This window comes from Medicago truncatula, chromosome 4 (assembly GCF_003473485.1).
Source record: "Medicago truncatula cultivar Jemalong A17 chromosome 4, MtrunA17r5.0-ANR, whole genome shotgun sequence".
NCBI classification, from domain to species: domain Eukaryota; kingdom Viridiplantae; phylum Streptophyta; class Magnoliopsida; order Fabales; family Fabaceae; genus Medicago; species Medicago truncatula.
This window is the reverse complement of record NC_053045.1, coordinates 32,112,266-32,184,354: the sequence shown is the minus strand read 5'-3', so window position 1 is coordinate 32,184,354 and position 72,089 is coordinate 32,112,266. Positions and strand designations below refer to the sequence as shown.

Here is a 72,089-nt window from a genome sequence, read left to right as displayed (position 1 = left end):
ATAATTAAATAACAATTAGGGCGTTACACAAATGAGCGGGAAAAAATTAGGTTAAATTGCTGCACACCTAACAAAATTAATAAATAAGGATAAGGATAAGTAAAAAGTCTTTTCAATTTACTAAACACTATGCATTAAAATCATAGTGAAAAAAAACTATAGATAAAGGGGGATGAGTTGTGTTATTTGAACAACCAATTATGTGACAACTTTTAGTACAATCAAAATTTTGCAAATAAAATAAAGGGTTTAAATGCTCTTTTGATCCCTTAACTATTTAATTGGTATCGCTTTGGTCCCTTAACTAAAAAAAAGATTGTTTGAGGATTTTAAGTTTCTTTTTAGTCTCGTTTTGGTCCCTTCTGTTAGGTTTCCGTTAGTTTTAATAAAAAACATTAAATGTGGACACGTGTCACCTTGTCATTAGCTCTAAGTTTTTTTTTTTTACAAAAATTTTTATTGTTTTTTAATATATATATTTTATTTTTTTGTAAAAAATTCCCAGAACCAATGACAAGGTGACACGTGTCACTTTGTCATTGGCTTTGGGATTTTTTTTTTTTAAAATAATAATTTTTTTTTATAAAAAAAAACTCAGAGCTAATGACAAGGTGACACGTGTCCAGGAGTTAGCTTTTTTTTTAAAACCCTAACGGAAACCTAACAGAAGGGACCAAAACGAGACTAAAAAAAAACTTAAAATCCTCAAACAATCTTTTTTTTAGTTAAGAGACCAAAGCGATACCAATTAAATAGTTAAGGGACCAAAAGAGCATTTAAGCCTAAAATAAAGTATTGACACAAAAATCAAAGCAATAGAGAGAAAGTAAAAACATAATGTGAGTATGAGAGAGAAGGTTGTCGCAAAAGTTGTAAAAAATTGGTTGTGCAAATATCATTTCTCAAGGGGGATTAAGGGTTGACACAATCTTGTAGAGTTTCTACTCAACAATTGTCGTTATCTCTATAGTAATAAGTAAAATAAGTCCCATAGAAAGTAATAAGTTATCATCTCTACAGGATTGTTGTCAACTCAACAATTTACTAAACTTATTTAAATTAAAAATAAATAAAGGGGGGTTAAGGGTTGTGATGACAGTCAGTCATTCGTTATTTTTAGAGTCTTTTTTTGATATTTTTGAGTTCACAAACAAGATTAAGCAGCAAGAAAAGCAAGGAAAACTGAAGAAACTGAAGAAAAAAAAAGGGGATCGTGTCACGATTACTGAAAAATGTGACACGATTTGAAGCTTTCAAGAAATATGCATTCGGCATTGGTGAAAACGTGTCACGATGGCAAAAACGTGACACGATTATGGAAACCCTAATTTTGGTAGTTTGTTACACAAGGAAGAAACGTGTCACGATTTACTTAAATCGTGCCACGATTTTAGGAGCAGTTCTTGCCTATTTAAGCTGAAGACTATTCTGAAAACAAGGGTTACGAATTGGAGAGAGCAAAGTGCGATTTTGAGACCTAAAGATGGCTAGGAGGGCGATTTCTTCAACCTTCTATCAGTTCATGTATGTTTTGATTCCATTATTAATTATGCTATTTGTAAACTCAATTATGATTAGCTAAATCTCTTAGAGGTTAGGTCTGAGATGATTCTTTGTAACCCTAATTGAACCATGTTGCTGTGAAACTCTATTTATTGTGAATGACAATCTAGTTTTTATTCAATTCAATTGTTCTTAATGCTTTTTATATCCTGATCAAATATAAACATGATTTAGTGAGAATGAATTACTACTTACCATAGCTTTCTACTTAGACAGAATTGAATTGTTCTAATAAACAGGGTTAGTCTAGGAATGGATAATCGTTTGTTAGTGATATTAGGTTAACGTGTTTAAACCTTTAAAGATTATTAGACCACCTAAGAAATTAGGGGCTGTAGTTTGAGAAGAGTGTCCTAAGTCAAGGGATTGATTAGGACTATTTTGTTAACTATCGTGGAACTAGAAAATCATTCATAAGAATAGGTGTAGTATACCAATTAGGGGAACATAGATAATTTCAAAGACCTGATCTCATCTCTCTTCATATTTTCTAACCAAATCTATATTTTCTAACTGAATATTTATTTTATGTTATTTAATTTTATACAATCAAATCAAATTTACAAACAAAATAATTTATACATCCTAAATATTTACTTTATTGCTAAATTGAGATTAACACAGTCCTTATGAATACAAACTTATTTTATTACTGCAATACATTTTTAGTACACTTACTAAAAGTTTATTAGGTTGTAAGTTTGAATTGCTTGCACAATTAGATATAATTGGAGAAACTTTCAATTTTAGTTCTTGTCCGGTTAAAGTAAGGTATGTTTGCTTTAAACCATAACCTAGGGATCATAAAGGATAATCTTAGGGATTATTTTTGCCTAAGGTATAATCAGATACACTTAGGTCTTATTACAACAATTGGAAATTATATAAGACTTAAATCATAATTGAATAAAAAAAAATTCATTAATAAATTCTAACAAATAAACAGGGGTTTATATTAAAAACCTAATAGGAGAATGTTTAGTTGTTTATGGAACATAAAACATAAAAGAATTACAAAATATACTCGAATAGAGTTTAGGAAGCCCTTGATGTTTGCCTTCACCTTGAACCGTCAAGTTTCTGAATAAATAAAAGTGTGTGCAAAAGCCTTTATTTATAGGCAAGCGTCCATCTAGGTTATAACTGGGTTCTCTACTTTTTCCACTGATCAAAGTTGAAAAACAAGCAACTAAGAAAAATTTCCCAGAACCATGCTTTTGGGGCATGGAAATTTTCCCTCCCGGTACTTTCATGCGCCTGGGGCACATAAGGCAAGAAAATGTGTGGAAAATATCTTTTTTTTTTTCTTCGTTTTTTGAGTGATCTTCTTCCATGTTGTCATCTTGGGACTTGAGACATTATTTTCTCTTATCGTATTGCCTTCAAAAAACTTCACGAGATCCGTGGATCTTCATTCTCTTTCCTCCATAACTTCGTGTGATGTCTTCATTTTCCGAATCACATTATTTCTCACTAAATTGACTCGGAAACACATATGGAGTTGTTAGATTTAGGAAGAATTAGAATTATAAGGACTCAAATGAAAAATAGAAAATGTCTCTTAAATCATGAACAACTCCTTTAAAACATATCTAAAATGACCTCAGACTCTATTCAATTGACTCAAAAACATAGCTAAAATATCATCAAATATCATCATGTCATAAAATTACTAAATCCTTTTCTCTTGAAAGTAGAGGGTTAAGAAAATAAAGAAAATTAAAAATGAACTTTCATATATTTGATACATGAGTGGGGTTTTATTGTTCCTATAAAGATTGTTCATGGTTCAGTTTTTTTTCATATACCAACGTGATCTGAATTATCAAAACAATTAAAAAAAAAAAAACTAAACTAAACAGTTAGAAATTTGTTTAAAACCACACCGAATCAAACTATGGTTCAATGCAGTCATTCACATAATTTCAAACTGAAACGGTTTTTCTTTGAAAACACCAAAATTTTCTCCTAAGATGGATCTCCATATATCAAGCTTAGATCATGTAATATTTGTCATGGGATGGATCTTCATTGCTCAGATCCTAAAGACACCTAATAATATGATGTTTAGGTATGCTTTTGTGTCTTACTAATAAGCATTTGAAGACAATTTATAGGAGCTTTAGCTGAGTTATTTGTGGTTTGATGGACATTTTGTATTGTTTTGATTTGAGTCATTGTAATTTCATTTCTTTCATAACTAGACAATTTCATAGGTGTTTTGAGTTTTTTTACTGATAAATCACGTAATTTGAAAAATCAAAACATCTCATGGAAGTTATGGAAGACAATACAAGTTAGGGAAATTTTATCCCAAGTCCCAAGAGCATGTCGAAGAAGGAAAACACTCAAGAACGGAGAAAAAGTGAAATTTTCACTCCTGGACATTGAGCCATGCACATGACCCTGTGTGTTGGGCGTATAGCTACGAGAACATGTGATTTATGAAGCACTAACCACGCACCCTCCGCACACGTTAGGCGAGAAAAAAATCATTTTTTTGTTGATTTTCATCTACGGGTTGAAGGAAAAATTCCATAATTCTTCTGCAAAGCTAGTTGGAAAGATACTTATATAAAGTGTTCTTTGCACACATAAATATTCATTCAAAATTTGGTAGTTCCAAAGGGAAGTCTCACACCTCCTCAAATTGTTTTTAGAGTATGTTTTGTTTTTCGATGATGATGTATTTTATAATGATGACTAACTAAACACCTTTTGATTAGGGTTCTATGATGAACCTCTTTTTATTTGTTGGAATTCATTAATAAAATTTATTTATTCAGTTATATTATCTGAGTTATATTTAATTTTCATATGTTTCGTGCTTGATGCTTTTCGTACTAGGAATTGATGCACCTAGACTATGAATGAATGAACATTAGGTTAGAGTATAGATTGGGATCTTTCTTTATTAAGAATAGTTACATGTATGAATTTTGTTCAAGATTCTTTAATTAATATTGGGGATTATTATTTTGAATGTTAGGTTCCAAGAAACCTATGAAAGTGTAAGTCTCCACTCTAGGGAACCATACCAACGTCTCACGTATAACGGTCATGTGAGCCACATTTGTGCGGGAATACCTCCCTTAAGTGATGAGGAGCAGTTACATGTTAGAGTGTAAGTCCCCACTCTAAGGAACCATACCAACATCTAATGCATAGCGCTTATGCGCACCGAGTTTGAGCGCGTATACCTCCCTTGAGTGATGAGGAGCAACATGACATATGGAGGGATGTGAATCTTCATCCCATGAGATTAACTATCGTTTATATAGTGCTTAGGTCATAAGTAGTAGTTTGAATTAAACCAACAAATAGGTTGAGAGTAACCGAAGAATCGGTATCACCACTAAGATCCTGAATCACACCATCCATTTACTTTTCAACGCAATCAAACAACTCTTGCAAACCCCATTAATTTACTATTTTCCATTCTAAGTTTTGTAATTTTTTTTATATGGAAAAGAGTAACGAATGTACACAGATAGATGGAACACCAATGGTGACCAAAAGATCCCCCGGGGAAACCAAAAAGGGAAACACCCAGAAGCACCAAAACACCTGCACCACAAAAATAACAAAGCAAAAAGCATGCCTCCATCCTTGTGCCCAAACTAAGGAAATAATTAACCAAGTCAACGCCACCAAAGAGATTAAGACACAAGAAATTAGCAGAAAAACCCAAAAACTCCACTCAAAGGCACCAAATCAGGCTCCCCACACCAAAACAAATCAGCTCTAGTTGGGATCTTTCAAACCTTTGCAAGCAAATGGAACAACCATGCCACCCTACCTACAACCCTTAAATCCTCCTCCGAGAGAGAATCATACGTAAACCAGGTCGAGTAGACTGCATCTGAAGCAAACTTCCAAGACCAATAATCAACCCCCAATTGACAACGACTTCACATCCAACACCACCAATAACTATACCACTAAGACATGTTCCAACAAAAAAAAATTGACGTCTCCACCTCATATCCCACACCCACTCTCCATCAACCCAAGATTCCATCTCCCTAACCATCTAAGACTGTTGGGAAGAAACCTGATAAAGTCTAAGAAAACTCACCCTATGAGGCACATCTCCTACCAATACTTCGTCCTAGAAGGAAGACCTTTGTGAATGACTGAAAGCAATTTTGAGTTATTAATGTGAGATAGACTAGAATTTTTTATTTATTTTTAACGGTAAATGTTAGTAAGTTAATTGTTACGTTATTTTTTCCTTGACAAACTTGAATTTTCAGGGGTTATATATCTTCTGCAATAGCTCGCAATAATGGCTTGGTTTCTAATTTGTATGATTTTAAATCTGTTGCTGCAAACACTATGCTTCTTTGCTTGTTTTCCTGTGAATCTCCAAAGAAAGAGTAAGTTAAGGTTTCCCTTTTGAATTTAGATCACTGTGTTGTGCTTCAGTTAGTTTTATTGATTAGTATCTCTCATTTTTGGCAGATTATGAATTTTTTTTTATCGTAATGGAAAGAAAGAAGTACCAAAGGGAGATGAGAAAAAAAATGAGTCTAAAGACAGGCTTAAATATGGCGTGGTTTTGGTTCTTTTTTTTTTTTTTGTCAACTGGCCTATGGCTAGAATTCACCTTTTTCAAGGTGAATAAGTGAGGTGTTCGGGGTTCGAACCCCGACCCCATATAACAATGCATGTCCTGTCAACTGAGCTATGCTCACGAGTTTTGGTTTTTGTCCATTTATCTTTTAATTTTTCAGAACCGTCCCTATAAATTATTAACGTGTTGCTTTTTGTCCCTCCCGTTAGCTTCTGTTACAAAAATGTACACGTGGCTATCGGAGGATGATGTGGCAATGGTTGACATGGAAGACGACGTTGATGTGGAAAACTAGATGATGAGTCACACAATGTGAGAGACCAAAACCAAAAAACGAAATTCGTAGAAGGACCAAAACCAAAAAACGATAAGTCGGAAAATCAAATTTAAAAGGCTTAAATGCTTAATTGGTCCCTTAACTTGATTTCAAGTATTGGTTTGGTCTCATAAGTAATAAAAGGTTCGTTTAGGTCCCTTAACTTTATTTTAAGTATCGGTTTAATCATTTATGTTAATTTAATTCAAAAAAGCGTTAAGTTTAGGGACGAAACTAATACTAATTAAATAAGTTAAGGGACCAATCTAACACTAATTAAATAAGTTAAGGGACCAAAACTTGCCGTTTTTTGAATTAAATTAATAGAAAAGATCAAACCGATACTTTAAATAAAATTAAAGGACCTAAACGAACTTTTTATTACTTATGGGACCAAACCGATACTTGAAATCAAGTTAAGGGATCAATTGAACATTTAAGCCAATTTAAAAATAACAATTTCTCCATCTTCTTCCTTCCACCACTTTTTCACTTTCATATAAATTCATCAAAATTCATACAATATCCGATGAAAAAAATCGAACATTTAGCACAGTAAATAAAAAACCCATATTCAACATCATGAATTCATGGCTTGAGTCGATTCAACAGAACAAATCAAAAACTTTAACCCAAATTCGAAATTCATAAGCAAAGATCTGAAAACCCCAATTTTTGTGTTTTAATTGACCCATTACTCTCATAACTCACAATCATTACACAATTAATACAAATAAACCGCCTTGAATCATGGTTTGTATAGAACACAAAACTCAGATGCCAAAAGAGCTAAAAATCATAAAAATAAAATAACTTTGTGATTGTTTTCATTGAATTTGTGTTATAGAGAGAAGTGTCAAAAGGAGGCAGAGGAAAAAAAATCAAAAGGGAGGGTAGGGTGTTTTGGAATACTGGGGATTTAAATTTGTTCCCCTTCATTTCTGTCTACGAGTTAGGTAATGAAAATAATAGGGGATTTAAATTTGTTCCCCTTCATAAACTATATAAAGTGACATCATCATGCTCCTTGTAATACCACCATCAATTTTTTACACTTTCTTGCGATTCCAAATGCGTTCAATCAACCTTTTCTTCAAGAGGCGGTCGGTCTCTCTTCCCCCCTCCCTGGATGGGACACTTCAGCCTGCCATGTGTATCGCGCTGCTAATTAGCGTGCTGACCTATTTGCAAATCTCAGACACTCTTCCTTACATTTTAATTGTATTGTGTTTGATGTTTTTCCTCATAGTTTTAAACGTACTCTAGAAGATGATGTAAGAGAGGCTAGTTTGTCTCGTTTGATTTTGTAATTAAATTCCATTTCTTATAATAAAAAAATGAATGCTTCACTTGTTTTATATAGCAATAGAGTATAAATGCATCAAATGAAAGTTATGAAATCTTCCAAATTATGCTACAAGATTAAGCCTCTGTTTGGTTTGGCTTTTGCAAAGCCAGAATCAATTCTGGAGCATTTCAAAAGCAATTCTGCAATATTTAACATGTTTGGTTTGGCTTTTCAAAATAGCTTTTATCCTCCAAAAGCAATTCTAGTTGAAGCTACAATTCCTAGCTTCTTACTTTCCTAGAATCAATTCTACACCCTCAATTCTATTAATTCCATCCCTGTCCTCATTAATTTTTCTAACCCTTCTCCAACCGAATTTTTTCTTTCTGCAGTCTTATTAAAATAAATGTTGGTGAAGAGAATAACATTTATTTTCTGCAGTCTTAACTCTCAATTCTATTAATTCCATTCCCCCTTCACAGTCCACTTTTCTCAACCATAATTCAACCACCCTTCCCAAATTTAATCCAAAAATTTATTACCATCAGCTTATATAACAACATCATCTCCTACAAGGAAAAATTGTGGTGAAGAGAACAACAAGAAGAAAAAATTCTGCTCAAAAGATAACAACAACAACAAGGTAATTTGTCATTTTTGAGTGATTTTAACTTTTATTTGCTTACTTGTTGTACCAAAATCACACTTTTTTCTTTGTTGCAATGCTTATAAAATTTGTTTGGTTCCATAAATTAGTACCTCTTATTAATTTATACAAAGGAAAAATATTGCTGCATTGTATGTGTTTGATAAAATGTCTCTTAGAAATTAGTGTTTTTTTGTGGGTAATTTGGTACTGGTTTACTTGTTTTTTGCTGTTTTTCTGTATTTTAGCATGAAGTTTGTATCAGTTTGTTTGTTCAATGCGAAACTAATTAACAATATGTGTGTATAAATAACAAAGTGTGATCAATAAAGTGTAAAAGTGTTTTTTGAGATTATTTTCTTCTCACATACGAATACTCTTGATTTTTTACCCTCAAGGTATGTGTGATCAATAAAGGGTAAAAGTGTTTTTTGAAACATATCACAAACAATATCCAGCAACTCAACAACAAAACCCTCATCATGTTCTTCAATATGCATCTATAGATAGGTAGAAATGGACAATTGGAATGAGCAATCCGACCACACTAGAGACGAAGATGATGAAGAAGATGATGACATTTTCCAAAAAGCTATTTTTGTGGCTGCACTAGTTGGTGAGTATGCAGTAAACCATTTATGCAAAGAACCTTGTCGAACTAGTGAGCTAACGGGTCATTCCTGGGTTCAAGAAATATTGCAAGGTAATCCCACTCGTTGTTATGAGATGTTTCGAATGGAAAAACATGTATTTAATCTATTGTGCACTGAATTAGTTAAGCTTGGTTTAAAGTCATCTAATCGAATGACGGTTGAAGAAATGGTTGCAATGTTTTTAGTTGCTGTTGGCCACGGGGTAGGTAATAGAATGATTCAAGAAAGGTTTCAACACTCGGGTGAGACTGTAAGTAGACATTTTCATCAAGTGCTTCATGTCGTCCTTAAGTTGTCTATGAAATATATTAAACCCGAAGATCCTATGTTTCGTGATTGTCATTCCAAAATAAAAAATGATCCACGATATTGGCCATTTTTTAAGAATGCTATAGGAGCAATTGATGGTACACATGTGTCATGTGTAGTTAGTGGAAGTGAGCAAACAAAGTTTATTGGAAGAAAGGGATATGCTACACAAAATATAATGGCTGTATGTGATTGGAACATGTGCTTCACTTTTGTATTAGCTGGTTGGGAAGGTACTGCTCATGATGCTCGTGTTTTTGACCAGGCTTTGACAAATGCGAACCTTAATTTTCCACACCCTCCGCCAGGTTTGTTATTTAATATTACTACAAATGATTTGTTATATTTGACTAAAGTTTAAATATATTTTTTCTTTCTTTCTAGGTAAGTATTATTTGGTAGATTCTGGCTATCCAACACCAATAGGGTACATTGGTCCATATAGATGTGAACGATATCATCTTCCTGAATTTAGGCGTTCTAACGGATTCGCAAATCATAATGAAGTATTTAATTATTATCACTCTAGTTTAAGGTGCACAATAGAAAGAACTTTTGGGGTATGGAAGAACAGATTTGCAATCCTACGTCGAATGCCTAAGTTTAAATTTGAGACTCAAGTTCAAATAGTTGTCGCAACAATGGCTATACACAACTTTATCCGAAGGAATGCAGAAAATGATATGGATTTTAATGTTTATGAAGATGAAAGCACAATCATTCATCATGATGATAGCTCATCTAACTTGGATCAATCACAAGTTTTAAATGTAGTTTCGTCGTCAGAGATGGATCGCGTTCGAAACATAATCCGCAATGAAATTATTGAGCACAGGCAAAATAATTAGTATTGTACTTTAAATTATTATATCAATATTTTAGTACTATAATACACATTATGTTAGTTTTGTAATAATATTTTAATACTCTATTGCACTTTAAATTCTATTATCTATTTGTAATTTTTATTTTCATGATGTTAGTATTGTAATACCTTATATTTTAGGACTATATTGCACTTAATTATCTTAATTTAGTAATTTCTATTTATTTGTATTTAACTATGTCTATTTTGGTAATTATACATTCAAAAGTAATTTTGATCAAAACTATCCAAACAACAATCATTCTGTTTAATCAATTCTGCATTATTGCATCCAAACATAAATCAATTCTGTCAGAATCAATTCTGTCAAAATCAATTCTTTCAGAATCAATTCTGTCAGAATCAATTCTACACACCTCAGAACCAAACACACACTAAATTTAAATAAATGTACATGCTCATTACACTATTTTCTATAATAAAAAAATAGAGTTCCAATAGACTGAGGAAAAAAATTTGAGTTTTTCTATTCACACCCTATATATTTTTGGTTATACCCAATTTTTTAAAAAAGTTTTTGATAATACCAAAATTGTCCTTTTATATAAATTTTCTTAAAATCTTGATTTCATTCATCGTCGCTCTAAAATTCCACTCTCTTTCACCCACCAACGATCAAACAATTCTGATGTTCAATTAATCTCTATGAAAGATTAGAGAGTGAACCAAAACATCTTTCATTCATACTCGATTGCATATAAATAATCGAATTTTTTCTTCTTTTTCAATAACGCTGGTTTCAATTTTCTTCTTCTTGTTCAACTGCATTGTACGATAGTTTCAGGTTTACATTGTTGAGGTTAACTTAAATTCAGTTTAAGTAGGTTCATGTAAACTTAGTTTACATAATCTACTTAAACTTAGTTTACATAACCTACTTAAACTGAGTTTAAGTATGTACACTTAAACTCAGTTTACATGACCTACTTAAACTAAGTTTACATGTGCATACTTAAACTCGGTTTAAGTATAGTTTAAGTATGTATACTTAAACTCAGTTTACATGAGCTACTTAAACTAAGTTTACATGATCTACTTAAACTGAGTTTAAGTATGTACACTTAAACTTAGTTTACATGACCTACTTAAAATAAGTTTTCATGTACATACTTAAACTGAGATTACGTAGAATCATTGAACAAAGTTGAATTTTTAAATGTACACTTAAACTCGGTTTACATGACCTACTTAAACTGAGTTTAAGTATGTACACTTAAACTCAGTTTACATGACCTACAAATTAAGTTTACATGACCTACTTAAACTGAAGAGAGATTTTAGGGTGTAACCAAGAAAAAAGGAAGATGCTTTTTGAAAATTAAATTTTATGGAAGGGTAATTTTGTCATTTTGGGGTACAACCAGAATTAAACAGGGTGTAATTAGAAAAACTCAAAAAATTTCTTCAATTATTTTATTAATTTGAATCGCATGCCCAATTAGTCGAGGTTTATCTGTTGTGATTATTTGAATTTTATCCTTAAATTAAAACTTTACTTCAATTACTATGATTAATGTCATTAATTTAATTTTACGCTTAAATGATTATTGATTCATTTTCTAAATTTGTTAATAAGTGCAGTAGTTTATCCTTCCCAAACGAACTCCACATTCAATTTGTATTGAGACATTATACATTGTACTACTACGCATGTTGATATCAAAGGTCATCCTCATTAGTGTAATTTTATTTTCTATTTATGAATCATATATTAAATCTTATTTCTACCACAAGGTATGTTACAAGATCAACATTGTTTTCTACTTAAAAATAATAAATTGGGGTGGGGGGATCTATGGAATCTCACACTCCACTTTGTTGAAGTCTCTCTATTGTATCTTTTTTTTTTTTTTTAAGATCTTCATAAGTAGATAGTAAAAATTAATCTCTCAGATATTAAAATCACGAGAGTGAAACAAATTTTCTTTACGAATTTTAACTCAGCATATTGAGCTGAGGTTTTACTGCATTGTAACACGCCGGATGAACTTGTCAATGATCTTATATATTTGGCATCGACAACTTTAAAATTTTGTTTAGGGCTATAATTCGATTTTGTCACTTGTCCACCTTTTGTTTCCATGAAGGATGCTCCATTTTCAAAAGCGTCCCCAACTGAATAAAATTCCCACGTATCTCCAATTCTATTACTACTTTTTCTCCATGTCACCTACACCAATTATTTATTTAATTTAGCACATTGTACTCATATTATGAGCGAAGCAATCATAAAAGATTGGCGTATTAATTGCTTGAAATAATTACCTCCTTTTTCCCTGTTACAGGTGCTATGAAGAGGTTTGATTGGCTTTTAAGGCTTGGTTCCATACTTCCACCTATTGCATATTGAACCCATCCCATGTACATATTATTTGCAACATGTGCATATCCATGACGAATTCTGTAATTTTTTTTAAATGAATGATAAAACTTATTAATATATTTGGAAATGTTTTTTATTTTTAAATTTGTCTATTGTATAAAAAAAACTAATATTTTTGCAATCATAAATTACCTAGGCATGCGCTGGTGGCAATTAGGTCCAAAATAGTTGTATACAACAGTGACTTTCATGTTTTTGTCTCTCACAAATCCATCGTCGTGACCAAGAAGCATAACTTTATTTTGCTCTCTAAACCAATTGTTGGAGATCGTTATATCAGTTGAACCTCGTGTAACGTCTAAAAGACCATCTTGACAATCATAAAGTGTGTTATGATCGATCCAAATTTTTGAAGCAGAAACCAATCTGATTGCATCTCCATCAACTTGACCTAATGAAATTATCTTTCCATCGGGACCCATCACCATTCCAGGAGCTTGAGGTCGACAATGATGAACCCTAATTCCGTGGATGATTATGTTGGTTGCCTAATAACAGATAACAAACATGTCATTATAAGTTAGAAAGTAGTAGACTCTGATTGAAATATTAAAAGAATAAAATGAAATTAACTATAATATTGATTGTACAAACTTGAATGAAAAAGAAATTATTGACAAAATTTAGAGAAAAATGATAGAATTTATCTCAAATTTTAATGTTGTATAAGTTTTTGAGACGATAAAATAAAATCAAAATGTATTCGTTTCATGTTTTTACCTAATATTCAAGTATATAATGGTATATCAATTTTTTTTAACTAGGCGAGCGTTGGTAGCGCTTTTTTTTACATGGATTTGTTTTCCACAACGCTGCATTCTGGGACTGGGAGACATTCTAATTGTCCATTTATTTCATCTATAATTTTGATTTCAAATTCAATACTATTTGGTTATTTTTAGCTTATCATTAGTTATTACCTTATATATCATCAAGCACGCATTATCTGCAATGTGGACATCGACGCCTCGACCGTCAATGGTGGTGAAACTACTGATGAGAAGGGGTCTCACAAGCTTAATGTTCATGTTCCTTTTGAATGTGATCCAAACTTTGCCTTGAATCTTAGATGCTCCATATCTCAAGGTTCCAGGTGTTGAATTTAAAGGGTGGTCACTAGGATCGGTAACTTTATAATGGATTAAGTCCTTACGTTTGTCATTTTCCCTACATATCCCACTGAGCAAACGGCAAGTTGTTGTCGATGTTTCCTCCATTCAGGATTGAATCTCCAACATTGATCAATCACATTCATTTCCTTGTCTTCTATCTTTGTTTTCTCGGTAGAACTAGCATTCGTTGTAAAAAATGTGAGGATACCAACAAGTAAAATAAAACACCAAAAGACGGAGTTGTTTACTTGATGACAAGCCATGATTCTATATATACTTGTTTTTAAATTAATTATAATACTAATTGAGAAGAGAGGGATGATAAGAAGCAAGAAGTTTGCTTGGTTTTTATATTGGAGAATAATGGTGTGAGAAAGTGATAATATAGGTTAAATTTGTTCGTGATTGTTCGAGGTTTGAAAGTTTGTTCAAGTTGTTGTGTTTAGCTTTGGCCAAGGAACTCACTCGTTTAAGAGGGGTACTAAAAATAGTTAAGAAGTAGGGCTTAGTTAGTTTTAAATTATAAGCTTAAATTGTGACGATCTAACAATTGGCTAAATTTAGACATTACCTATAGAAAGAGATAATATGAAGCGGTAAATATATACAAATGGGTTTGGGAAAATAAGACATTGTTTATCATTCTCATTGTTGTTATTTTTGTTTATATATGTATGTTTTCGTTGTTTATGATGATTGGTGGAGTCAATTTTGTGTAATTTAAAAATTTTACCAAGGAAGACCAAGGGAATAAAACATCGATGAAGGAGAAAAAAGTGCAGAGTTTACAATGGCAGAAACCAACATCAAAATCTATGCCAAGGTAAATTTATAAATATATCTCATTATAACATCAGCACCGACATATAAATGATAAGATCATCAAGGTTGTGTTTGGTAAAAAAATAGACAATAACTAATAAGCGAGCTTTTACTGAATGAACTTATAGAGGATAGTTGATAAGCTAGCTTATAAAGGATAAGATAGTTGGTTGAATTTATAGTGTTTGATAAAATTACCGGTTGAAACAGCTTATGAATATGAAATAGCAAAAGTTGTATTTAATAATATTTTTTTCAATTAAGGCTACAAGGTAAAATTGAGATCAAAATGGATAAACTATAAATTTTAAGCTATAAGGTACTTGAATTGGGGCCGTTCGGATTTTCTTATTTTTTAGGTTATGAAAATATAACTTATGCAAATAAAAAAACTTTTATATTAATTCATAAGTTCTTATTAAAGAAAATATTTTTAACAAGTTGAATTCGTAAGTTGTTTTTTCATAAATTATCTTAACAAACTTTTGAAATAACACATAAAAATTTATTTAATTGCATTAACTATTTTACGTAAACTAAAAATTATCTCTTAAAAAAACTCAAAAATAAATCAATTCAAACGGACCATTAATTTTTGAAAAAATGCTACAAAATCAAATATGTGGTTTGCCATGCATACCCCAAAATGCTGAGGTTAACGCTTATTTCTTGATAAAGAACTCGTAGGTAGTTAGAGAAATATGGAAACAAGTATAAACATCCTACTAACTTTGTTCTACACGAGAATTCCCCTGAATGCCGCTACTAGAGCATCAATAATGGAGACATTCAATTTTTTAGTCTTAAATGAGCATCACGTGTACATATCACTTGTTTATAATTTTTTAAAAGTAATACCCAATAAAAACTTAATCCATCAAACTTAATATCTCACACAAATATTTTGAATGGATTCTACTAATCAACTATCAATAACTTTACATTATTACATTTTAATTTTTTAATATTAAAAAAGTATGAGTCCCGCTTAATAACGAGGTGCTTCTCTGAGACCTTGGGTCATATAAGTACCCAAAAAAAATTATCCTCTGTAAGGGTGCCTAATAGAAATCGAGTCTTCAAATTTGAGATCCCCATTAGGGATGGTCTTAAAGCTTTAGAAATGCCTCTTCGTATTTATACTTCAGCTTCGTATTTATGCATCCTAGATACTCTTGTTTTGTTTCTCATTCATAATTAGGGATGAAAATTGGACCCAAGTCCAATGGGTATCTACAAAAAATACTCACGATAGATGGGTAAATACCCGCATTGTTAGGTTTGGGCCTGAACTTGAGTAATTACCCACAAATTTCAACGGATATGGGTGTAACGCCCTCTTTAATTATTTGATTATTTTAATGAGTTTAGAATATACTTATATGATTTGTGTGATTTATATGATTTATTTTGATAAGTGATATTTTGTTATGTTATATGTTGGTATTTATTAGTATAATATATATGCTATTTGATTTAGAAATATATATATGTTATTTGATTTAGAAATATATATGTTATTTGATTTAGAAATATATATATATATATATATATATATATATATATATATATATGTTATTTGATTTAGAAATATATATATGTTATTTGATTTAGAAATATGTATGTTATTTGGTTTAGAAATACATGATTTGTTGTAGAAATATATGTTATTTGTTGTAGAAATACACATGATTTGTTGTAGAAATATATATGATTTGTTTTAGAGATATATTTGTTATTTGTTATAGAAATATATTAGAATGGAATATTAAGATTTGGATTTAAGAGAAAAATAAGTAGGTTAAGGATTTATATAAATAGGAGAGACCTAGTTTAGAAAGAAAAAAACATAACGTACGACCAGTTTTGGAAAAAGGGAGAGAAAGCCAAGAGAAGAGGGAGAAGACCTAGAGGCTGCGATTTTCATTCTTTAAGGTAAGGGTGAGACTAACTTTGCAATTCTATTAAGTTTGTGAATCAACGGTTACATTTAACATGAATTAGGATGAGTTTAAGAGGAATCGGAAATTAGGTCAAATTGATAGAATTGATGATTAATCGATGAAAACTTGTTAGAATGATGTAGAAATTATTCCTAGACCTTAGATAATGATTATGATGAATTTTGGAATCGAGATTAGGCTTAAAACCATGAGAGTTGATGATTTTTAGGCAAAACTGCACTTCTGCCCGTAGCGACATTCATCGCTCGCCTCCCGAGCTATGATCCTCGCCACGGCGAGTGATGAACTTCATCGTTCGCCACGCGAGCAACCTTTCCTCGCCTCGCGAGTTGCACGTTGCAGCTCGCCATAGCGAGCAGTTGAACTCGCCTCGCGAGCTCGATCAGAGAGCATGCAAGATTTCGTGATTTTGACTTTTGAGTTGAACCTTAGATGTCTTTGAGTGCCTGAACATGTCTAATATTGATTATGAAAGAATGTAGGATGAGATTGAACCTGGAAAGACTTAGAATGAAACTTTGGAGAATCTGACTGAACTCGCCATGGCGAGCAGAGGCTCTCGCCTCGCGAGCACTAGTATTACAGAATGCCTTGTTTAGGTTAAATGCGATCTTTGTCGCACGAGTTGTTATGAGTTGAACCTTGGGATAGTAATGAGGAATATATATGATATTAATGATGATCTGTGAAGTTGTTATTGAAGGTGAAAAACACAAGAAGGGGGGGGGGGTTGAATTGTGTTTTCTTTTTCTCTTAAAAAAAAAACTTCTTCTGATAAAACTTCAGAAGCAGTTTGATTGCTTCTGATGAAATGATCAGAGTCAGATTGCAGCGGAAAAGAACAGAGCAGAGAAAAGAAAGACAAAGACACAAGCAGTTATCCTGGTTCCTTCCACAATACGGAAGTAGTCCAGTCCCCCTTGCACTTCCAAGGAGATTTCACTATAATCACAAAGATTACAACTGCTCAATACTTTCTAAGTATGAGACTTCACAAAAAAAATGCTCAAGCACACACGCAAGAGTCTTCCAATGCTCAAGCACTAAGCAAGAGACTTCTAATGCTCAAGCACGCAGGCAAGAGACTTCTAATCAAACAAAAATACAGAGAATTGAGTTTGAGTTGAACACTTGATATACAATCAGTGGTGTTCACAATACAATACAGTAAAGACTCTAGACTTTGAATTTCTAAGATGTATCAAATCAGTGCAGAAATTCAGTGTGCTTTGTAGAATCAAATTGACAGAGTTTTGGCGCTTTTGAACTTATGTATATCTCTCTACAATCTTCAAGTCTTCACTCCTTTATATAGAGGCGTGAAAGAGACGTTGAGATAATCAGCACGTCTAAAGAGTCGTTTGAAATCCTTTGATTATCCACCAGTGATCCTTTGCCTGATTTGGGTGTAGTCCTTTGAAGAATAAGCTTCAAATTCATTCCCATCTTGAGTGTACAAATTCTGCAGGCATGGTTGTTGTTTTGTCTTGTAGCGTAGACAGAAAACAGAGTAGTGGAGGTAGTGGTTGTACACTTGTACTTTGTCAACTCTATTAACGAGAGACAAGTGCTCAGTGCTATCCATATATCCGTTGATACCTCCCTTTCAATTCTTCGTTCTTCTTTGATAAGACTGAATTGAGAATCAGCTACTTTGAATCTTCAGTTTGATTAAAGGATCAAACGTAGCTTCTGGTGAAGATATTGCTTCTGATGAAAACTTTTGCTTCTGATGACCTTCTGCTTCTGATGACGTCATCACTTCAGAAGCACTTCAGCTTAAGGAGCAGTTTTCTTCAGATGCTCAGAATTTCTTTTTCTTTCCATTGTTCTTCCAAGACCTATTGAAATAACTTGAGTAGCCTTTGGTCCTGTACACTTGAACAATTATTAGTAATAACCAATTGACAATTTTTAATACTTTGTTATCATCAAAACTTAATAAGGTTCATTGTGAAACACATTTTGTTCCAACAATCTCCCCCTTTTTGATGATGACAAACAATAGTATTTAAAATGTTCAATTGTTGTTGATCTAATTAATAAGTTGACCACTGGGATAGAGGTTTGTAAGCTCCCCCTGAGTCTAATAGATCTTTTAAGGTGAGGTTTGTAAGCTCCCCCTGAGTTCTATTCTTATTAATTAAATTTCAATAAAATACTCATAAAAATAAAATCAGAAGTATTAAAAATTTAGAAGAGGTTATAGTGGGGCTCAGTGCCTTAAAATACTATACATTTACTCCCCCTTTTGTCATCAATAAAAAGAATAAAAACAAAAGAAAGAGTATCAGAGCAAAACAAAACAAAAGAATAAACATATAACCTTTAAAAATAGTATTTCAGAGCAAGCAGCATTAAAAACAGTAAATATCATCAGAGTTAAAGCTTGTAAAACATATTGAAGGTGAAAAAGCACAAGATGCAGAAACAATGATAATATATATATATATATATATAGAAAAGTTGAGATACAAATGCAGTGCAACTAAAGTACTTAGAACAAAGATACAAGCAAAGAATAAATGGGTGTGCAACTAAGGTTGGGCTTGCTTGTACATCTGTTCCAAAAGATACTTGATTTGCTCATCCTTCTTCTTGAGTAGCTCATCCTTTTCCCTCATTCTTCTTTTATACCCAGCATGAATTCTTGCAGCCCTTGTGATGTACTCTTCTTCTGGATAGAAAGGAGTGATGTCCAGCAGAGGCACGTAATTCAGCTCTTTCACTCTAGCTGCTTCATGCATATCATCCAACATCTTTTGCAGCATGACAGAGTGAGATGAGACACACTTAGAGCTTAGCTTATCCAGCAGGTCATCAAAACTCTTTTTCAGATCCATCCATTGATCAAGATAGTGAATAGGAGGTACAGGAACTGTTCTGCGAAGAATCAGTGTCTGAATCTCATCACTAAGCCTGATTAGCTGTTCATCTATATACTCAGATTCAAGGATAGAGTCAGGGATGGTTGAAGGTTCAGATTGAGTTGTATGAGATGTGGAGGGTTGGTCAGAGGCTGTTTGTTGGTCAGAAGAAGTTAGGTCAATTATTGGTGGTTCTGGTTGTTGTTCTGGTTCTGTTGATTGATGGTCAGAAGCAACTTGTTCAGAAGCATCTTGTTCAGGAACAGTTTGCTCAGGAACAGTTTGCTCAGGGATGGTTTCTGTTTGTTGGTTTTCTAACACAGTCTTTCCAGGGACTGTCTTATAGGCCTTTGTAGGTGTAGGTTGCATTTCACCACCTAAGTGTTTTTCTAAATTGTGAATGGTTGAGGATTCTTGTTGTTGGGGGATTTCTGAAGTAGTTGCTTCTGAAACTACTTCAGAGGCTTTTTGTGGAGTTTGGTTAGGTTCTTGGTTGGGTTCAGGTTGTTGTACACTAACAGGTTCTGGAATATCTGGATATAGTGGATGAGTAGTAGGCAAATTGAATTTCTCACACAGTTTAATCCTATTTTTGGAAAATTCTATTTGAGTTCTCTCATAGTCAAGTGTTCCAAATTCTGTTAGTTTGGTAGGTTTGATTTTTAGAAGTTTGTCTATGTGTTGGCTAAGGGGTTGGTCATCTGATTCTGTGGATGATGAAGAGGGTGAAGAGGGTAGAGAAGGAATCTGAGTATAGATGTCAGGTTTGGATGAATTACCTGAAGATTGAGCTTCTGGATGAACTGCTTCTGGAGCTTTTGAAGCTGGTTCTGATGAAGTTGCTCCTGAAGCTTGCTTATTCTTCAAGGCTTGAGAAAGCAGAGTTGCTCCATACTGAACTGTTTCTTGCTCTAACTCAGAAGCTAAAGCAGCAATGTCAGGAGTAGGCACATACCCTGCAGCCTTGAGACGCTCATCCCTTTCCTTCTCATACAATTCCTTCATCCTTTTCCTTTCTGCTATCTTGGATGCAGAATACTCCCTAGCATATTGCTTTAATTCTTCAGAAGCTTTAAAACTGGGCATGACTATAGTCTCAGAAGTTATAGTCCTTTTTGCCTTCTTGGGGCTTGAGTCTTCATCCCAGTTTTCTTCCAGTTCTTCCAACATTTCTGCCCTTCGTCCTTCAGCTGTCTTCAGATTCCTTGAAGATCTCTTCCTTTTGATGGATTTAAGAGCAGCTTCTCTTTTCTTTTTAGGACTCTGAGGCTCTTCAGATGCAGCTTGTTCAGAAGCAGGTTGTTCAGAAGCAAGCTGTTCTGCAGTTTCTTGAGCATTCCTTGTCCTTTTTCTGATGATAGGGACTTCATCTAGGTTCTCCACTTCCTCTTGAATAGTGGATAGAGTTGATTTTTCCTTCTTGGCTTTCTGATGCTTCTGAGCACCCTTCTCAGTAGCATCTTCAGCAAGGTATTCTTCCTTGGTGATCTGCTTCTTCTTAGACTTTCTGCCTTTGGCCACAGGCAGATCACCACCATACATCTCTTCAGGGACATCTTTCAAGCTGATCTTCTTTTTGTAGGTTTTGTAGAAGTCCAAGATGTAGGCCCTTTGCACATCCAGGGGATCCTTCTTGCAGATGGGGATGTGATGAGTGACTAGATCAGATATTGCATCAGATTCATGCATATCAGAATCTAGTTTCTTGTGAGCATTTGCTGGAATCAACTTCATCTTCACAAGTGTTGATGCATTGATTATCTTCCCAGTTACTGCTCCCAGCTTCTGGTTATCATAGATGCCCACATCCTTCAATGCACTTAGAATTCCTCCTTCTTGAAAGATTACAGAGAGCAACCTTCCATAAGGAACAAATTTCCTGTTCTCCATCTGACTCTTCTTTAGTTCCTTGATCATGTATTTGAACATGTACTTTGGAACATTCATCGTGGTTTCTTGAGTGATGGTGTGATGCAGAAAAACCTTGTGACCAAGTGATGGTTGATCACTTCCTCCACCTTTGGGAAAGATATTTTCATTCTGAATCTTCAGCAGCAACTTCTTCTCAATGCTCAAAGTGCTGTAAGGTTGAGCAACCTTAGACCCATAGATGGTCTCATTGACAATTTCCTTCCAAGAGCTGGTTCTTGGATTAGGAATTTCTTCTCCAAAGTATTTGCCAGAGGTATCCCTTCCCATGGCTTGAGCAATAACCTGCTCATTTATGGTTACAGGAATACCCATGACATTTGACCTGATCTCTGTACCGGTGAAGGAGAGTAGACCCATTTCTTCTCTGGTTTTTCCCTTTAGAGTAGGATCAACCAGAATCAGTTGAGCTTCTTCCTGTCTAGCAGCTTCAATGTCAAAGATTGAAGCCCTTACCCAGAATTGTCTGACCAGAACTTCATAAGTTGGACCATTGAGAAGACTGAAGTAACCCATCAACTTCCGCTTCTTGTAGAATCTTACCAAGTCGCACCCATGGTGAGTTAGAGAAGCGAAATCCACTGGATTTTCCGCTTGAATGATTAACTCCCATTCCTCAATAGACATAGTTCTTCCTTTGATCTCATATGCTGGAGTATCTATTTCCATATTTGATGATGAACCACCAGCAGAACTTGAGCTTTCCATTGATTTGAAGGAGTTTTAGGGTTCTACGGTGTTTTGAGAGGAAGAGTGAATGCGCTTACTTTCGCAGAGGGTTGAGAAGAAAATAGAAAGTGTTTGTTGTGAAGTGAGAAGTGTGTGAATTGACTTAGTGTTTTTAAGTAAAACGTTTACAATTCAGAAGAGACAAACAAACACAGCATTAATGACAAATTGGGGGCGCGTGTTAGTATGTTAAAAAGCAAATAAAACATCATTGCCCTTTTTGTTATACTCCAATACAAATAGACCACGTCAGAGACTCTTCAGAAAACTACCTTTTGGGTAATGGGACAGCTGTTACATAAAGTAACTACCACCGTTCCCACTAACCATGCTATTCAGAAGCAAAGAATACTACTTCTGAAGTTTTAGTGCTGACGTCATCTTCAGAAGCACATTTTCCTCAGAACCTCAGTTAAGAGCTTCTGATGGACCAAATGCTTCTGAATAAACTTCAGAACCAAACTTCTTATTCAGAGGCAAGCAATTTTTCAATCAGATACAAAATGCATGTTCAAATTTTTCTTAATAAAATCAAATCTTTCAACAGATAAAGGTTTTGTAAATATATCAGCCCATTGATGTTCAGTATCAATGAATTGTATATCTAAAATCCCTTTTTGAACATAGTCTCTGATAAAATGGTGTTTGATTTCAATATGCTTGGCTCTTGAATGTAGAATTGGATTCTTTGACAAACAAATAGCAGCAGTATTATCACAATAAATGGGAATACTGTTAGCATTGATCTGATAGTCTTGCAACTGATGTTTCATCCAAAGTAGTTATGTGCAACAACTTGCAGCTGAAATGTATTCTGCTTCTGCTGTAGACATAGCAATAGTTGCTTGTCTTTTGCTTGCCCAGGATATCAGATTCTCTCCCAGGAATTGACAATTTCCACTGGTTGATTTTCTTTCAATCCTATCACCAGCATAATCAGCATCACAGAATCCAATCAACTTATAATCTAGGGATTTCCTATACAGGAGTCCAAGATTAGTTGTTCCTTTCAGATACCTGAAGATTCTCTTAACTGCAGTTAAATGAGATTCTCTAGGATCTGATTGAAATCTTGCACACAAGCATACATTGAGGGTGAATGCTGAGTGGCTTCTGATCATTCAATACTTTAGGTTTGACACCTTTTGGTATTGTTTTCTCAGAAGTAGTAGCTGCTTTGTTCTTCTGATCCTTTTGTTTTGGGATTTTAGATTCTGGTTTAATCAGATTCTGATGAACAGGTTCTGATCTTTTCAGAATTTTAATCTTTTGACTCTTAGGATCAGATTTTGTCATCACCTTGAACTTAAGGTTTTCTGGCTTTGATGTGATCTTAGCCTGTGAACCAGAAGCTTCAGGTTTTGACTGAACAACAGTTACAGCATTTGTCCCTTCAGGCACAAAGGTGGATTTCAATCCATCCTTGATACAATCACAGTAGCTCTTGAGACTATATTCTTTGGATTTCTCCTCAGAATATCCAATCCCTTTGCCTTTGTTCTTGTATGTTGTAACGCCCTCACTAATTATTTGATTATTTTAAATGAGTTTAGAATATACTTATATGATTTGTGTGATTTATATGATTTATTTTGATGAGTGATATTTTGTTATGATATATGTTATATATTTATTAATATAATATATATGTTATTTGATTTAGAAATATATATGTTATTTGATTTAGAAATATATATATATGCTATTTGATTTAAAAATATAATATATGTTATTTGATTTAGGAATGTATATATGTCATTTGTTATAGAAATATATACACGATTTGTTGCAAAAATAAATGTGATTTGTTATAGAAATAAATGTTATTTATTGTAGAAATATGTATGATTTGTTGTAGAAATATATATAATCTGTTATAGAAATATGTATGATTTGTTATGGAAATATATATATATATATATATATATATATATATATATATATATATATATATATATATATATATATTGGGATAGAATATTAATATTTGAATTTAAGAGAAAAATAAGTAGGTTAAAGATTTATATAAATAGGAGAGACCTAGTTTAGAAAAACATAACGTACGTACGACTGCTTTTGGAGAAAAGGGAGAGACCTAGAGGGGCTGCGATTTCCTGATTATAAGGTAAGGGTGAGACTAACTTTGCAATTCTATTAAGTATGTGAATCAATGGTTAAGTTTAACATGAATTAGGATGAGTTTAAGAAGAATCGGAAATTAGGTCAAATTGATAGAATTGATGATTAAACGGTGGAAACTTGTTAAAAAGATGTAGAAACTGTCCTTAGACCTTAGATAATGATTTAGATGAATTCTGGAATTGAAATTAGGCTTAGAACCTTGTTAGATGATGATTTTCGTGTAGAATGTGCATCATGTCCGAGCCTAGATTCATCGCTCGCCACGGCGAGCTATGATCCTCGCCTCGCGAGTGATGATCTTCATCGCTCGCCACGCGAGCCTTCCCCTTCGCCTCGCGAGTGTTTTGGTATTGCTCGCCATTGCGAGCGGGTGTAGCTTGCTAATTTACACCTTAGTGATTTAGGTGGGTGTAAATTAGCAGCACCTAGAAGTAATGTTACCGAAAAATGAAGCTAAAAAAAAAGAAACAACACATAGAGAAGAGGTGCATGTATTATTTATAATATGCAATCTAGTTATCATACTATATCATCATATTTATAATAATGTGTATATGTATGTGCTGGTGCTGGAAATCTATGATGTAGTATTATATAGGATGGATATGAAAATTTTAAAATTAGTGGGGGCACTTGCTTGCACAAGAGCCAACATGGCTCCGCCCCTGCGCGGCGGTAATCTAAAAAACAATGTGATTATTTTTTTTTTAAGGAGAAAACACAATGTGATTATAATAATCTAGAATATTATATGATTGAATGATTAATAATCTGAGAAATTATACACAATGTGTTTTCTAGATTACTAATAATCACATTGTTTTCTCCTTAAAAAAAAATAATCACATTGTTTTCAAACTATTATACATCGTTGCATTTAAAAGGGTGAAAACGGCGAACGCGCCTTTGTATTTTACTGGTTTTCTCTGTTTCAATTGACACTTAATTGATATATAGATGCAAGATAGTTAATGAGTAAGAGAATACAAAATCAGGCAAAAGAATTAAGAGCACCAAAACAACGCCTTTTTTGAAGCAGAATGCCTTAAGGAATTACATAGTATAAGAGATACGGTTGGGGTGATAAATCACATTGTTTTCAAATTTGAAGCTAAGAATTAAGATTCACATATAAATGCAATAACTAAGAATTAAGATTAAGATTCACATATCAATATAATAAATTACATAGGTACCAAAATACTAAAGACACCACAAACAAATCATAGTGGATAAGCTTGTGAGCTATTCTTTTACCAACATACTAAAAGACACCGCCACAAACAAATCATAGTGGATAAACTTCTGATCTATGCTTTTACTGTTGTTTCAATTGCAACCTTGTAGTTGACGATTTCATGCTTCTCGTCGACTTCCCATAGCTCTGGAAATGCCTCTCTGATATTATGAATACTCTCTAATGCATGATCCACTCCTGTACTGCGCACGGATGTACCAACCTGCATCCATGTGGCAATTAGAATTGACACATAAATTCACTTTATATAGTACATGGTATGTTATTTAACAGAGTAATCTCATGTGTGTGTGTACCAAAGTACTGCTATGTTACATTACATGCAGCTTGCAGAAAGAAAACAAAACGCATGAGCACACACTTTACAAATTGCTCTTCAATATGTGACAAATAGTATCTGTTGAACATGTTTTTCTGTATTGCAATTGACACCTTAAAAACCTAATTGGTTTCCCAACGGAAAGAAAAATGAACCGTTGAATATAATTAACATACAAAAATTCTATAAGTTTCATTCAGCTGGCTGTTTCCCAACAAAAGAAAAAGGAATAGCAAATCTAATTAACATACAAAAGTTTTATAAGTTTCATTCTGGCTGTTTTTGATTGGATAGGAGCAAAGGGCCATTTGATCATCATCCAAATAAAAGCAATCCTTTTAAAGAGAAATGATATTTGTAGTTTGTACAACCATTTTGTGACAACTTTCTCTCTCACACTCACGTGATATTATCCTCTCTCTTCCTTTTTCTCTCTCTCCAATGTTTTTGACCAATCAAAAGAGAGAGAAACAAGGTTGTCACCAAAGTTGTCATTAAATAGATGTACAAATATCATTGCTCCCTTTTAAAATCTAATTCTTAAACACAAATTAATTGTTTTTTTAACCTTAATTCTTTTCAAATCATAAAAAACAAATACAATGGAAAACTCGAATGCAAAATACTCTAATTCTAATACTTATACTGATGTGTTAAAACAAAACGCAAATATTCATTCATTCATCAGTAACCGTTAGGGACCACTTACCGCAACTGTATGGAGGCCCAAACGATTAGCTGTCTGTAAATTGCGGATACTGTCATCGAAGAACAACTGAAAAGAGCAAAAACAATAAGAAAAAGTAAGTCATAAATAAATATTGTTTATCACGATAACATGTCTGGAGGAGTAAGAACAATGACAGCGTTCTCGTGCATAACCTGCTTGTCAATTAATAACTAAGGTTTAGCATCATGTCCTATCTTTTTTTTGGAGTATTTAGTTATTAGATGTAAAAAATACAGAAGTAAGATCATGATGAAAGGTGTTATTGCCATAATTTAAGACAAACGAAAACAGCTATTAGAAAGGAAGATCTTCAAAAGGTTAATCTATTAATGAGGGAAATATATGCACTCTTACTGTTCTTTGAGGGTCAATGTCAGCCAACTTGAATGCCTTTTCAAATGCATCTTCAAAAGGTTTGCAGACAACTGGTGTCTTTGGAAGCACCGTATCAGAATCAGGACGGCGTGTGTACTCACAGAAATCAAAAATTTCACTGCCAACTTTTTCATTAGAAGGGATGATGCTGTCAGAGGAATTCAGGGTATCAAAGCTAATAATTCTTTCAAAACAGTCCTCGAGTCCAAGTCTTTTAAGCACTCTACTCGCATGTCCCATGTCTGCATTGGTAAAAAGCTGCAAAAGGGAAACAAATAAATACATATCACACATACATAATATGATAAAAAAAACTTCCACCCAATCAGGTATTACTTTCAATATTATTAAAGAATTAACAAAGAAAACTTACCACTTTCCTAAAAGGCAAGCTTTGCAAAATGCCCTTGAGAACAGGGTCTGGTTTAAGTAGATTATATGGCAATCTCCCATGAACAAAACTGCTCAACACAAAATAGTGTTAAATGCTAATTTCACTTGGCTTCAAATGAACAGACAAATACCAAAAACACAAAAGGACAAACAAATGCAATGAGAAATTACCTATGAAAGTCGTTGTAGTCAAAGTCGTAGCCAATTGCCTGGCAAGGAGACAAGAGACAATAAAAAGTTCAATAATCATCCTATTTGCATAAAAAAAGTGTTTGCATACAGTTTACTGAAAGGTTAGTTAAATTAAATTGTACCCTAAGACCAGCCATTGTTGTCCCATAAGTCTTGTATAATGAATAGCACAATTCAGGAACCGTAGCAGCCTCCATTCCAAGCTTTTGAAGCATATACTCTGTGCAACACAACACCAATTGTAAATAAATACCTAACTTCATGCTTCAACTTCAATACCAGTTTACCAAATCATAATAATTATATACACACATTCAAGCCCTCAAATATGGACAGACCACATTGTGGTAAATCATTCATTACCTTCAATATTTTTTGCTGTTTGCGCTGAAATTCCAGAACTCAAAGGATAAAGTGTGTCATCAATATCTGTAATTATCAAAAACAAATCAGGAAGGTTTATGAGCACTAACACAACACACTTGATATTGAAGACGTGTCCAATGTTCAAAATCATGTCAATGTTGGACACCGACATACGTGATTACATCCAATCACTTCAATTGAATCCGTATCCAGTGTCTGACTCATGTCTTCAACTACTTCCATCCTTTTCAAATTCTTATCGGTGTTAGTGTCTTTTATTTATTGGAAACTCGGTATCCGACCCAAAGACCGACTAACCTAGGGGATTAATCTCACTGTCCACCAGCGGGGGGACATTTGCAAACCTCTACATAGACTATTCCATAGAAATTGGCATTGGGCGGATTTGAACCTGACACCTTGCGAGGAGCACAATCCTAAAGGTCTCAAGCTCACACACCACCAGGCCAACCCATATGCGATATCAGTGTTTGTGTCTTATTAGTGTATGTCAGTATGTGTAAGTGGTTCGTACTTGATTACATTCCTTCGCTTCTATCGAAGTCATGTCCGTGTCTGACATGTGTCGTGTCCAGTGTCTGTGCGAGTGCTCCATACATGAGATAACAATGAATCACATGAATTATTATAAAGACTTACCAAACAAGAGACAATCATATTTTGGGTTGGAAACTTCCTGGAATTTATGCCCGTTTTCCATCTTGACTTGACAACTTTACTTTACTAAACAAAGTTACAAATAAAATATCAGAAACACAATTATTTAGAAAATCAATAACCATCTCAACAAAAACTCATGAAATGTGAAACAAATTAATATTGTAGTCTGAAAAATACACATAACAAGCAAAAAATTGAGGAAAAAAACAAAAGGCAATAGTTGATACAGATCCAGAAATGAGAGAGAGAGAGAGAGAGAGAGAGAGATAGCTTACTGCTGTTAACTGCGAGAAGCAAAAGCGGGAGAGAAAAATGCGGAGCACAGTAAAACGAAGAGAGAGTGGAGAATGAATAGAAGGAGAAGGAGAAGGAGAAGGAGAAGGAGAAGGAACGAGGGGTTTCTTTCTTATATAGAAAAGAAAAAACCGACGCGAAAAAGTGAACAGCGTTTGAACGGAATAAAGAGAGCGTTTTGGAGTCGTATTAAAATATCTAGACCGCGATACATGAGAATAATATTAATACAAAATGCTTCTTAATTCATCAGCTGTCTCTTTCTGACTTCACTCTTCATAGTTCATATTATTCACACCTTTCTTTGTTCATCTCTTTTTTCTTTTTTCTAACAACTTTTTTTTCACAAATAAACGTGGATTATATACTTCATCCGATTTATTTTTTACAAAGTAACGAGGAAAAACAAAATAAAATATTAAATTAAGCTTCAACTCTCTTTTCTTCAAAATGGATGGCATAAGATATCTCATATGTATCATGTATCGATATTTATATGATACATTCTAATATGAATCGGGAGAGTATTTAAAGAATATATTTTATTTTATTTTTAAAAATAATTGTTCGATATTTTTCAGATAAATCGGGAATACGCAAGGAATATGTAGTGGAAAATTGATACATGCGGGATTTCTATTATTTTGTGGGATATATGTAATTGAATAAGTAATAATGTTCTCTTTTTAGGATATATCATATAGTAATTGACTAATTGTCACTTTCTATATTATCAATATAACTTATACTTGTATTTATTCTACCAAAAAAAACTTATATTAATATTTTTGTTGTTGTCCGCCGTATGTTTTATGTCTTTTTATTTGTTTCAGAACGTTGTTATTGTTGATTGTCGTGTGAATGCAATTTTATTGTTGTATTTTATCGTTGTTCTATGAATGTTTGATCTAGATTAAATTTTCTTGTATCTCTTTCTGTTGTTTGTTCCATGTATGTTTGTTCTATTGTTCTATGTCTTTTTATTGTCGTGAGAATGCTTCTAGTTTAAATTTATTTTTTTATTAAAGTACCCTGGTTGTATTGTATCTTGAATTGTAAAACTTTGTTGTATCGGTGTCGTATTGTATCAGGTATACGAGCTTCATTCAGTTTTAAGCTTACCTTTCAAGACGAGAGACTCCAACGAAGGTAGGTAGGTTCCGATGAGCAGAGTACGATGAATGGGATCCCTCCTTAGCTATAAATTTGCAGATATATTTTATTCTCTAAGAACATGCGCTAAAGTAGTGTTGTCGTCATTCCCATATAAAGTATCTCTAATATGAACGATGTTAATAACATAAGTGTGTAAGGTATGATCACAACAAGCAACAAAGATTTCAACTGCTTCCAAAGAATCACTCTCACAAATAATGTTGTTATAACTCTATTACAACAAAAATCAAGACACATTTCAATAACACGCAACTCAACCAACAATGCATCACCTCCAACTTCATATGAAGAAAAGTCGGCTATTCAATCTCCATCGTGGTTGCGAACAACCCCACCAACACCTAAGCACCCGAAGCCTTCTATAAAATTACCATCAACATTGAATTCAAGAGTACCTTCCAGATTTTTATAATAAGAAACAATTCTTTTTTTTTTTGTTTTGTTTTATTGAATAAATAATATAACTAACCAATACATACCATATACAACAACTATTCAATAAAACCAAAAAGTGAATTGTTTTTTATAATAAATATCGAAGGTAGCATTTTAGAAAACTTTATATACAAAATGGACACTCTAAATTCACTATTTATTTTTCTTAATATGTGTGGAAAAAAGTAAGACAAGTCCATAATTAGAGTGGAGAGAGTATTATCTAATTTCATTTATTTCTTTTTGAAAATAAATAGCGTAGAATATTATTGACAAAAAAATATAATCATTGTTATAATCTAGACAAAAAAAAATAGCGTAGAATAAAAATATAAATCCGAACAAAACTATTTAAAAAAAGAAAACAGAGACATTTAAAAAGAAATGATGGAGTATTGTTATAATCTAGACATTCTATTTTGTTAGATATATTCTGTGTCCCTACAAAATAAGGATCTTCAAAGTTTAATCATTACTGAGTTTTAATAGGTTTTTCTTTAGTTCCAGTAAAATTTGTTTGCACAAAGTTTTAGTCAAATCTAAAACTAAAAATGTTTAGTTATTCTTATTAGTAGGTAATGGGTATCGATTTAGCTTTGAGCTAAGTAAAAAAGATTAATTTAACTTTCTCCTGTATTTGATGTAGCTCCAAATAATTTTTGTTGAATATTTAATTGTTTCTTTCTTTTTCTATTGTCCAAGCACATGCGAAACAGATGATTTCAGAATCATTAAATAAATATATGTTTCTTGACGGATCTCTTCGTATAAAATAATTAAATATATTATTGTTCACACATTAAGAAAAAATTATTTAAAATACATCACACGTTCTAAGAGTTAGTTCGTTTTTATTTTTTTAATTAATTCTGAAAGTTAGTCGTGAGTGTCAAACAAAAACGAGTTTGTTGTAATTGTAATAGTAGTTGTAAAGTATCGTCAAAAAATAAGAGTTTAATAACGTTGTGATTTGAAAGTCGTTCGTAAAGTGTTTAATAGTTTTTGTGAACGTAACTCCATTGGAGACATTGTAATTTGTAGGGTATGGTTTGAATATGCGATTCTATACTTATTCGTGTTTGTGAATTTTTCGCTACTATTATATATGAAATAATATATAATCAAATTCTTTAAAATTTCATGTTAAATATCAAAATTAAGTTTAATCATATTGATCTATTAGTTTGTTAGTCTATTTAAATTTAGATCATATTACTTATTTAAAGATGATATCCTATCAAATAGACTTTTAAATATGTTTGCATGTCATATCAAATTTTTACAATGTTACACTCAGACCTAAAAAATAAGCATACGACGGAGTACAGACCTAGGATCGACCTTAAAATTTTTGAAAAAAATAATCAATCGATTCAATCTGACCACACTCTAAAACACACAGCAGATCTTCGGAAAATAATTATTATTAGTTAAATAGAGAATAACAAAATGATAGCTTGTAGAGTTTTCTAGTAGAATCTTATGGGCACATAGATGAATTACATACATCCACATTTGCCGTCAAGAGAGAATGAGAAAAACTTTTGTCCAACTACTTTCGTAAAAATACACTTTGGTTTAAGATGAAACGGGCATATATCGTGTGGACAATGAGAATCTTGATTACAATCAATGGTTGTTGTAAAGAAAAAAGAGAATTAAAAAATATATATACTAAAATGGATAAAATATTATGTAGTAAGTAACTAAGGAAATTTGAAAAATGATAAAATTTGATCACCGTCAATGCTCATTGCAACAAGAAATAGAGAAAGAAAAATAATCATAACATAAACAAACTTGACATCTTTAATCATACTTTCTACCAAATTTACATTTAGAAACATAATATATATGGTTTTATCACTTTATTATAATTTATACCTCTCATTCTCTCCTTATATTTTTGGGTTACATAGGCAAAATAAAGCATAAAACTACAAAAGAGAAAAGAAAAAAAAACTAGAATAGCTAGCCACGGGGGAAATAAGTTCCCCTAGCATCATCCTTTAAAAGAGGAAGCAATCCATCAGGTGGGGTTGTATGAATAGATAAAGCTGAATCACCAGAAGCTCCTATCTTAGAAAGAAAGTCGGCGCAGCGGTTCCCTTCACGAAGAGTGTGCAAGATAGGAGTGTTAGTGAGACGGATCAAATCCTTGATGTCTTGGATAAGAGTGGCATACGCATGATAGACCATGGCAGTCCCGTTGATAAGGTTGATGCAGTGGAGAGAGTCTGAATAGCAAACAACATCAACAATGTTCAAATTTTTTGCTAGCTGCAACCCCATAAGAATAGCATGTAATTCAGCAAACAAGATGTCATTCGAGAGTTCTAAATGACCAGAGAAAGCAGCGGTGAAGAAACCAGAGTTGTTTCTAATAAGTCCCCCAAAGCCGGTTTGAAGAGGAGATCCAAGGCAACTCCCGTCCACATTGATAATGAAGCAAGAATGATTGAAGCAATTCCACTTTACAACCCGTTCTTCAGCAGCATCAACAGGGAAGAGGTTGAGAGATGTCTGGATAACATTAACTGTATCTTGAATATTGAAAGAAATATGGTGAAGCGACCAAACCTCAGAAGTAAAACACATGGAGTTTCTAAATCTCCATATCCACCATAAGGTTGCAGCAAAGAGGAGAGGTTGAGAACCCTTGAGCCCGTGTTTTAGCCAAAGATAAGCATCATTTTCCATGAAGAAGTCAGCGGTGTTGAAGCCTATATGACGCCAAATTTTTTAGGAGTGCAAGCAGTCACGAATGCAATGAATAAGCGTTTCAGCATGTTGGCTGCAGCGGTTGCACTGATCAGAACGAGCAATGTTTCTGTGACTTAACAAGGATAAGGTTGGGACGGCATCATGGCAGGCCAACCATATGAAGAACTTGAATTTCTCTGGTAGCCGTAAAGACCAAATCCACGTCCAAGAGTTAGAGACAGAGGCTGTATTGTTATTGTTGGAGTGTGAAAGAAGCCAATTATATCCACTCTTAGCTGTGTAGACACCGTTTATGTTGGGGGACCAAACAAAGGTGTCTTCTATTGAATCATTGAAACGAACGTTCAAGTTGTTGATGTGATTTGCAATCTCAGGAGGAAGCGTGGTATAAAGAATGTTGGTGTGAGGTGCTGGACTGTTGATAACGTCCTTGATAGTGAGTTGGAGGTCGTGGATGTCGATGTAGGGGACGAGAGGAGCAAGTGAACCGGATGAGCTCCAACTTGTAAACCAAAAAGAAGAATTTCCGCTGCCATGTCTCCACTCAAAACTGTCAAGAAGCACGGATTTGGCGCGGATGATTGCAGCCCAAATGGATGAGCAGCTGGAATTTGCAGAAGCGCGAAGTATATGAGCATTAGGAGAGTATTTGTTAGATAGGAGCTGAACCCATAGCTTGTTGGAAGAATGCATAAGATCCCACACTAATTTCCCAAGAAGACTAGTGTTCGTAATTCTAGCAGCACGGATACCCAAGCCACCCAAATCTTTTGGTTTAGTGATTTTTTCCCAACCCACAAGATGAATACTTTTATTGTGTGAGTCTCGCCAAATGAAATTACGAGTAACTTGATCAATGTTATCGCAAACACTTTGAGGGAGCCAGTTTATTTGCATGTAGTAGGTTGGGATGGAAGAGAGGACAGAAGATGCTAGAGCTAACCTTCCCGGTTTATTGAGGAGTTTATTTTTCCAAGAAGCTAACCTTTTTTGCATTTTCTCAATGATGAATAAGAAATCACACTTCTTGGGTCTCCCTTTAATGATAGGAAACCCCAAATACTTGTCGAGAGAAGTAGTACAACGGATGCCGGAGATAGATGTGAGAGTGTTGATTTTATCCCGAGTGACGCCTGATTAATAAAAAGCTCTCCTTATATACCTTAACTAGTTTTTAACGATTATGGAGTTGTGAAAAAAACCTTCCTAAAGTTTTAATCATTCTCAAATGTCGTTTAAGTACATCAAAATATTGTATTTTTCCCGTTATCATACTAATTAAAGAGGACGAGGTCACATAAAAAACTTACCAATCATCATAATTCATTCTTATTTTATCAATTTTCTATTATTTCATAACACTTCAGGATAGAAAATGGGTAATCACAAAAAAGGAATAATATAGTTTAATTTCATGTGACCATAGGAGAGCTATATCTTGTGTATATGTTGGATTTCCAATTCATCAATAATTCATAGAGCTTGAAAAGCTCATTATTGGCAATAATGTATTTTTGGATTGATCGAAAGAAATCTAGTTTTTTCCCTTTCAGTAATTAGTTGATTTTTCAAATCCTAGTCCAAAGAGCTCTCTCATTGAATAATCTAAACTCTTCATACTACCTTCTATTCTTTATCGATCTCATCATCTCAAGACTTAAAGAAGCCATTTATGTTTGGTTTAGAAGGAATGAATCGTATGTAGAGGGAGTGTGAATAGATACCCCACATTTTTCGTTATGTAAAAACAAGTTTTTCAAAAATTGTTTTGCAAGATTATGTGTGGCATGATATCATATATGAAATTAACCGTTAAAGAAAATTGCAAAACACGGTGATTAAGGTAAGGAAAGATACAAATATTCAATTAGTTTATTTGATTGATATGATCAACGAATTGATGATTATTTTTTTCATTTTTATTTTTTATTGACAAAAGATGATTATTTGTTAAGTTGATTAATACAATTAAAGAACTATGAATATGGTAAACCAATTAACCAAATTTTATCAAAATAAAAAACCACACAATTAAGCTGAATATATGAAGAAGAAAATAAGGTAATTTTGATTCAAAAATTGATTCAGTGAAGAATTTCAGAACGCCTTTTTGTAGATTTGAAGGGGGCAAACATGAAGACCTATTTCTAGCTAAGTCTCCCAAAATTTCTGCAGAGCAAAATTCCACCAAGGAAAAAAGAGATATTTTAATTTATAGATGTTCATTAACACCATTCAATAATAATGGTAGCATATAACAATGACATCGTTATCAATAAAAAAAATTGGAGATTAAAATAATTATAGCAATATATATATATATATATATATATATATATATAATTTTATGACATTAGCACCTACAAATTATAATTGTTCTCTATGTGTTTTGATATTTTTAAAATGGAAAATGATAACTTGTGTCTTTTTTTTGTTAAACAAATCAAAATTGAATATATTGTTCAAATGAAGAGTGATTCACCCCGCACAAGGCATGCTAAAAGCGATAAATCACTCAAAGTCTGTACAATTACTCCTGGACACCCATACAAAGAAGTGGGAGTATTAGACACCTGGACACGGATGCCACCACCAGAAAAATAAATAATTACATGACACCCACTATCATGAAAACCAAACACAATTGGCACAAAATAACTTGTATCCTAATGATACATGTTAAGAATTCCACTAATAGAAATTATGTATTGAAAATTGTGTTAATTTATTGTCCAAAATGTTTAATATTAATTTTTTCGTTAATTTATTACCATTGAGGGAATGAAATAATGATTAATATGTATACTATAGGTATAGGTTAACATGACCATTTTAAAATGCTTAAGAACGTTTTTTCCATTTACTAAAAACAAGTCGCCACCATGAAAAAGTGTGTATGATTTTTATTTTTATTTTACATTTAGTGGGTGGAAGATATTGTTTTCAGAGGGAGTAAAAATTAACATATCAAATAATTTACCAACCAAAATAAAAACACGTAACCAGATCATACATACTATTAGATCTATCATCTATGAGATCACGTTAGTTAGGTACAACTACCATATTTGCTTATTTGCTCATCATATAAAAACTATCTTTTGTATGTCAATGAGATTTATTTAAAGAGTGGTCATCTTTCAAATACATATTTTTTCCAACGTACTTACCAGAGATTGAAAACTCAACCAAATAATTAAGAAAGCAAGCATCTACATCATGTTCGTTATTTGCGTTTTTTAAATCCTTGAATATTTCTCTTGGCATTCTACGCTTCCACACAGAAAGTTGAAAATGAAAATACATTCACATTATTAAGTATTAAATATGCTTGATAATAATCAAAATAAAATAAATAATAAGAATTATGATTGAATAGAATAGTAATTACATGAAAAACACGATTAAGTTGTCTGATTCAACTGTCGGTTCATGCTCTTGCACACTTAGGGCTGGAAATTAGTCGAGTCGAATCTATCTGAGCTCGACACGATTCGATAAGAATTGGTTCAACTCGAAACCCGACTCGAGTTCAAAACGAACCTTTTTTTTAGCTCGAGTTCTGCTCGTTTAAAGTTCACGAACAGTTCGGTTCATTAGGTTCAACTCGTTTACTCAAATTGCATATTTCACAAGCTTTTTTTGTCAAAAAATATATATATAACTTTAATAAAACCATGAAGCATACATAGCTTTTACTATTGTAGCCCAATTCATATACTACCTGTATAGCTTTTACATTGTAGTTGTGATGAACGTCTCTTGTGTGTGTGTGTGTGTGTCTATATATATATATATATATATATAGAGAGAGAGAGAGAGAGACAGTTATTTGATACCAAATCTTATCCGTCAGTTATTTTAATCCAAAGGTCCATAATTAATTTGTGTTTCTTTTTCTAGTGTATCATCACCCAGACACAATTATTGCTTTTAGTGATTGAAAAACTCAAACCGAAAACATGGAGCAATGATACTCGTAATTCTCTCCTGGGAAAATTGTTTTTCTCTTCCCCCCGTTCCTATGAATATTATTATTCTTGTTTCTATCTCCTTTCCCTCTTATTTAACTCCTCCTATGTACTACAGCACATGAAGGAAATTTATGTCAATCTTATTATAACAATTACAATTGGATGAGCTTCCTTCAAAACAAAATTACAAATTGGATGAGTTTGCTTTTAAATGATTGGATATCAAAAAAGTGAATTGTATGGTTTTGGTAGAATGGAAAACTCCATTACAATTTTATTCTGATTACGGCATAAAAAAAGAAATCTCAGCAAAGTCATTGGCTTTGAATTGGTACAATTAGTATGTAGGAGAAGAGATCATAGAGGGAATTGCATTTAACAACTAATATTTCCAATTCATTTTAAACAATAATATCTTTGAAGTATTTTAATTATTCAACTATGCAGTATTTCAATTTTGCAGACAAGAGAATAAGGAGAATTATGATAGGATTATGTTTCCAATTTAGGTTTTGTAATCATTAAAAACAATAATAGTGTGTGATTGAAAAAAAAAAAGATACACAATAAATAAAAATGTGGCACTATTATTAACCTTTGATTAAATAAGATCAACAGTTGAGATTTGGTGTCAACGGATCCTGACTCATATATATATATATATATATATATACACACACACACACTGCTCTCTCTAATATTTTGTAAACTCCTTGATGTGGGACTATTTTCGAGCATATGTTTGTTTAAAAGCCTGCATAAACTATTAGCTTCATTTTTTCCTCTCTCTATTATTATAATGTTCGTTAATTTTTGATCAAATTTGTAATAATTCTTATGAAAAAGTACATAATTATTAGAAAAAGTTTGTAATAAACTACCTATTATATGAACACACATGCATATACATATATATTTTTGAGAGACAACACACACATATATATATATATATATCAGGCTGGTTCATGAACCAAACGAGTCGAACCATATTTAGCTCAAGTTCAACTCATTTATTTAACGAACTTAATTTTAAACTCAAGTTTAACTCGTTAGGTTCATGAACCAAGTTCAACGAATCAATCATCAAATCGAATCTCGAACTATTTTCGAGTTGGTTCAATTCATTGTCAGCCCTATGCACACAGCACAACATTTGCTTTCATAAAGTAGAATAAAAATTGATTCAAAGGAATGATTTCGGAAAGAAAAAAAAAACCCTAAATATTATTAAGAATGAAGAAAAGAGCCGGCTGGATTTTTGGTTTGGGATAAAAATATATGTCTTCTTTTATTCTAAACAAAACATCTAACCGTCTATTTTCTCCTTCATTCTTAATCTATAAAGATGGGTGATTTAGGATCATTTTTTGATCTCAAATCATCCATTTAAATCAATTTTTCTTCTCTTTTTATTTAATTAAGCAAATTTTCAAAGATTTGATTTATCATGTGTTTCGGCTCTGATTTCATCGTCTAAGTGCAATGATGTTGTGTTTTTAGTCATGTTGGTGGGGAGTTTAAATTGTTCATCTTATTGTGGTGTTCGTTCGATTCATATTGACATATTTTCTTTGTCTAATGCCCATTATAAATTTAAGTAATGACTTTGACGTCTTCAATGTTATAGATCTGGAGACATATGAGTATTCTGGACGTCATTATTGTCACATTTGTAGACATTATGCCGTTTTTTTTTGCTATAAACCTAGATATTGTAATGAACAATTTCATTCTTTAGTTTTAACAATTTTAAGATTTGTATTGTATCTTAAAAAAAAAAAATTGTATTGTTCTTGATCAATGTATTTTCTATGAGTTTGAAATAATGAATATTGTTTTTAGTAAAAAAAAAAATCAAAATATTATAATAATATTAATATTAATATTGATGTTTGTACCAAAAAAATATATTTATATTGATGTTCACGGGATATTGCCACAAAACAGCGAGCTTGGATTGAATCATAAAAACCATAATACGATTCAAATAGTATAATGAAATAATCTAAAGAACATGAATATTGATACGAATCACAAGAAAAATGAATCATATCATACAATAATTAGTAACCACGCAGTAAAGTAAAATTACAAGAAGGGTTGTATAGTTCAACCCAGTTTGACCTAATGGACTAAAAAAGTTGGAGAGATAAAGGTCATGAGTTCAAATTCGAACAAATGAAAAAATGCTATTGTTCACAATAATTGCATTATTGCGTTATTTATAAATTTTTGGTGAGTAATTTTTGGGAGTAAAAAAGACTGCCTCGACAAGTAAATAATGCTGCCCAAATTTTAGATATTAAAAAAAATCATTTAAAAAAGTCTACTAACATGTAGCCAGAAGTTATAATACTACAATTTATGGTGTTGTTGGAGATTCCTTTTCACCCTGTCATTAGATTAAAAAAATATACTTGCTGAGGAAAAATGGGTCATCATAAGCTTGCTGTACAAATAAAACATGGATATAAGAGAAATTCTTTTGACATAGACTCTATTAGCACTTTGTAAATCCAATCGAGAGCAAGTCATCCATAATAATGACACCAAGTTTGTGTTAATATATCTATAAGCTGATAGGCACAGAGTTAGCCGATGCTTATTCCCTGGATACCGTCATTGTTTCTTCTCCAAGAAAAGAAGTTCATGACCCGTAGGCCTTTTACCTCCACGCGGCATTGCTCCGTCAGGCTTTCGCCCATTGCGGAAAATTCCCCACAGATGGAGAGGCAAACATCAAATGGAGAAACTTGAAAGGCCATTTAGACAACAGTTGATGACTGAATTGACAAACAAATGCATGAATTATCATCTTTGGCAGTATGAAAATTTCGGATAGCACTTGGGTGACATAGAGTTGGGTGACATTGACCAATCACAATGTTTATGTTTCTCTCTCTTTCACAAGCATTGTGTCATTGTGATTGGCCAATGTCACCCAACTGTATGTCACCCAAGTGCTACCCAAAAGTTTCCATGCAAGTGATGCAACATAAATAGACTTTTATTAGCTTGGATAAAATACATGTAAAAAAGAAAAATAAGAAACAAATTATTTTTATTTTGCAGTAACCGTACAAGTTATCCATATCAGCAAAATGACTAAACAAGATTATCAATTTCATGTACAAGAGTAACAAACATAAACTTAACTATGTGGGAACAACCTCAGGTTCTAGAGGTGAAGACCCACTACCCTCTTCGGCTTCATCGACGGTGGTTTCTGCAGCTTTCTCCTCATCTTGAAACCCTAGCTTAAATCTATCGTAATTTGTGGGTTCTGCACTCTTGAAGGGTCGCTCACCCAAGATTCGAACCAAGTCCTCTTGGTGAAGTACTTCTTTTTCGAGAAGTAACTCTGCAATTTGAGCTAGTTTCTCCTTGTGTTCTTCTATAAGCTGTACGGTACGTTCATATGCATGGTTCACCCAATCTCGCACTTCCTGATCAATGATGTTACCAGTATCGCCACTGTATGGTTTCCCAAACTGATCCTCATTTTGAGGGAAAGAGAGGAGACCCACTTTTTCACTGAAACCATAGATGGCTACTTGGGCATATGTCATCTTGGTTACTTTCTCCAAGTCATTTTGTGCTCCAGTGGAGATTGCTCCAATGAGAACCTGCCGTAAAAAGGGACAGAAACCATCATTCTCATCTCATGACTTACAATATTGGGAAGCATCAAGGAGCAGGTATGAGTGTATATCAGTGTTTTTTTGTGGAACTGTATATCAAAGATATAACACTATGCAATAATGAGATTTGCAAATGTGAAACAAAATAAGTAATGGACCAAGATGTAATGAATTATTTCAATAGAAAGATCATTTAAAGCAATGACCAAAAGAAAAGAGGCGAGTAAACAAAATTGGAAATGATGAAACAACCTGCTCGGCAGCCCGACCACCAAGGGTCATACAAGTCATATCCAAAAGCTGCTCCTTTGTCCTGAGAAGGTTCTCACTTGGAACATATTGGGCAAACCCAAGTGCTGCTGTGCCGCGAGGAACAATGGTTACTTTCAACAATGGCTCACAATGTTCCAAGAACCAACCTGCAACAGCATGGCCTGCTTCATGGTAAGCAACAGTACGCCTTTCCCGCTTACTTATTACCTAGACAAGAAACATGAGTATTTTTAGAGACTATATTATCAGTAGTTGAAATAAGGAAAGTGACCAATCCAAATAATCTTCAGATAATTGTAGCATATAATTTTCATCATCACGATGCCTTAAATTACAAAAAACGTAAGATAAACTATTTCTGCATTGAGATACAGAAAAGTATGAAAAGATTATTAGAATGTGTAAATTACAAAAAATAATTCTGTGGAGATTTTACGTAAAACAGAAGCAATATTTCTTTAAATAACAAATATAAAGAGCACTTTTTATTAAAAAGTTGATAATATCACTATACTTTTCAGTCAAAATAGCTTCTCAAAGAATAAGTAATTTGTTTATATTTTTCAATATCCGACTGTTTTAAACAGCTTAACAAGCCAAACCCAGAAAACATTTTATATTTTAAAAAGGTATTTTTTTTTAAATATAAAAAACAAACAGGCTTTTAAAGGCCTACCCTGTTCTTCTTCTCCAAACCACCAATGATCCTATCGATAGCTGCCTCGAAATGATCCATTGTGACTTGCGATTCATCAGTCCTTGCAGCAATCAGAGCAGCTTCATTGCAAACATTAGCAATGTCTGCTCCAGCAAATCCTGGAGTAAGGGCTGCAAGCCTCTGAGAATAATATGAAGGCTCGTGGTCAAGTTTGATTTTTTTCAAATAAATCTGAAATATCTGGTCACGACCTTTAATGTCGGGTACATCAATTGATATCGTGCGGTCAAAACGCCCAGGCCTAAGTAAGGCGTTGTCTAATATATCAGCTCTATTTGTACCTGCAAGCACAACAACTCCAGCAGTGGTTCCAAAACCATCCATTTCCACCAACAATTGATTTAAAGTACTTTCACGCTCATCATTTGAACCAGAGAAACCTCCACGACCCCTTTTCCGACCAATTGCATCAATCTCATCAATAAATACTATACTGGGAGCACACTGCCTTGCTTCCTGAAACAAGTTTCTCACCCTGGATGGTCCAACACCGACAAACATTTCCATGAAATCAGAACCAGATATGGAAAGAAATGGCACACCAGACTCGCCTGCAGTTGCTTTTGCTAAAAGAGTTTTTCCTGTGCCTGGGGGACCCACCAGAAGAGCACCTTTTGGAATTTTGGCACCAAGCTCTTCGTATTTCTTAGGATTCTTGAGAAAGTGCACAAACTCCATAATTTCTTGCTTTGCCTCCTCACACCCAGCAACATCTTTAAAATAAACCTGAACAAATGAATTCAAATAAGAAACATATTCTCTTAAACGAACTTAACACCGAAGCTATTCAGCGCCACAACTCCCTAAAGTAAAAGTGGGCATGGGAAAGGCAATGGTCAACTAGGGAAAATGTTGATAAAAAAATATTAGCCAATTAATGAAGAATAAGTCACCAACCTTGTTTTTGGTATTTTTGTCTACTTTAGTAACATGTGCTTTTCCAATGTTAAATATTCCACGACTACCCTTACCAGTGGAGCCACCACCAACACCAAATCCACCTTGCATTTTCCTTCCCATAAACCAGAGAGTTCCCAAAAGCAACAGGGTTGGCGCAAATCTCATTAACTCCTGGTACCAAACCATTTCAGAAGAATATGTAACAGGTACAAAATTGTGAGAGTCAACGCCTAGTGCTTCTTGCGCTTCCTCTAACTTCTCCTCAAAAGACTCGACACTTCCAATATTGATTATATATTTATATTGGCCACCAGATCCCTTTGCAGGAAGGGTTCCTTGGACTTCGCTGTCTGCTTGATTAAGGGGAGAGTTCCTCACATATATTTTGGCAACTGATTTGTTGGAGACAACAATATGGTCTACTAATCCTGGTTCCAAAAGCTTATTTTTAAACTCCTGGAAACTAATCTGCAGAGAATCAAATTATGATCCACATTAGCAATATGATAATAATTAAATAAACTATAAAGCCAGACAAAGATGTAGAGTCATCTCATTGCTAAGAGACGTGTGGTTCAATTCAAAGGCTCACATATCGGATACCAATACTTCGAGGTTACACGTGGATACTAACCTAGACGTATCAAAATTGTTATATTTAAATAAAATAAAAATCCCAAATATGCAGATACATATCTTAGGAAAGATGAAGGGTATAAAAATGTGAGACAGTTGTAGGACATCAGTGGAGAAGTACATAAAACAGTGCAAGATAGTGTTGGACTTCTTGAATTGGTATAGTTGTCTCTTAATGAATCAGACTTGAAAATCATGTTTTTTTATGGGTGATGGTAATGTGAGGAGAATAAACTGAATGAATAAGCTAATTTATTCAAAATGGTTGTGAATTATTGGCTGGCTATTGCAGAGACAGGACTTCTGAGTTCTTTTAGGGTGCGTTTGATTTGCTAAAAAATGAAGGACAGTACAGAACAACTCTAGTTGTCCAGTGTTTGATTTGTAAAACAGTTTCAGGTACAGGACAAACTGGAGGCAAGGGACAGGACAAAAACTCATATTTTTGTCCCTCACCAAACCACAGCACAACTTTTTGTCCCACGTACAAGTTGTCTAAAATACCAAAATAGCATTTTTGTCCCTCAAAAATCGTATAAAACAAAAAATTACTCAATGCCAAAAAAAATTTGTCCTGTGCTGTTCTGCCTTGTGTTGTACTGTTCTATCTTGTACTGTTCTGTCCAGTACTTGCTGTTTTGCAAACCAAACACACCCTTAATGATGCTTTTGTTGATATCTTAACATAAGGATTAAAATATATCATGATTTAGACAAAAACTCTACACTATTTGTTAACATCACAATTTTTATTGTAAATTTTGATCATTATAGTATTCTAGTTTCTACATGAAAATAATTTTTTTTTATAACAACAATTTTGTTTGTATCTAGACCGTATCACACCTGTATTACATATTCGAGCTTTATAGGTGAAATGTCAATACCAAGCAAGCAAAAACATGGAAAATAAAAATCTCAAATATATTCTAAATTCTAATAGTATTCTTGTGTAATGGATCTTCAATAAAAGCTGTCAATCACAGAAGCAAAAAGCTCATCTCATCGATATTCAATTTTCAATCGTAAAATTGCAGTCAAGCAGTAACATCTAGCCTTGGAATATGGGTTGGGTTTAACTCATCCTTACAAAACTGGTCAGTAAAGTGATAACTTCCCTCACTTATAAACTTATGTTCAAGCTTCATCTCATTCAATGTGGGGCCCTTAACACACACTCACACCTTTACGGCGCCTACGACTAAACATCTGGAGCGTGACCCGAGTGGTCCAAAACAGTGACCTGAGTGCAGGGTGCTCGCAGATCTTGGATAGACTCTGATACTATCTTAGAATTTGGGTTGGGCTTAACTCAACCTTACAAAACTGTCTAGTGAGGTGACAATTGCTCTGACTAGTAAACTTATGTTTAAGGCCTTATCTAATCCAATGTGGGACTCTTAACTCAAACAATGTCGAACGCGGATATTTATAGATCTCATGTTCTCAACTCAAACGTACTCCCCCCACATAAGAAAATTAAAATAACAACCGGACCTTGCAATATATTTGAAGTTATGGTTACCTGCTGCTGATCGCGAGGACCAAGAGAAAGGGATGAAAGAAATAGTCCCACCACCAACAGTGGGGTGAGATAGTTTTGAAACTGTTTTATAAAAGCTTCGTGAAAACTACCTCCATCCTCTGTGTTTGACTTTGACTCATCTGAAATCAAACGATAATTCAAATGTTAAAAATTGCTGCTGGTACCCCATTAATCACAAGACTGACTGGAATGCAGATGCATGATTAATTCCCCCACACATATAAATACCTCAAAATTAAATCAGTACAGACCAAAATCATATGATTGAGAGAGAACGTGTTGTAGGGATTGGAAGATGTTCTTCAGAATCCTAAATGACCCATCTAGTCTACAGTGAAGTTGTATAATTTAAGTTTTAACCCAACACTAATTGAGAGTAATTCACATATAAAATCATAGAAAATCTCCATGAGTAACACACTTCTCATCACATCAGCTATGAACACAACTAACAATAACACACAAGATACAATGACACATTTCATTTCATTACCTTTAGACTCAGATTTTTTCTCCTCTCCCTTTGGCACTTCCTTTTTTTCCTTGGGATAAAACTTTTCATAATCTGCCAAAAACAAGAAAAATGAGCTTAATAGCTAAAACAACAAAAACCCATTTTCCCAATTTCATCAAAATTAAGACATAACAACAACAATGAAACCCTAACTTACTCTTTTTCTTTGGGGATTCGCTCGAAAACATGCGATGAAGCATACGGTTTGCAGCAATTGATTTAAAATCATACAAATTTGAACCAAACCCATTATTGCGAGCTATGGCAGAAGATACATAACCCCTTACAAACCCTAATCCCTTTTCAACGTCATCGACAAAAACATTCGTTCTCGAAACTCCATAAAGCGTTCCCAATCTTGTTTCACCGTGCAACAAATTCTACATGACCCAATTAAAAATCATTAATAAAGTTATAATCTTTCGTGAATTAACGAATCAAATTGAAGAAAAAAAAGCTTACTTTAACGCGAGAAGAACGCGATAGAGAACGCCCAATTCTTGAAAAAATCATGCTTTGAAGAAATTAAGGTTATGAATGAAGAAACAATAGTAACTAGGTCGAAGCTGAAGTATAATTTTTTTTTTTTTTGTTGAAACAGAAAAAATCAGGGAAAAGAGATATTAGATCTGAAAATAACAAAAACGAGATACGATAAAATGGTGATATTTGTAGTTGTCGGGTACAGAGGATATTAAGGAGATAAGAACAAGTGGTTTAATGATGTGTTTGGTTTAGACATAAACGACGTCGTTTTGGCTTTTATTATGTAAAAGTTTGGGGTCAACAAAGAAGCACGTTGGCTTGGTCCTATATTGCCTTGGTAAACAAGGTACGTGCCCATAGATATTCTTCTGCACAATTGGTATCCCTGTTTTTAATTTAGGACCAAAATCAGTCGCAATTCATTAGAGTTGTAGTTTTTTTTTTATTTAATATAAGGAAAATAAAAGACAAAGCCAAACAAAATTACACTTCGAATCGCTAAGTCCTCAAAGCTTGTGACTGACCTAATAGGTAGCCCCACATATGAGCTACATCATTTAATGTCACAACAAAAATTTTGCAGCTCAAAGCATCATCAGCTCCACTTATGAACATCTACGTTTGGAAAGTTTAGACGTGACTATGTGGGTCACTCGTCCCATCATGAGTTAATGGCGGGTTTTCGAAAATGACGAGGGATCACCACCGCTTGTATTTATGCTGAGAATTGTTGGAAAACCTTATCCAATAACCTAGCCTTTTATGCTCCAATGACATTGTTTCTTGGGAGCTTGAGCTGCTCCTTTAACTCCCTCTCCCTGGCCTCCATTTGATGTTTGAGTTCATGTTCTCGATCTTCTAGTTGTTGTCTCAGCTAAGACTCAGAAGCTCAGGCTTCAACTTGTTGACGTTGATATTCCTCGTTTTGTTTTTGTTGTTCAACGTTTTGCTCTTGAAGCTGACGCACTGCTTATAGCAGCTGAGTAAGATGTGTGTTAGCGTCGTCCTCGAGCTCTGATCTAGATGAGGTTTGGTTTGCTCTGCGTCCTACCGTGGAGGTAGGTTTGTTGAAAATGGAGCTAGGTCATTGGAAAGTTTTATTGTATTTCCTACAGTGGGCGTTAATGTTCACGTATGTGAACACAGATTACAACAGGTGAGTTGTTCAAAGGAGCTGACTAGGTGGAGCTCCATGAACACTCTAAGAATTAAATGAAAATACACTATTCAAAACTATAAATCTAAAATCCCAGTGATGCCTCCTAAATGTCCACTTTTATAACACACAATTTGTTGATTTAATGGGCCTTTCTTTGGTCACCCAAGCCCATTAAGTTGTGATCCAGAGCCTCCCATTGTTTCTTGTTCGAGTAAAGTCGCACATGAACTAGGTTGTAACTCGTACGTACAAGGCACGTAAAGTCGAGACGCGATTTCAAAGACGTTGATCATTCTTACAAGACATGTGGAATTAGAGCATGCGTAACTTGAGCTGGGACCATAACAAGTATATTTATATAGCTTAATTTCGGGTGAATCTTTAAATGGTTTATGTCACTTGAACAGTCAAACCAGTGGTGAGTATGGACGAGCTGGAGTTGGTATGACTTGAACAGTCAAACTAGTGTTGAGAAAGGATGGGCTGAGTTGGCATGACTTGAACAGTCAAACCAGCGTTGAGTAAGGACGGGCTAAGCTAGCATGACTTGATCGGTCAAATTAATGTTGAGTAAGGGCGAGATGAGCTGACATAACTTTAACAGTCAAAGCAATATTGAGTAAAGACGAGTTGAGTTTGCACAATTTGAAAAGTCAAACCATTGTTGAGTGAGATCTTGGTAGTCAATCGACTTATATTATTCCACAGTCCACCAAGCGTCAAGCCTGTTAAGGCATAAACATTAGTTTTTTTCGGTCGATCTATACCGGTCCACATTCATTCTCAGAATTACAAAACATGTTCCCAATCTTGCATCACTGCGCAACAAATTCTACATGACCCAATTAAAAATCATTAACAAATTTATAATCTTTTGGGATTTAACAAATCAAATTGACGAGAAAAAGAAGACGAAAAGCATATTTTAACGCGAGAAGGACGCGAAGAGAATGTGAAACTGAAGTTATGATTTAGGAATGACAATGGGTACTCTATGTGCACGGTACTATCGTGCCCATCCTCATACACGCGTTCACAAAAATCATCGTACCTGAAATTACCCTCGCGGACATCAAGGTTTGTGCCCGTCCCCTATGGGCATCTAACCGCTCGTACATGCGTCCATTACCCACACTTTAACAACAAAAAGATAATAAATAACAAAAATATCACAACTTAATTAAAATATGATCTAAAATCTCTTAAATCAACTTATAAAATATTGCATATCATAGTATTTAGTCAAATAAAAAGGATCTAAAATATTAAAAAAAAAAAAAAAACAAGTACATGTAACAATAAATATCAAAGACTAATGATTAAATAACTAATTTTAGTATGAGATAAAATTATAATTACAATATAGATAATGTAGGGGCACGGGGAGGTTGGGCAATAGAATGCTTGTACCCGCTCCCATTGTAACACCCTGTTTTCCCAACGTAAAAATTTCATTTAATTAATCAGAGTATTCACATAAACGGAATGTCACATTCTTTTCTTAAAATCATAAATTGAATAAATAACTATTTATCCTTTAAAATTCAAATACAAAATCTTTAATACTTCGCAGCGGAATTTATTCAATAACTAAAACAGTCTTTGGCACGAAGGTCTCTTCATAAATCTTCAAAAACAATACGTAAGGAATAGAAAAGCAATAACAAAGTTCTCATCCCGTTACGTATTAGAGCACCTAAAGACACACGTGAGAGAATCGACTCACTTCACAGCTAAACTTGATTACCTGCAAGTTACTCATACGAAGAGCAACATTTCTAAGCAGAATGGGTGAGATTTCACAAAACAATAATATCAAGCATATAATTCAATAATTATATTTAACAACATAAATGACTTCATCCATTAGTAATAATAATTCTTCATGTAATAATTTTTAATAGTTCAACCAACTTCTAATTATCATTTACTTCATATTCATCATATTATAAACATCATCATATAACACATAATAACCAAATCATAACCAACATAGATCATCACATCATAATCATAGTTCATATACAACATAACAACATCTTAATTCTAATTCATATACAACCTAACAACATCATTAATTCATAATAATGATTATTCATCAAACATCTCATTATCAATTCATGAATAAAAGAGAACTTATCAACTTACATAACCATCATCAAGTACATTTAACAACTCATAGATAACATCATGTAATCATCATCACTAATAACTTAAACAACACAATATAATCATCACTTAATAATAATAATCATATATAATACAACATAATAATAATCATATACAATACAACATAATCATCACTTAATAATAATAATTATATACATCACAATATAAACATCATCTTATAACAACATATTCATCATTTTATAATAATATAACAACATATTCATCATCTTATAATAATATAAACAATACATAATAACATTATAATCAACATCACAAACAACATCATAATCAACATCATGTAACAACATCATAAACAACATCATAAACAACATCATAATCAACATAATAACATCATAATCAATATCATAAGCAACATAATAACATCATAACCAATATCATAAATCTTCAACATAAACATCTCATATCATCATAGCATCATAACATCATTCATCATTGACTCGACTATGCGACTATGCAACTTAAGGAAACAGTATTTAGAATGAGATGAAAGTGATAGTGTAAATTAGTAAGGTGGTTGTAAACAATTTGATAAAATTTATAAAAATGAGTGTATATAATCAAGTGTTTTTCTCTATTACATGTTTTATACCTTAAGCATGTCATGTTTTTTTGTTTCTTTTTTTAAGGATCTTACTTAAGATAGTTAAGAAATTGCCCTTCTATTTAAATTTAATTAGAATAGAAACAAAAAGGTGTTTTAGTAAAATATAAGTGTGTGTAATTTACATGTTAGTGTATTTAAGTGGGTGTAAATTAGCAGTCCCCAATATTATATGATTTATTTATTATTTGAAATAATAATAATAATTATAATACTTCTTTCTTTCTAAAAGAAAATGTTCTTGTCAATATATTTTTGTAACACTTATTTTATTCCATTTTTATTTTAGAAATTTATATGTAAATATTACCCCCGCTACTTTAAATCTCTAGCTCCGCCACTGCCGCCGCGCCAAAAGTCACATTGTGTTTTCTCCTTCAAAAAAAAAATAATCACATTGTGTTTTCTCCTTCAAAAGTCACATGCTCTACAAATATTTCCATTACATGATTGTCGATGACGGCTAACCGCTGTGCCAGAACTATTCCGGCCACCCTGTTCTCCCATCGGAGAAGATGAAGTAATAGGAGAGAGGGGAGAGCAAATTTTGAGGGAAGATAGGATAGAGAGAGAAAGACTAGGAAAAAAATGAAAGAAAATAGGATTTACGCCCTTAATATACCCTCTGAACCGGTTCGGTTACCTGGAAACGGTCCAGGGTTGAACGAACCGGCCCCGGCATGTCCCTTAAGCCCATTTCAAAATCCAGCAAGGCCCAGCTGCCTTTTTCTGCTGCTTCTTTCCACTACTTCCTGTACACACATGCTCTTCGCACATCCCTGCCCCTTTATTTTATATGTTTTTTTTTATTAGTTTTTTTCATGCATTTTTTATTTAGCACTTTATTTTATTGTTATTCATATGTTTATATTTTTCGTCATTTATCTTATTACTTTTTAGATTGTATATTAGGATTGAATGTAAATAATTCATGCATTTTTAGTTTAGCTTTAGTATTTCACATTTTAATTTTAGTTTGTAGTTTATTGCACGGAATTTAGAATGTAATCTAGGTTTGATGTAAGTTATTTATTTTCTTGTCATTTTATTTCCACGGACTATAGAATGTATAATAGGTTTAATGTAATAGTTTTAGGTATGGACGCGTGCATGTGGGTATGCCTTTTTATTTTCTCTCTAGTTTAGGTTAAAGGGTTTTGTGGTGATCCAACGTCACCACAAAATACCTACGCTTTTATCTTTTCTCGCTCCGTTAGTGTTAATTATAGTATAGCTATTATTCAAAAAACAACAAAAACATGCAAATAGTACAAAATTCACAAAAATATTTTTTTTTAGATAATAAACCTTGATCCTAAATCAAGTGACCGTCTTTTTTTATTTTATTTTCTTAAATCAAACATATCAATTTAATTCTACTTTGAGTCTTTTTTTTCTTTTAATATAAAAAAACCTCACGGGTACGTAGGCAAAGGACCTTGTCCTTCCAAATCATAAAAAATGTAGATAAATTAGGTCTCACTTTCTTTTTCTTTTAATCATCACATTAACTTCTTTTTCAAAAGCAAGCAAGTTTATAGCACAAAAAGTAAATGAAACCAAGAGGTTCCCGTAGACTACTACGGACATAAAAGGTGCCAATACCTTTCTTTTATGTAACCAACCCCCGAACCCTAAATCTTGTCAAAATGGGGTAGTTTGAACTTTTTTCCCCATTTTCTAAAAAAATTAAATGTTCAGTCGTGAAATAAAAAGTGAGTCAAAAACTAATCAAATAGCCTTGATCTTCGAAAAAATGACGCGACAGAAATGGCAACTTCACTGGGGACCCCCTAAGAGGGTTGAGCCTAACTTGACTTTATTTAAATTTTTGTGCTATAATTTGTTTGAAAATAAAATGAAATAAAAGATGGAAATACGTGTATATATATGTTCTTCCTTCTTCTTTCTCCTTTCTTAAACGTGAGTGGTGAGATAATAAGCCCTACACCCGGGCTTGAGTGAAATATAAGATAGGACGGGGTACAATCATAGTGCCATACCAGGAGCGGTCCTGTGTTATGTGTGCATGTGGTATAACCCCACTCAACGGAGGTCTCTCAAAGTAATACGATGTCATCATGAGCTGTCGTGATTGGCGCTATTATTCTTGAATGACCGTCGAAGTTGAGAAACCTTTAGAGTTACCTAACCCATCTTGGCCTTTTTAGGACGTAGTGCGGTGGCTAAACCAAGAGCAGTCTTGAATTTAGTCGATACACGATACTACACCCAAACTAGACCTCCTTGTGAATGGTATTTGACTAGGAGCAGTCCTGAGCACCAATACATTTACAAGGGTGGTTGTAATTTGGGAACTTGGTAGAACCTTTGTTACAAGTGCAATTTGAAACCATAGTCCTTACCAAATTACGTCCTTACCAAATGGCCCCAAAGCTGTTTTATGTGACTACTTATACTATCCTTGCTCTTCTCTAACTAATTTGATCAATATAATAAAGATTATCCCTTAAGATACTTCAAGATTTGTGACAGGATGAGCCATCTTTCCGATATTATTATTATTATTATTATTATTATTATTATTATTATTATTATTATTATTATTATTATTATTATAGAAACATAATAACTTGAACTAGATAATGAAGATATTACTGATTTTTATTCTGCAGGTGTTGGCCTTGGATGTGGCTGTCAATGGAGGGACCAAGGTTTCTAACAAAGAATTGGTTTGCTTATGAGGAAATTGCTGGAGCTGGATGGTATTAAGGCTGAAGGTGAAGCTAAGTTGCAGAGAAAAGCTGAGGTAATGTTTATGGTGTTGAGAGTTACTGACTTGAAAGCTTAACTGTTGGTCCATTACTTTTTATGCTAGGTCATGGGAAATGGTTTTTCTGCCTGTTGCTGTCTTTCACTTTTGCATACGAATTTTAAATCATAACTTGGATTATTCGCTATGATTTTTGTGAAGTGGTATACACCATGATATGCTGCCTTAAGAACTGACTGGCTACAAGTCTATAACAGAATTCAAAAGAGTCTAATATAGAAGCAGCTAATGAGTCTGTCTCAGATTAGTAAACTGTAGTGGATATCCTCACTCACTTTCTTTTCTTATTACGACAATTGTTGTTTTTGTTTTTTCAGCTTCTGTAGGGCTATAATATTTGCAACTCACACCAACAAGAATTCAATGAGGAACCTCTTTGTCACTGGTGTTTCCCTTTTCTTAGGACAATGCCAAAGATAGAGGAATGCCATGATGAGCTAAGTTTAAAACCTTTAGAGCATATAACATGAATGAAGAGTTCTACTCCCTACCTTTCAATCTCAACCGCTTCTTTCCTCCATCATAGAAAATTCTAAGGTCATTTTGCTCTTTTAATTTCAAACATATTTATGATTCTTTTCATTCATTTTCAACACTTTTAAGGGCTACATGACTTGCACTTAGGGTTCTTCGTCCATTTCCTTATACCACAATGATTCATTGTTTTTTTTTTTGAAGGGATGATCATTGCTCTTGGATGCTTCTAATGTTTGGTTGTCCATTTTCCATTTTTCAACTCAAACTCAAGGTGGTCGATCAAGTGTAAACTTATCAAACACCATGGGTTAGTCTCAGATTAGTAAAATGTAGTTGGGAGACGGGCTTAGTGAGAATGCCTACATTTTGATCAGCAGCAGGGACATGATGTACTATGAGATTCCTAATTGACTACTTTCTCTTCATCAAAGATTTAGAGCTCCATATGTTTGGTCCTAAATATGAAGCACTGCATTATGTAATAGGGATATGATACTTAGGTTGTGGCAATAAGTGATAGGAGTTTGGAAATTCACTTTTAAACTCAGTAATCAAGGAGGGCACCCACAAAATTTCTGCAAGCAGTGCTCACAAGTTTATCGTTTTAGTAGCGACTCATGTTCAAATACTAATAAGTTTTAGTAATTAACAAATTTTGATAAATATTTAAAATGTTTGTGCAATATTCAGTAATTTGCTCATTTTTCCTTTGGAACAAATTTTTTAAACGATACGTTATTCAACCCGTGCGAAACACAGGTTTGTAACTAGTTGAAGATATAAAATGAGACAATTTTAGCAAGAATGACATATATTAGAGGACAAAGGGAGTATTAAGTTTCAATTCATGCCCCTAATTGCTTACATTATACAGGGTATTTTTATTTATAAAATTTAAAATTAATCATATTTCTCTATTTTCTATTTCACTTCTCTTTTTCTTATATCAAACAATGCCTCAAAATTTCATATTAATTTTTTTACATATCTTTCCCTTGTCTTACACTCTCTTTTATGTATTTCCCTTTCTCATCATATCTCCACAACCGATCACACCCATATGAAATTTTTTGATATAAAATAATTAATTTAGTTAAAAATATTTAAAAGGTTCTATAAAAATGACAAGAAAATTTATCAAAAAAAAGAACAAGTAAACATCTGTTTTAGGGAGCAGAGCAAACATGTTAATTGTGCACAAAATCATCCAATCTATGCGCCATATTTCATGTTGATCTTTTTTCTACAAGAGAACAACTAACTCATTTCATTTATAATGATGTCCGAAATACAACATGGGGACTAGATTGTGAGCATACAAACATGATGCCCTCGCTAAATTATAAGCAACCCGATTAGTTTGCCGTCTAATACAATTTACATGAAAGCTGTACCGATGAGATAACAAATGTTTGTAATGATAAAGAAGTCTTCCCAACTAGATGATTTGATAATTAACCTGATGCACTCTATTTATTATTGGATCATCTTAATGAATACTTCTTTCCCGTGAAAGCTTGGAATTGTGGGGTATCTGTCTTCTTAGATGATTCTTGACTTGCGCTGTTCAGAAAAGCCTGTTAAGAGAAAAAATAAATCATTAGATCATGTCAATAGACCACAAGTTCAATGTAATAAAATTCTCTGTTTCTCCGAAAATATTACTATAGATGAAACTTACCTTTGGCTGTGTTTGAACTTTGGGTGCATTTGCCTTTGAGCCAAAAACAAGATTCCCTGAAGTTCTATTGGAATTGTTTGAGTTATTATCAGTATGTTGCTTCTTTGGAACTGGAGTGGAAGCTTGTTCAACTAATTGTGTCGACGGTTTACCATCCAAACGCCTCCCGATACCACTGAATGGCATCAGTCTTGGAACCTTTGCTGCTGGCTCTTCTTCAACTGAAATGCAAACGAAATATTTAAAATCTTCTGGTGAAATTATCACTTAAAAACAAACACAAAATTCTTCAAGCATATTCCAACATATAATAAAAGAATCATAACCTTGTGGAGATTCCTTATGAGACAAATCAGATGGCAAAGGCTTTTCAGGTTCTTTGTAATCAAGAGGGGGAGCAAAATCAACTTCACAATCTGTTTCTATTATACTGATTGCGGGAGAAGGTTTTGTTTCAACTATATCAATATAATATTTTTTGTTGTTATATGGAATCATTATAGTGCGTCCGGTTGTTAAACATGAGTAACTCCTCAATGAAGTTTCTAACCTGCAAATGATCAAGGGGAAGAAAAAAGATATTAATTAGTGTTATGCTTGGATGAAAATCTCATTTAAGCAATTATAGCATAAACATTTATCTTGTAAGTGTTTATGTATAAGCAATATATAAGCTATCTTGCAGAGAGCTTATGGAAATAAGTTGGAAACAACTTATAGACATGTCACAAATTAAGCTTATTCTATTAGTTCTTTTAAACAGTTTCGCAAGTGCTTATACAAATAGATAAGCTCAAATAAGTCAATTCAAATAGGCAATAGATATGACATTTAATTATTCATACATGGCTTTTGGATCGGAGATTTCCAAGAAGTCTTTGCTGTGAGGCTGCAACTTCACACACTTTCCTTTAACAAGACTTGTGCTTTTCAGAGACACAATGTTTCCTTCCTGAAGGAGCAAATCTTCCATCATCTGACAATTACCACAACAGAAAAAAGAAAAAAGATGTTATAAATAAAAATGGTTACTCGATTAACTAAAGAGAAATAAATATGAACAAAGAAAGAAAGGAAATCAGATATACCCAATTTGGTAAGAATACAATCCCCTCATCAGCAGTGAATTCCAAGACTCCACAGTGAGTAGTTCTTTCAGCAGAAGTATTTCTCAGTTCAAATAACATTGGATATTCTATGTTCAAACGTGCTGAAATATTTTAACAATAAGAGTACTAATTTAGTATTTGAGGAAAAAAAAAAAATCAAATTATTGAAACCTAAATGACAAATATAAACTTACCAAGGCGATCTAGAGCTGAAGAGGGCATGATAACTGAAAGGAAAAAGAATTTGTATTAGCTGTCAAAAAGAATTTCACAATGTTTGATACCAAATAATACAATGTAACTATGTAAGGTGTTAGTGCACTTACTTTTATCACCGTTTTCCAGAGTTGGCTGCAAAAGAAAAATCAGAAGTAAGAATCAGTATTGAATTTTGAGGTTTTAAATAGGCATATACTTTAGATTGAACATGTGTGTGGTGTACACCAATCAACACGGACACATATTGTTACATTGAATCACTTTCATTTTAATAAATTATTTATTATTAGTATCTATTTGTCAATATCAGTGTCATGTTTGGTGTATGTGTCGGTAATTCATAAATTTGGAAGTAACTAGTAAATAGAAAAAGAGCTGTTTACCCAATTTGTGTGCATATAAAGAGCTGCCAAAGATGTAACAATAATGCAATTTGTTTGTTTTCTTAGCAAGTTGTGATTGATTGTCGGTGTAAAACAATTTTAGAACATGCATATGAATTAAATTGGGTTAGAGAAGTTAGATATACATCATGTGACATACCCTTTTAAGAGATGAGACCGGGAAACAACTGTAAACATGTTCAAAGATCTCATTGTGCAGTCCGTTCCATAGATACTCATTGTAATCATCATTCCACCCGTGATGATCCTCATACAAATTCTCATTGCACTGACCCTCGATCGAAACTACATTCAACCGATCCTCCTTTGAAACTTCACATAACATATCGTCGTAATGATCCTCCTCACTCATCTGATCATCCTCATATTCATTCTGTTGATGCTCAGGTGAATCATCATACAACTGATCCTCATGCGTATCTCCATTCTTCTGATTCTCAACCGAATTCTACACATAAAAATAATAATAAGTTAATGAGACCACATCATCATTAATTATCATAACCATAATAAGCAACGAAGAACAATTTTAAACAAAGAATAATCTTGAACAGAACAACGGCATAGCAATTTAACAAGCGGGAGTTATCAATATTAAGTTTAAAAAAATAATATAATCAACATACCATATTTAGCAATCCCTTGAAACTAGATGAAAGCCGATTATAAACACTGTTAACCTTTGAATGCGATACTATGAAACTTGGAATAGAGAAACTTTTTTTTATAGTTACTATTAGGGTTAAAAATTGACACAATCTTTTTGAGATTTTAATAAAAAAATATCCTAGCCCAACAACCCAATTAAATCTCTTTGTTTGTTATTCTTAAAAATATCTCTTTTAATGAGTTCACAATATTTGAATTATGTCCTCTCAAAAGATTTGATTTTTTTTTTTAGTTATACTAGTTTGAAAAAGAAGTAAAAAATTGAGGATTAGTTTGAAAAAGATAAGGATCCAGAAATTTAAATTTGCAGTTAAAAGTACAAGAATTTCCCTTAAAAAAATACTAGGATTCATCTTATAAAAATTTACATAAAAAAAAATTGGCAAATAAGATTAATATATCCTTTTTTGTGAGTGTTCAATGTTGTTCCCATTTTAATGGGATTAAAATAAACTCATCAACCACTTGAGTTGGTTATATATATATATATATATATATATATATTGTTTTTTAAGATATAGTAGAAAAATGCATCCGCAATATTATCGAGAAAGAAAATCCCAACAAAATTCAAATCTTAGACCCATAACAATCACCATGTATATAATTTGAGAATATCATAGATTACGTAAAAAATAAGTTTTCATTTAAATTTATCTATGCTATATATACACTACCAAAATAAGAAAAAGCTTAATTACAATTTTCAGCAATTTTAGGGGTGTATTGGATTAGGATTTTAAAAGACTATTTTAATAAAAAAAATCTTTAAGATTTTAAAAGAATATGTGAGATTGTATTGATTCTGTGAGATTTTAAAAGACTTTTTATATTAAAGACTTTATACTCTTAAGATTTTAAAGGATTTATCACACTGGCTTTTAAAGATTTCAAAGAATTTTATGTGATTTTAAAATTTCAAAGGATTCAATGAATTTTAGGGGAAAAAGAACAAACTTACAAGCGTGAATGATAAAAATAATGAACAAATAAATTCTAGCGTTTAAATAAAGAAAAATAAAACCAATAAAAAATTCTTTTACTATTGATTTTCAAATTTTAAGAATTTTATGGATTTTATAAGATTTTAAGGGACTAAAAAACACTCTAACACATTATTCTCAATACACATTTTTTATTTGTTAAAAATGTTATTCCCACAAAATTCAATTGTACATATTCAAAATTATGTCAGCACTTACAAATCTTTCAAAAAAAAATATTGTGTCAGCCATTACAAATCGGTCGAGTTACACGAGTTTACCTAGTGTTAACTCAGTCAAACTCGTTAAACCTTCCAATTTTACCAGAAACCAATTTACCTCAGAGTTAACACGATTTTTGTACCTAAAAACGTAAACTCGGTAATCTCGGAGAGGTAACACTCGATTTGCGGAACATTGATTACGACATACTATCTATCATAATATTCTCAATACAATTTTTTATTTTTTTATGAGATAGAGAGAGGGGGATGAGAGATGAGAGAGAGAGAGAGAATGGAGAGATAGAGAAACGAAGAGAGAAAGGAGAGAATAGGGAGGGGGAGGGAGATAGAGAGAAAGGAGAAGAAAGAGATAGTAACTTTTAAAAGAAAAACAATCTCAAGAAATCTCATCTTTTCATGAAAGACTTTTTCTTGTTAAAATTACACTACAAAATCCATCAAAATCTAATTTATTAAACAATCCTTCGAAATTTGAATGATTTTGAATACCACAAGACTTTTTTTAAGTGATGAAAAGTTTTGATTGAATACCTCAAGACTTTTTTAAAATGACAAAGAGTATTGATTGAATACCACAAGACTTTTTCATAATTAAAAAGTCTTTTAAAATCCCATAAAATCCTAATCCAATACATCCCCCTTAGTCTTACCCCCTATTTTCTCCTCAAAAAATTCTGAGATGACAAATGAACACCTATGTGGCATTGCCAATCTGAAAAATGACATTAACATGTCATTAAAACAACAATTTTTAATTTCAAAAAACAATTTAAACATTTCATAAATTAAAACAAAAAACAAATTGAAAGAAAAAAGGAAATTTAATTGAAAGAAAGCTATAAACCCTAATTCCCAAATTGGTTTCTAATCCATTCAGAATTCAACCCCAAATCAGTCATTCCTCCGTTTTCGTTCAATTCCATCTTCTACGTCCTTGTTTTCTTCTTCATTTTTTTTTTTTACCATTTGCGCCATTTTCGTTTACATTTATATTTTTAATTATTTTCTATTATTTAATTGATTTAAATGTATTTTGAATAATAAAATAATTGTTTTTCCATGTATATTTTGCCACATAAGCATATTTTTGGACAACTCATCTGAAAATCTGTCACATGACCGTTTTTTTTAGGGAAAAATGGGGGTTAGGACTAAAACTGCAAAAAACATGATAGTTTAGGGACAGTTTTGTTCGATTTGAAAGAGACATGACCATTTTCGTGAGCTGGTCAAAATGTGAGGACCAAAAGTGAAATTAAGCATAAAGAAAACTACACATTGTCTTCGTGAGCTTAACTCAGTTGATATAGACGATGAATAATATATGCAAGATACTGAGTTCGAACCCCGACCACCACAAAAAAAAAAAAAAAAAAATTATCCCCCTATCTGTTGAGTTCTATATTTATACTTACTTTTTCAGTATCCCAATTATATCCTTAAACAACTTTTTCCATATAAAAAATTTAGATTATATTTTTTTTGTTATTTTGTATTATTGTTGGTGTCGTTGAAATAGATAATCATGGTTAGTTTGATTTTTTATAACTTGAAATCAACAAACATTTATATATTTTTTTTTAGTTTTGATCAAAATCAAAATTTCATAAAAAAACCACTATTCATAATTTTCAAACGTTAGCTCAATAAAAAGATCGGGAAGACGGGCACGTGAGTTCTTGATTCTTTAGTACCTATCATTCGAAAAATAAAAAGTAATAATGCAATAACCATTAAGGTTTAGAGGTATCTGAAATGGTGAACAATTGTTATGGATCAAGGAATCCCAAGGATAAAGATCATAGACATCAGCTAGAGAGAGAGCATAGTAATATTCATGTGGGAGATAACCATAGAGACTCATAGGAGAATCAATAGATTTGATAAAAGATGGTGAATGAGTACAATAGTGTTCCTATATATAGAGATTAGTTTGAATAACTAACTCTAACTAACTTCTAACCAAGCTACTAACTCTAGTTTACCTATCAACTAACTATAGTTGATTATTCATACTCTAATAACAATTAAGAAAAATGTAGCGTTTATGGGTTGGTTAGGGTTTTAAAGGCTATAGTAGAAAAAAAATAATAACGATTCAATGATATTGTAAGGCAAGATATAAAATGATACAAATTCTTTTAGCAAGAATGACATATATTAGAGGACAAAGGGAGTATTAAGTTTCAATTCATGCCCCTAAATTGCTTACATTTCAATACATGGTATTTTTATAATTTAAAATTAACCATATTTCTCTATTTTCTATTTCACTTTTTTTTTTTTTTTTATATCAAACAATGCCTCAAAATTTCATATTATTTTTTTTACATATCTTTCCCTTGTCTTACACTCTCTTTTATGTATTTCCCCTTTCTCATCATATCTCCACAACCAATCACTTCCATATGAAATTTTTTGATATAAAATAATTAATTTGCTTAAAAATATTAAAAAAAAGTCCTATAAAAATGACAAGAAAATTTATCAAAAAAAAAAAAAAGAAGTAAACATTTGTTTTAGGGAGCAGAGTAAACATGTTAATTGCGCACAAAATCATCCAATCTATGCGCCAAATTTCATGTTGATCTTTTTTCTACAAGAGAACAACTAACTCATTTCATTTATAATGATGTCCGAAATACAACATGGGGACTAGATTGTGAGCATACAAACATGATGCCCTCGCTAAATTATAAGCAACCCGATTAGTTTGCCGTCTAATACAATTTACATGAAAGCTGTACCGATGAGATAACAAATGTTTGTAATGATAAAGAAGTCTTCCCAACTAGATGATTTGATAATTAACCTGATGCACTCTATTTATTATTGGATCATCTTAATGAATACTTCTTTCCCGTGAAAGCTTGGAATTGTGGGGTATCTGTCTTCTTAGATGATTCTTGACTTGCGCTGTTCAGAAAAGCCTGTTAAGAGAAAAAATAAATCATTAGATCATGTCAATAGACCACAAGTTCAATGTAATAAAATTCTCTGTTTCTCCGAAAATATTACTATAGATGAAACTTACCTTTGGCTGTGTTTGAACTTTGGGTGCATTTGCCTTTGAGCCAAAAACAAGCTTCCCTGAAGTTCTATTAGAATTGTTTGAGTTATTTTCAGTATGTTGCTTCTTTGGAACTGGAGTGGAAGCTTGTTCAACTGATTGTGTCGACGGTTTACCATCCAAACGCCTCCCGATACCACTGAATGGCATCAGTCTTGGAGCCTTTGCTGCTCGCTCTTCTTCAACTGAAATGCAAACAAAATATTTAAATCCTCTAGTGAAATTTTCACTTAAAAACAAACACAAATTCTTCAAGCATATTTCAACATATAATAAAAGAATCACAACCTTGTAGAGGTTTCTTATGAGACAAATCAGATGGCAAAGGCTTCTCAGGTTCTTTGTAATCAAGAGGGGGAGCAAAATCAACTTCACAATCTGTTTCTATTATACTGATTGCGGGAGAAGGTTTCGTTTCAACCACATCAATGTAATATTTTTTTTTGTTATATGGAATCATTATGGTGCGGCCGGTTGTTAAACATGAGTAACTCCTCAATGAAGTTTCTAACCTGCAAATGATCAAGGGGAAGAAAAAAGATATTAATTGACACAATTATGTGATTTAATAAACACACAATTAGGGCTATGTTTGGATAAAAATCTCATTGAAGTAATTATTGCATATACATTTATCTTCTAAGTGTTTATGTATAAGCAATAGATAAGCTATCTTGCAGAGAGCTTATGGAAATAAGTTGGAAAAAACTTATAGACATGTCATAAATTAAGCTTATTGTTTAAGTTCTTTTAAACAGTTTCGCAAGTGCCTATACAAGTAGATAAGCTCAAATAAGTCAATTCAAATAGGCAATAGATATGAAATTTAATTATTCATACATGGCTTTTGGATCGGAGATTTCCAAGAAGTCTTTGCTGTGAGGCTGCAACTTCACAAACTTTCCTTTAACAAGACTTGTGCTTTTCAGAGACACAATGTTTCCTTCCTGTAGGAACAAATCTTCCATCATCTGACAATTACAACAACAGAAAAAAGAAATAAGATGTTATAAATAAAAATGGTTACTCAATTACTAAAGAGAAATAAATATGAACAAAGAAAGAAAGGAAATCAGATATACCCAATTTGGTAAGAATACAATCCCCTCATCAGCAGTGAATTCCAAGACTCCACAGTGAGTAGTTCTTTCAGCAGAAGTATTTCTCAGTTCAAATAACATTGGATATTCTATGTTCAAACGTGCTGAAAGAGTTTAACAATAATACTAATTTAGCATGGGAGGAAAAAATAATCAAATTATTGAAACCTAAATGACAAATATAAACTTACCAAGGCTATCTAGAGCTGAAGAGGGCATGATAACTGAAAGGAAAAAGAATTTGTATTAGCTATCAAAAAGAATTTCACAATGTTTGATACCAAATAATACAATGTAACTATGTAAGGTGTTAGTGCGCTTACTTTTATCACCGTTTTCCAGAGTTGGCTGCAAGAAAGAAAAATCAGAAGTAAGTATCAGAGTATTGAATTTTGAGGTTTGAAATAGGCATACACTTTAGATTGAAAATGTGTCTAGAGTACAACTATGCTTGAGACCGGTCGAGACTGACATATATATGTACAAGGAATAAATTATACATAACGAGTAAATAGAAAAAGAGTTGTCTACCCAATTTGTGTGCACATAAAGAATGTTAACATCAGTGTTATTAATCAAAACAAAATAAATGTCTGATATGTAACTGTAATGGGAGCTGCCATAGATGTAACAATAATGCAATTTGTTTGTTTTCTTAGCAAGTTGTGATTGATTGTCGGTGTAAAACCATTTTAAAACACGCATATGAATTAAATTGGGTTAGAGAAGTTAGATATACATCATGTGACATACCCTTTTAAGAGACGAGATTGGTAAACAACTGTAAAATTGTTCAAAGGTCTCATCAGGCAGTGCGTTCCATAGATCCTTAACAAAATCATCATCGTTCCACCCATGATGTTCCTCATGCAAATTCTCATTCCACTGACCCTCAATTGAAACCTGATTGCATTGACCCTCAATTGAAACCTGATTGCATTGACCCTCATGCAAATAATCATTCCACCCATGATTAAACTTCACACTTCGATGATCCTCATTCAACCGACCGTCGTTTGAAACTTCGCATAACATATCCTCATAATGATCCTCATCACTCATCTGATCATCCTCATCTTCATTCTGTTGATGCTCAGGTACTGAATCATCATACAACTGATCCTCATGCATATCCCCATTCTTCAGATTCACAACCGAATTCTACACATTAAACAAAAAAAATTGATGAGACCACATCATTAAGTAATGACTTATCATAACTATAATAAGCAACAAAGAACAATCTTGGACAGAACAACGGCAAAGCAAGTTAACAAGCGATCACACACATAGTTTCATTGAAAGCGGGAGTTATGAATATGAAGTTTTCTTTTTATAGAACAACATACCATATTTAGCAAGCCCTTGAAACTAGTTGAAAACCGATTATCTGGACAACAAAAAAAATAAACAAATAAGCAAAACAATAAAGTAATAGAGATAAAACCTAATAAAGCAAACTAAGGATTTTAACCTTCGAATGTAAAAGAAAGAAAACAGTCGAGATATTCCAGACAAGACTATAAACACTGCTAGCCAATTGCGATACTATGAAACTTGGCTTTGGAAGTATTTTTATAGTTGGTTAAAATATTGACACAATCATATTTGTGATTTCAAATGTAACAAACTCAACAAACCATATTTATCTTTTTCGATGATAATAATAATTAACAAATATAATAAAAATTCATATCTTTTTTAATAACACCAATAATATAATTACTATAAAAAGATTTATTTAAGAGTATAATTAGAATAATAAATAAGCCAACCCAAAATCTTTCTAAAATGGGCTATTTTATTTATAGTATAGATGATGAGATATCGATAACTTTTTTTAAGGAGATATCGATAACTTTTTTTTCTTCAGGAAACAAACTGTTAACTTTGTTGATATTATTTTTCTTTACTATATTTTTTTTATAGAAAGCTTTCATTAAAAAATAAATATTTTTTTTTCAAAATAAATAAATAAATACTTGATAGAAAATAAAATATTAACAACAGGTAAAAATTGAAGATTAATTTGAAAAAGATAATGATCCAGAAATTTAAATTTGCATAGTTAAAAGTACGAGAATTTACCTTAAAAGAATACTAGGATTTATCTTATAAAAATCGTTAAAAAACAAAAAATTGACAAATAAGATTAAAATAAACAATTGTCCAATGTTGGGCCCATTTTAATGGATTAAAATAAGGGTTAATGGTGCTTTACCCCTGTAATATAGGTCATTTTTGGTTTTCCCCTTTGTAAAATATTTTTTATGATTTACCCTCAGTAAAAAATTATTTTTTGGAATACCCCCTAATAGGTCATAAACAAATGACTTTATTTTTTTATTTGCAGAATTTTTTCGTTTTTTTATGACCTATTAGGGGGGTATTCCAAAAAAATAAATTACAGGGGGGTAAATAAAAGAAAATATTTTACAGGGGAAAACAAAAAATGACCTATATTACATGAGGTAAAACACCATTAACCCTTAAAATAAACTCTTTTAATCGTGTGCAGTGTGTATATGGTGCTAACCCTCCGGTTTACAATCTTGCAATCCGGAGTTTAGTCATTGGGTCCGTAAAGTCGGATTAAAATTGTTCCAACCAAAATTCGAACTCAAATTCTTTTGAATAATTCATCTATCCTTTCGTGGAGCTCATGAACCACTTGAATTGGTTATAATACATTGTTTTTTAAGATATACTAAAAAAAATGCATCCGCAATATTATAGAGAAAGAAGATCCCAACAAAATTCAAATCTTAGACCCATAACAATCGCCATATATATTATTTTAGAATACCACAGATTATGTGAAAAATAAGTTTTCATTTGAAATTTGCATACAAGAATTTTATATAATTTAGTTAGTGTTTATTATAGACTTGAATAGAAAGTTAAGTTGAAAGTAAAATAGAGCACGCAGTGTTAGACTTTATATGTTATATTTATTTGTATTTTCACATAATATGTGTAGAAATTTTGTTTATATGAGATGTTTATTGTTGTCACAACATCCACAATAATGTCTGAATTTTTTATTTGTTTTATGATTAAACTTCAATTGTAAAGCTCCTCATATGAATAAGATCATGCGTGTATTCAATAAAGCTCCTCATATGAAAGAGATCATCCACATTCATATTGCGTCACGGATTAGCATTTAGAAATAAGAGATGACATTTTGTATAAATTAAATCTATGGTTATATAGTAAAGTTACGTAAAAAAATTAGGTTAAATCTAGGGTTAATATTGCGTCACAGGTTAACATTTAGAAATAAGAGACAGGGTTAAGATAGTAAAATTAAGCAGAGAAATAAGGATAAATCTAGGGCAAAGTATTGCTTACGGGTTAATATAGTAAAATTAAGTAGAGAAATTAGGGTAAATCTAGGGCAAAATATTGCTTACGGGTTAACTTTAACTAATAAGAGATAAATTAAATCTAGGGTTAATATAGTAAAGTCACGCGAAAAAATTAGGTTAAATTTAAGGTTAATATTGCGTCACGGGTTAACATTTAGAAATAAGAGATGACATTTTGCATTAACTAAATATAGGGTTAATATAGTAAAGTCACATGAAAAAATTAGGTTAAATCTAGGATTAATATTGCGTCACGGGTTAACATTTAAAAATAAGAAACAGGGTTATGATAATAAAATTAAGCATAGAAATTAGGATAAATTTAGAGCAAAGTATTACTTACGGGTTAACTTAAAATAATAACAGATTTTAGATCATAGTCCAATTCAAACTTTAACTATATATTTTTTTTGAAACATTTCAAACTTTAACTATAAATATAGGTTCCTTTTGTTTTATTTCCATTTTTTAAAGGTTGTTTTATTTTACTTTATCATAGTTTATTTCAATAAATTTATTATTTTTTATTATTTTTCAATTATATTTTATTTATTATTTTTTATGTAATATAATTGTCTCAACAAACTACATATATTATATCTTTTTCCTTCTTTTAAAGATTTTTGTTATATTTTATCTTTAAAACCTAATTTTTTAAATTGCTTAAATTATTTGTTATTTCTTTATCTTTTAGCATCATATGTCAATTTAAATTTTAACTACTCATATATTTTTAGGATTATAAAATTAAGGAATTTTTGCTAAACAACTACTCACATAATTTTAGCACAAGTAGAATTACACCTTTGAAATCAGCCTTTCTCATTCTTCAAGTTTGCAAATATCACTTCTATAATTTTTTTCATACACTTTTTCATATTTTATTGATTTTTTTTGCAGAAACTTTATTAACATTATTCAGACTCTAAATATAATATATGGAGACTCAAGATTAGAATCATTAGAATATGAAGAATGCTGATTTTCAAAGAGGTCACATATATTTAATCGATGTGATTTTTATGGATGATAGAGCATACATCAAATTTATTTCTTCGTGAACTTTTACTAACATGATTTCATATTAACTTAATTATTTTTTCTATGCTAATATCTATTTAATTTTGTTGTTGGTGATATTCTATGGGATTAAAATTCAATGCATTGTGCGAAACGACAACCTTACAAAATATCAATCTATGTTATTATAAAAAAAAAAAATCAATTTGACGTTGATTGATGTAATATGTTATGAGATATATAAAGTATCTTAATTTCTAATAACAACCATAAATTTAAACCAACATCATATGAATATAGAATATTTTATAAAACTATAACGATTGTGAAGTCGTATAATTTTTTTTAAGGAGTTAATTTATATATTTTTTGTCTATTTATTCATTGTACTTTTTTTTGTGGTAACCATGATATAGGTTCACAAATTCCACCATTGTTAGAGATGACTAATCTCCATCAGGAATCAGTGGGGCACACATGGTGGATTCTTCCCTTTCAATCGATTTTTTTTCTCATACGCATGAGCCACGAAACAAACCATGACCACATGTTTAAAGGGACCCAAAACTCTTACCACTTAGGCTAATTCATTATTGACTTTGTTACACTTTTTATTCTTGCATTGGACATTCATCTCACCATTTATATTTATTTTTAAGATATTATTATAATTGTAAATTTAACTAAATTCAATTTAATATACTTACAGGTGTATTCGTGCACACAAACTTATTTAATATCTAACCCGGACAACGCCGGAGCTCTAAACTAGTGTGTGTGTCTATATATATATATATATATATATATATATATATATATATATATATATATACTCCCTCCGTCCTAAATTATAAGCAAAAAAAACTCATTTTCTTTATCCCAAATTATAAGCGAAAAAGACCAACTTTTATCATATTTAATTATGTTTTTTCAAAAAATTATCTTTTCCAAAGAAAAATTAAATGCAAAGTGCATTCAATTTGCTCTCTTTTTCATTTTCTCTATAATCAACTACCAATGAAAATTGTTTTTACATCTTCCTATAAAACAAAATACTATGTTTTAGTTTTCTTAATAAGTGTGATTTTTTTTCTTATAATATGGGACGGAGGGAATATATATATATATATATATATATATATATATATATATATATATATATATATATATACATCCATTTTCTTCTTCTTAATTATTTTCTACAATTTTAATATTTTTTTTAATAATATGAATTATTTACACATCCGTTTTTGTAGGTTTTTTAATCATTCAATTTATATGTTCTATATATAACAAATTTAACCCATTGTCTATAAAAAACCAAATCAATCCACTTTTTATGAATCATCTACTTTTGAATCATACGTTCTTATACACCGATCAATCATCTACTTTTTATGTTGAAAAGTTATATGTATACACACAAAGTCTGCTCTCATTATTGCATTAATGTATATAAATTATGAATAGTATCTATTATAAAACTTTGAGTAAAATTATTATTATTAATTAAAATATAGGAGTAGATATTTTAAACCACCATAAAACCATTTATTCCCTTTCCACATCAATTGTATTGATTATTCTAAAACTCAAAATTTTGTTATCGTATTTATCTTCCTAAAAGATAAAAAACCAATTATACTAATTTTAGATTTATATTTAATTAATTTTTTGAAGAGATATATTTAATTATTTATATTTTCCTTCAATTTATCTATTCTATTATTCAATATATATATATATATATATATATATATATATATATATATATATATATATATATGTAAGATTATTCAGAAATTCAATTGTAGAATCTTCATATTCTTTCAAATTTTCTCCAATTTCCCTTATATATATATATATATATATATATTCAAATTCTCTCTAATTTCCGTTTTATATATATACCTCTCTGGCTCTCTCTCTGAGTTAATATAGGGAGAAGAAATTTCTTTATCGTATTGTTCTCCAACAATAAAGAATGATTAAATTAGACCTATACAAAATCTTCTTATATATTAAAGTTAACACTGAAGCATATTTTAGCCCTAATTTTAACATAAACTTATTACATAAATTTACTATTTTAACCCTGATCCTTTGATTAACCTTATTGAATTTTCCCCCTTCTCAATTTCTCGATACATCTTCTTATATATTAAAGTTAACTAAACATATTTTGAATCAATTATACAAATTTCTTTTAACATAATTTTGTATCTTTGTTAGTGATATATAATATATGAATTTTTAATGTAATTGACTCACGAGAAAAAGAGATGTGTGCAGTGCTTTTGGCAAAATCTCTTCTGTTATTAAATTATAGATTGCTGCTCAATGTCACTAAAAATATTTTGAATCAATTATACAATCTCCTTCTACAGTTGTATTTAAAATTATGACATTAAAATTATAAGTTGGGACTGTATTATAAAATGTTGCTTTTGTGTACTACACTTACAATATATATGACCCGTGCGGCAGCACGGGTGGACGATCTAGTAAACATTTAAATATAAGCATTACTTGGAATATAACCTAATAAATTTTGGCTAAAACGTATGTTTGATGCTTGATTTTTGTATATAAAAAATGTTACATATATCTTTTTTTTATGCATTGTATTTTTATTTTTTATGGTCGGTTGTATACTTTAGAAAATCAGCTTAAAAATGGTAATGAATCTTACATTTTATATTAACTATTATTCGCTAAACTACATGTTAGTGTTGTATATGTCAAAATATGAAAGTCATTATTGTAACGCCCATGGCTTATGAGGACGGGGAGTGATTGCCGGTGCACAATACATGGCAATGAGCGACTCCTAGCAGCTTCTCAGCAATCGAATTCACATCGAAATGAGAGGTTTCCTGGGGCCATGTAGGTATGGGTCTGCATGATTGAAGGAAGAGTTATAAGAATTGTTTGGTACTACCTATACTAACAAGATGCATCTTCTTTTTTCATAGCCAAAATCATAAAAACTCCACAGTTAAACGTGCTTGACTTGGAATAATTTTGGGATGAGTGAGCTTATGTGATGTTTCCCAAAAAACATGCGGCTGAGGAAAAAACACGCTGAAAAGACTAATGTTGGTTTATGGGGTCAGTCAACAATTCTAAAAATCATCTAAGATGTTACAATTATTGGGTCAATATGAACAATCAGGTCACTACACTAGTTAGGGGTTAAAATATTCACATAATTTTATTGAGATTTTAATAAAAAAAATCCTAGGCCCAACATTTTAGACCGTATAAATCTGATTGTTTGTTATTCTCAAGATATGTTTTAAAGAGTTCAGAGATTTGACCTCTCAAAAGATTTGAATTATTATAATTTATATGATGAGATGATATTGATAACTTGTTGTTATTATTTTTCTTTACCTATAAATTTTTTTTTTTTTATAGAAAGGTGTCATAAAAAAATAAATTAGGGTGTTTTGATGTAATTCACAAAGAAATCATGCAAATTGGTAAAATATGGCTTGTGAAGACTTTGGGAAGATCAAGAGTGACGATTCAAGAGGCCTCATAAGATATTACAGAGAGAGAAATTATGTTCCCAGGTCCCATGACATCTTATATGGAAGCAAACAATCAAAAGGACGAAGAAACTAAGATGCATGCACCAGACTGCACACTCAGGCGCCCCGAGCATGGTCCATGCGCCCCGAGCATGCCTCAGGCGCCCCGATCATGTATTTTCTGCACACTCATGCGCCCCCAAGCATAGCTTATGCGCCCTGAGCATTGCTGAAAACGAGACAGAACTGATTTTTGCTACTTTTAAGTGGAAAAAGCTTAGATTTTTAGTCCATCTTCAGGTGGTAACTCTCCCTATAAATACCAAGTCTTTCACTAATAATTTCTCATTCAGAATGAAGAGGTTCAAGATTAAGACAAGCACTAGGAGCTTCAAGGGAGGAGTTTATCTCTCTTCACTCCAAATCTCAAGGGTATGTTTTATTTCTTTTGTAATTTGTCTTTAGTTGCCATGTGTAACTAAATCTTTTTAAGCTAGGGTTCTAAGAACCTCTATTCTATTTGTTGGATATTTATTTAATTTAAAGTCTTTATTTAGTTATTTCTCGATTGCTATTTAATTTTACTGTAGTGTGTTATATTTGTCTCCTCTAAAGCATAACCTTGATAACTTGGCACTTAGGGAGGTCACATACTTAATATTGGGTTATACTTGTCTAATCATGAAGTAATTAGTTAGTAACTAAAGAAACAAGCCATAAGAGCATATGTAACACCCCGATTTTTAATATTAGTTTATTAATATTATTTTTAGATAATATTAGTATTAATGTTATTATTAGTATTGGTTATCAGGTAGTATTAATTTAAATATTCTTATTTATTGAAAGAATAGGAAAGGAGAAAGTAAATGGGTTGGTTAGTCAATTAAAGAGTGAGAGAAAAATCCAGAAGTCCTAGCTCAACTGGCAAAATGCCGAAATTGTTAGGCCGGATATCATGACCGGTGTTCGAACCCTGGTACCTCCACTTGTGTGTGTGAGTTTATAATGGCTTTGCCATTTCGTCTATCTACAAAAAAAAAAAAAAAAGTGAGAGAAAATAATGTTTAGGAAGAAAATAGAGTTTTTAGAGAGAATAAGAAAGTAGAGTGTGAACGGAGGTGAATTAGTAAAATTGGTTAGAAAAGAGGTGTGGTTAGTGAGTTGAGTAGTGTTTTAATTATTTAAGCATAGGGGAGTGTGAATAGCAAGACGGTGTAGTTACTGAAAGAATAGTAACAAATTCGAGAGGTGCAGATAGGAATCTTTAGTAACAAACTTAGTTGAAAGATTAGTAACAAACCTAGAGGAAATATAGTAATCTAAAACGATCGGTAACAAACTCAATTACAACTTATAATTAGAGAAGAGAATTAGAGAAGAAGGGTTACCGAGAAAGAGAGAAACAAAGCGGGAAAAGAAAAACTAGGGTTATGGAGAGAAGAGACAAAGAGGAATAGCGAGAAGAACCTAGAGAAAGATTTCACCGTAGGAAATCATCAATTCTGCAAACTAGAGGTAATGGGGGGAGTTTTTATTCATCATAAGGGCTGTGTATTCATGTGGATAGTGAAGGGTTGTTAATTTTCTTTATTTTTTATTCCTTTGATGAATCTATGATTAAATTTGTGTTCTTCTATGCAGC

The 72,089-nt window shown here is 32.3% G+C and overlaps 5 protein-coding genes and 1 pseudogene across 6 annotated transcripts; 1 reads left to right on the top strand and 5 right to left on the bottom strand.

The window, feature by feature from the left end:
- Nucleotides 1-8,107: 8,107 nt before the first annotated feature.
- Nucleotides 8,108-10,302, top strand: LOC112421215 (uncharacterized). Its single transcript, XM_024781849.2, has 3 exons — nucleotides 8,108-8,386; nucleotides 8,788-9,659; nucleotides 9,736-10,302. The coding sequence occupies exons 2-3, from the start codon at nucleotides 8,906-8,908 to the stop codon at nucleotides 10,197-10,199; spliced, it is 1,218 nt and encodes a 405-aa protein (XP_024637617.1). The 5' UTR covers nucleotides 8,108-8,386; nucleotides 8,788-8,905; the 3' UTR covers nucleotides 10,200-10,302.
- A 1,796-nt stretch (nucleotides 10,303-12,098) lies between these two features.
- LOC11414429 (probable pectate lyase 8) lies at nucleotides 12,099-13,875 on the bottom strand (annotated as a pseudogene).
- Nucleotides 13,876-25,189: 11,314 nt separating this feature from the next.
- Nucleotides 25,190-29,067, bottom strand: LOC11414428 (uncharacterized protein C24B11.05). 2 transcript variants are annotated; one of them, XM_003606642.2, is made up of 9 exons: nucleotides 28,775-29,067; nucleotides 28,479-28,562; nucleotides 27,816-27,881; nucleotides 27,575-27,672; nucleotides 27,432-27,469; nucleotides 27,241-27,328; nucleotides 26,847-27,125; nucleotides 26,472-26,537; nucleotides 25,190-25,645 (listed from the first exon to the last, which is right to left on the bottom strand). In XM_003606642.2, exons 2-9 carry the CDS (start codon nucleotides 28,537-28,539, stop codon nucleotides 25,496-25,498), a joined length of 846 nt encoding a protein of 281 aa, XP_003606690.1. In that variant the 5' UTR covers nucleotides 28,540-28,562; nucleotides 28,775-29,067; the 3' UTR covers nucleotides 25,190-25,495. The 2 variants fall into 2 exon arrangements, with proteins under 2 accessions (XP_003606690.1, XP_024638761.1); XM_024782993.2 differs by having other exon boundaries at nucleotides 25,496-25,645; nucleotides 28,479-28,557; nucleotides 28,775-28,972.
- Nucleotides 29,068-40,131: 11,064 nt separating this feature from the next.
- Nucleotides 40,132-46,022, bottom strand: LOC11415948 (ATP-dependent zinc metalloprotease FTSH 10, mitochondrial). The gene is made up of 8 exons (XM_003606639.4): nucleotides 45,793-46,022; nucleotides 45,488-45,710; nucleotides 45,310-45,381; nucleotides 44,796-44,935; nucleotides 42,632-43,102; nucleotides 41,693-42,460; nucleotides 40,996-41,223; nucleotides 40,132-40,728 (listed from the first exon to the last, which is right to left on the bottom strand). Exons 1-8 carry the CDS (start codon nucleotides 45,841-45,843, stop codon nucleotides 40,258-40,260), a joined length of 2,424 nt encoding a protein of 807 aa, XP_003606687.1. The 5' UTR covers nucleotides 45,844-46,022; the 3' UTR covers nucleotides 40,132-40,257.
- An 8,499-nt stretch (nucleotides 46,023-54,521) lies between these two features.
- Nucleotides 54,522-56,066, bottom strand: LOC11415947 (ubiquitin fusion degradation protein 1 homolog). The gene is made up of 6 exons (XM_024781208.2): nucleotides 56,022-56,066; nucleotides 55,807-55,928; nucleotides 55,564-55,694; nucleotides 55,045-55,268; nucleotides 54,719-54,939; nucleotides 54,522-54,614 (listed from the first exon to the last, which is right to left on the bottom strand). Exons 1-6 carry the CDS (start codon nucleotides 56,047-56,049, stop codon nucleotides 54,522-54,524), a joined length of 819 nt encoding a protein of 272 aa, XP_024636976.1. The 5' UTR covers nucleotides 56,050-56,066.
- A 4,901-nt stretch (nucleotides 56,067-60,967) lies between these two features.
- Nucleotides 60,968-62,853, bottom strand: LOC11417447 (ubiquitin recognition factor in ER-associated degradation protein 1). Its single transcript, XM_024781237.2, has 7 exons — nucleotides 62,841-62,853; nucleotides 62,709-62,741; nucleotides 62,500-62,621; nucleotides 62,258-62,388; nucleotides 61,706-61,929; nucleotides 61,382-61,602; nucleotides 60,968-61,277 (listed from the first exon to the last, which is right to left on the bottom strand). Exons 2-7 carry the CDS (start codon nucleotides 62,734-62,736, stop codon nucleotides 61,185-61,187), a joined length of 819 nt encoding a protein of 272 aa, XP_024637005.1. The 5' UTR covers nucleotides 62,737-62,741; nucleotides 62,841-62,853; the 3' UTR covers nucleotides 60,968-61,184.
- Between the last annotated feature and the right edge of the window lie 9,236 nt (nucleotides 62,854-72,089).

Excerpts from the sequence above, each read along its gene's own strand:
- LOC112421215 (XM_024781849.2), top strand. The coding sequence starts at position 8,906 with ATGGACAATTGGAATGAGCAATCCGACCACACTAGAGACGAAGATGAT. Across the intron at positions 9,660-9,735 it reads TTTTCCACACCCTCCGCCAG|GTAAGTATTATTTGGTAGAT; the intron begins GTTTGTTATTTA and ends CTTTCTTTCTAG.
- LOC11414428 (XM_003606642.2), bottom strand. The coding sequence starts at position 28,539 with ATGGAAAACGGGCATAAATTCCAGGAAGTTTCCAACCCAAAATATGAT. Across the intron at positions 27,126-27,240 it reads GCTTGCCTTTTAGGAAAGTG|CTTTTTACCAATGCAGACAT; the intron begins GTAAGTTTTCTT and ends TCCCTTTTGCAG. Across the intron at positions 25,646-26,471 it reads TGGGCCTCCATACAGTTGCG|GTTGGTACATCCGTGCGCAG; the intron begins GTAAGTGGTCCC and ends ACATGGATGCAG.
- LOC11415948 (XM_003606639.4), bottom strand. The coding sequence starts at position 45,843 with ATGATTTTTTCAAGAATTGGGCGTTCTCTATCGCGTTCTTCTCGCGTT. Across the intron at positions 45,382-45,487 it reads CGAATCCCCAAAGAAAAAGA|ATTATGAAAAGTTTTATCCC; the intron begins GTAAGTTAGGGT and ends TGTTTTTGGCAG. Across the intron at positions 41,224-41,692 it reads GTTTGGAGAAGAAGAACAGG|GTAATAAGTAAGCGGGAAAG; the intron begins GTAGGCCTTTAA and ends TTTCTTGTCTAG.
- LOC11415947 (XM_024781208.2), bottom strand. The coding sequence starts at position 56,049 with ATGCCCTCTTCAGCTCTAGATCGCCTTG. Across the intron at positions 55,695-55,806 it reads TTGTATTCTTACCAAATTGG|ATGATGGAAGATTTGCTCCT; the intron begins GTATATCTGATT and ends GGTAATTGTCAG. Across the intron at positions 54,940-55,044 it reads TCATAAGGAATCTCCACAAG|TTGAAGAAGAGCCAGCAGCA; the intron begins GTTATGATTCTT and ends TTTGCATTTCAG.
- LOC11417447 (XM_024781237.2), bottom strand. The coding sequence starts at position 62,736 with ATGCCCTCTTCAGCTCTAGATAGCCTTG. Across the intron at positions 62,389-62,499 it reads TTGTATTCTTACCAAATTGG|ATGATGGAAGATTTGTTCCT; the intron begins GTATATCTGATT and ends TGTAATTGTCAG. Across the intron at positions 61,930-62,257 it reads ATCTCCGATCCAAAAGCCAT|GTTAGAAACTTCATTGAGGA; the intron begins GTATGAATAATT and ends GATCATTTGCAG.